The 61101-nt window shown below is 40.3% G+C and overlaps 2 protein-coding genes and 1 long non-coding RNA gene across 8 annotated transcripts; 2 read left to right on the top strand and 1 right to left on the bottom strand.

Annotated features, from left to right (window-relative positions):
- Positions 1-8471: 8471 nt before the first annotated feature.
- CZH9orf85 (chromosome Z C9orf85 homolog) lies at positions 8472-23011 on the bottom strand. Its single transcript, XM_033084892.1, has 4 exons — positions 22889-23011; positions 16290-16396; positions 14032-14145; positions 8472-13232 (listed from the first exon to the last, which is right to left on the bottom strand). Exons 1-4 carry the CDS (start codon positions 22988-22990, stop codon positions 13055-13057), a joined length of 501 nt encoding a protein of 166 aa, XP_032940783.1. The 5' UTR covers positions 22991-23011; the 3' UTR covers positions 8472-13054.
- A 189-nt stretch (positions 23012-23200) lies between these two features.
- Positions 23201-39928, top strand: ABHD17B (abhydrolase domain containing 17B, depalmitoylase). 2 transcript variants are annotated; one of them, XM_033084979.1, is made up of 4 exons: positions 23201-23320; positions 28960-29434; positions 38872-39051; positions 39511-39928. In XM_033084979.1, exons 2-4 carry the CDS (start codon positions 28968-28970, stop codon positions 39728-39730), a joined length of 867 nt encoding a protein of 288 aa, XP_032940870.1. In that variant the 5' UTR covers positions 23201-23320; positions 28960-28967; the 3' UTR covers positions 39731-39928. The 2 variants fall into 2 exon arrangements, with proteins under 2 accessions (XP_032940870.1, XP_032940871.1); XM_033084980.1 differs by lacking the exon at positions 23201-23320 and adding an exon at positions 23790-23898.
- Positions 39929-43701: 3773 nt separating this feature from the next.
- On the top strand, positions 43702-60677 carry LOC117010446. 5 transcript variants are annotated; one of them, XR_004420674.1, is made up of 5 exons: positions 43702-48597; positions 49383-49448; positions 50475-50583; positions 57343-57557; positions 59337-60677. It is a non-coding gene; the product is annotated as an uncharacterized LOC117010446 (long non-coding RNA). The 5 variants fall into 5 exon arrangements; XR_004420673.1 differs by lacking the exon at positions 59337-60677 and having other exon boundaries at positions 57343-59328; XR_004420671.1 differs by lacking the exons at positions 57343-57557; positions 59337-60677 and having other exon boundaries at positions 43702-48798; positions 50475-52525.
- The last annotated feature ends 424 nt before the right edge of the window (positions 60678-61101 follow it).

A 61101-nucleotide genomic window follows, 5' to 3' on the forward strand; every position in this document is an offset into this window, starting at 1 on the left:
TTAAGCACTTAAAGCAAGTGTATTTTGGTGCATGGAATATTTCCTAGGCCTTCTATATTGATGTGTTTGACCTTGTACCTGTTTTTGCATCAGGAAAAAATTGCTAGTAAGGAAGGCAGTGTCTGAAAAAAAGATGACTAGTAAAATGTTATCAAAACAATATTTCTACTTATTAACTTTATTTACTGGCTGAAGAAAAGACATGATTTCCTTCCTTGTCCATTTGCTTAAACTCTCCAACACTCACTCCTAAATAGGAGGGAAAAGAGCTGGTAGTTCTGAGAGAGGAAGGTATCCCTCCCCATGCTAGGGCAGTTGTAACTAGGAGATTTTTAAGGTCCCTTCCATCCCAAATCATTCTATGTTTCTATGCTACTTTATATACACTAGCAAGAGCTTTCAGAAAGAGATTTTCCAATGTACCATGCAATTCCTATAATGTTATATTACATCTCTTTAAAAACCATACCTTGTTCCATATCCATGCATTTTACTTTGTTCCATTTACAATTTACTTAAGTGATGGCCTGCACCTTTTACTGAAGAGCCTTTTGCAATTCAGGAAACACTGTGGATCAAATTCAAACATTCTTCAGAAAAAAAAACTACTTTCATGTTTTGATTGAGACCTAGTCACTACCTTATCCATTTCAAAAAGCACTAGGGATATGCCTACTTAGATTAAGTGTCAAGAACTCTTAGATTTTTTTCTATGATAACGAGTATTAATTTTACCTCATTTAATTCAATATTAGTACTGTTGCTAAATGAGAACAGTATTGTGAAAGCTGTGGCTTTCAAGTGTGTTTTCATGCTGTTGATTTGATCTTTAATTATCAATGCTCACATTGTAATTCATGATTAAACCATGGTGAAGTAATCAAAGTTATGATCGTGACCAGACATTTGATTTTGACACTTTCATGATTTACATTAGGTAAAGGAAGAGTTCTTGACACCTGAACACTGCTGGTGTAGCTAATCCAATCACCACATTTACTGCAGCCAAGGCAGATGATTCACGAGCTAAATTGTGAACAAAAATGAACTTTTTACTGTTGTATCTGCCCTAAAAGTAAAGCAAAAACAAAAAAAACCCCTCTTGTTTTAAGCAAATCTTAGACTTTACCTATAATGATTCAATTGCAAATATCTTTCAGCAAAGAAGAGCACTGATGCCCACCCACAATGTGATGTTATAAATTTAGAAACACTTTTCTACTGTTACCATAGAAATCATGTAAGTTTGCAACAAAAAATTATGTGGGAATTTAGAGAAGATTTAACAGATGCTGTTAAATTTCATCTATTTTGTTTTGAATGCACAAAATACCCTCAGAGTCAAAAAACAGTCAAATCAGCAGATGAGGGATGTTTAAAATCTTTAGCTCTGCCTGAGAAAAGTCTAGAAAAACTGAAAAATTGCTGGTAGCTGTCAAATCCAACTCCTCTGTGTCCACCTGTCTTACACCATTGGAAGATGAATCCTTCAGCTCCCAAGGTTTAGGTCAGAGAATTCACTTTTGGGATGAGCAGGAGTCATGTCCATTTGTTGGGCTGAAAAGAGTCTTACCCCTAAATCTGCCTTATTTGAGACTTAAGACCTCTTTGGGTACAATGGCCTTTCCAGCAAGAAAAATTCACATCAGAAATATACACTGCTATAACAGCTTTTCAAAACAGTTTCTGTGTGACCAACTTGGATAAACAAGCATTTGTGGATATGTTTGTGAATCATCTCATTATAGTGAGATTCCAAGGGAACCACAAGGTCTTTTCATCAGGAGCAAGTTTTGATCTGAGTGCCTACAATGGAGAAGGCTTGTATTCAAAATCACCTTTAACAGAGTAGAGATTTGAAAATGGCAGATCCAGGGACCATTAGATTTAGTAGTGAGGTTCCCAATGATTACAGTAATTTCACGAATACAAGCCGCACCAATTTGACTAAGATTTTGCTCCTAAACCGGAAATGCGGCTAATAATCAGGAGCGGCTAATACAACCTCAGAAGTGCCTGCCAGAGTGCTGAGCCGAGCAGCTGCAAAGTCGGCATTTTGCGATTGTTACAAATCGCTACTCTGTTGCACCGCGGGTGGAGCCTGGCTCCCTGTAGGCAGCACGGGGGGCGGGGAGAGAGGCGGGAGAGCTCTCTTTCCTCCTCTGCCACAGCCCAGGGGAGAGACGGGGGGGGCCCGGCGCCGCCATTGCCGCGGCCCAGGGAGGAGAGGGGGGACCCGGGCCGCCCCTACCGCGGCCCGGGGAGGGGGGGGGAAGCCCGCGCCGCCATTGCCGCGGCCCGGGGAGGAGAGGGGAGACCCGGGCCGCCCCTGCTGCGGCCCGGGGAGGAGAGGGGGGACCTGGGCCGCCCCTACCGCGGCCCGGGGAGGCGGGCGGAAGCCCGCGCCGCCATTGCTGCGGCCCGGGAAGGGGGGGGGAAGCGCGCGCCGCCATTGCTGTGGCCCGGGGAGCCGACGGGAGCCCCGCGCTGCCATTTCTGCGGCCCGGGGAGGGGGGGGGGAAACGCGCGCCGCCATTGCTGCGGCCCGGGGAGGGGGGGGAAGCGCGCGCCGCCATTGCTGTGGCCCGGGGAGCCGACGGGAGCCCCGCGCAGCCATTGCCGCGGCTCGGGGAGCCGACGGGGTGCTTTGTCCCCGCCCGCCGCCGCCGTGGCAGGAGCGGGGAAACTCCGTCCCTGCCCGCCGCCGGCGCCACGGGCGCGGGAAAGCTCCGTCCCTGCCCGCCGCCGCTGCCGTAGGAGCAGGGGAAGCTCCGTCCCTGCCTGCCACCGCGGGGCAGCGCCGACCCGGGGTGACCGAGCCCAGGGGCGGCAGCGGCTGGCCCCGAGCTGCAGCACCGTGCTGGGCCACCTGGCCCCGTCAGCGGCCCCTAGCGGGCCGAGCCTGCACAGCCTTAGCTCAGCCAGTAAACCCCGCCCTCCCGCGGTTCTGTTAATAATTGCACGCGGGTCCTCGCTGCGAACGACAAAGCGGCTTATATTCGTGTGCGGCTTATCTATGGACAAAAACCGAAATGTTTGCCAACACCCAGTGATGCGGCTTATATTCAGTGCGGCTTGTATTCGTGAATTTACTGTACTTTACAGTCTGGATTTGATGCAGTGCTTACACAGGACCAGGCTCTTCTCTGCTTCTCACCCTATTCAACCAGAGAGGAAGCTGGTGAAAGGACAACACCAGGACAGCTGACCCCAGCTGACCAAGTGGATATTCCACACCATATGACATGGTCAGTATATGAAGTGGAGGCAAAAAGAGGAAGTGAAGGACATTTGGACTGATGGCATTTGTCTTCCCAAGTCACCATCACCTGTAATGGGGTCCTAGTCTGCTGGAGAGGGATGAATATCTGCCTGCCCATGGGAAGCAGTAAACTAATTCCTTGTTCTTCTTTGCTTGTGTATGTGGCTTTTGATTTACCTTTCTCTTTACCTTTTGATGTACGTTTTACACTGTCTCTATCTCTACCCATGTGTTTTCTTTTTAACTCTGATATTCTCCCTTATCCCACCAGAAAGTGAGGAGGAAAGAGGAAAAGTGGGAAGAGCAGAATTAACCAGTGGCTGTTTGGAGCTTAGCTGCTAGCTGGTGTTAAACCCTTTAACTCTTCTTTCTTTCAAAAACATAAATCCAAACCACTGCACTGTACCAACTAATATTGGAAGAAAACTACTATTAATCCAGACAACAAAACAGGACACCTGAGATAAATGAATAATTCCATATGTCTCAGAAAGTCCTTTAGTACTTCACAAAGAAACCTGATGCAGTGCTGTTCTGTAAAACTGCTCTACAGTAATACAGACCTTTAATACTAAATAAAACAACATGCTGGCATGGACTTAAATGGTCTCATGCACATGGTTATCTGCTAGAGGTCACCAGTTGAAGTCTGAAATTAATTGTGAAAGAAATAAAAAGGAGCTCTGAGGAAGAGTGGCCAATAAATAGTTTTCAGGTCTCTATTCCTAAACACTTATAATTTTACTTTGTCCTTCTCACGAAAGTTCTCATACTCAACACTCTCCACAACACACACAGACACACACACACACAGAGGCATGTGAAGGGACTGAGGAACCTACAAAAGAGGAAAAGACAAACCCCGAACTCAAATGCTGTTGCTGTACTCAAACTCTAATCATTCCAAATAACCAAATCCTAAATATTCAGCACCTTACAGATATTTTTTTGTTGATAGTCTTCCAATGAAGAAGACAATTCTTTTTAAAATACAGGTTCAAATCTTTCTTTCAAGGAAGACTGCTTAGTGAACACAGTGACTTACTTTTAGTGAAAGGCAAATATTTCATTAGATTGATACATATAGATCCCCAGATGTATGTCGATACAGTTTCTTACAAATTTTTTCAGTGTGTCTGCACTGAAAGTTTTACAATAATTCATATTTTTGGCACTCAGAGCTGAGTTTACTGTGACACTGTAACAATTCAGAAAGCGCATTCAGTACGTGAATGCATTGGGTCTGGCTGACATGGAGCTGACTTTCTCCACAGCAGCCCACAAGTGCTACTAATGGCAAAGTCCTGCTCTTCTGGTAGCAACTAAACAGCTCCTGGAAATGGCACGTGAATTTCTCTTTCTGATTTGCACTGCCTTAACACCCATTTTTCACTTTATATTTTACTTAAAGGTTAGGATTAGGGTTAGGATTGGGTACCGATTTGCTGTCTCTACAAAGCTGTAATTATCTCACAAGTCTCCTTGCCTTTCTTCTACTATGTTTAGAGAAGGGAGCTAACAAGTAGCTGTGTGAGCATTTGGTGCTCAGTTATAGCTGGCCCATCATAGTAAATGAGCAGGTGATTTCTGAGAAGGAATTCATCACAAGAAGGTAGACTAGCTCTTTTCTACCTACAGGGTTTTTTTTGTTTTTTCCCTAACTAAAGAGAAAACTAAAAATTGTGTTGGTCCTGACACACACCTCCATGTCCTCTCAACTAGTAACTCAGGGGTGCTCCTGAGAAGCTATTGTGGAAAATGAGAGTTCTCAGTTAAATGTAATTTGCTGGCAATACTTTTTCATTTTCAGGCTTCTTTTTCTCTCAACAACTCTACACCAGATTCTCCAAGATTTCTGGGGAAATTAATGTGGTGAACTTTAATCTAACTATGTGTAATCCTTTGATTTGTGTAATTTATTGTGTTTGTGCAGTGTTCACTTGTTTGGTTGGTTAGCTGGTTTGGGTTTTATTTTTACTTGTGTGTGTATGTTTTAATTAATTAAATATTCACATTACAAGAGGCCAACATGCAGTATGAGGTCAGTAGCTCTGACTTTTGGAAACTCAGCACTTGCCTACTTGCACTACTGCAGCTACAGGTGGGTTAGCCAGGCTGGGAAGTACAGCCTTTTAAGCTTTCCCTAAAAACCAACTTCACATTAAAAACAGGTTTTCCAGCTCAGGTGTCTGCCCTTGTTCCCAACCTCGTTCCCTCAGAAGCTTGCTGAAAGTGTAGATGGTCTAGGTTGCAGCTCAGAGCACTGATCAGGGGGACTGCGTCCCTGTGAGATAAAAGCTGGCCAGCCAGCGCTGGGGAATGAGCGCAAAACCTTTTCAAGATCCTCAGCCTGTGGATCACGGAGCAGCGTGAAGCCAACTTGCAAGCAAATTTTTCCACTTTGCTATAGTGACACCTGGTGTTGCAAGGTCGCTTTTTCGAGAGAGAAATGAGAGGACGTCGGTAAAAGCAGCAACAGAAAGGCTTGTACTTTGACATTGAAAAGCAAATGTTCTAATTTGCAAACATGGGGGGTTTTTTCAGCACTGCTTTCTTCGTTCCATGTTTATTAAGCAAGAAAAAAAAAAAAAAGGCAGTTCCGTGACTTTGTGCATCTACTCTAGATGATTTATGTATAAATTATACTCTGGAGCAACAACAGATTTGGGGGCCTTCTCTACAATCAGAAAACAAAGCACTCCTCTAAATACAAATGAAAAAACTTGAACCCAACTCTTCATTAAAGTACATCAAACATGAAGCCCACAGAGCTATCTTGATGTCAAATCAATTAGGGAAGATACATTTAACTACCAGCACCGCTCACACAAGATCAGTAAATCAAGCTCCCTTGTAACACCATTTACCTTTAAGAAGGACCACAGCATTCTGTCCTGGTTTCAGCTGGGGGAGAGTTAATTTTCTTTACAATGGCTGTCATGGAGTTCTTTTGGATTTGTGCTGAACAGAGGGTTCATAATACCAAGATGATTGTTATTTCTGAGCAGAGGTAACACAGAGCCAAGGCCTTTTCTACTCCTGGTGCTCCCAGAAGTAGGGTAGGGGTTCATGGGAGACTGGGGGGAAACAGAGCCAGAACAGGTGACCCAGACTGACCAAAGGGATATTCCAGATCATCATGCTTGGTATATAAAGTGGGGGGAAGAAGGAGAAAGGGGGGATATTTGGAGTGGTGGTGTTTGTCTTCCCAAGTCACCATCATGGGGTGATGTGGTAGGTCCCTGCTCCCCTGGAGATGGCTGAACACCTGCCTGCCCTTGGGGGTAGCAGTCATTTAATTCCTCACTTTGCTTTGTTGCTGTGTGTGACTCTTGCTTTCCCTATCAAATTCTCGAGTTTTCTAATCTTTCCCCTTCTGATTCTCTCCCAGTCCTGCAGGTGGGGCAGTGAGTGAGCAGCTCCCTGGGGCTTGACTGCTGGCTCAGGTTTAGCCACAACACTCCCCAGTTTCAGACTAACAAAACTCAGAGCTACGGTTATTAAGCAGTATCTCTATGAAGAAAAGATCCAAACTCAATAGGGTCACCAAGGGCAAAATGTTTTAATATTAAGAAAACAAAAACACCCTCCAACCCCCCCTGCCCAAAACCACCAAACAAAATCTCACTAAAAAACATCAAAATGATGAAGGTAAAGTAGTGATAACTGTGTTTTGTCACTGAGAAGGTCTAGCTTCAATGGAATGAGTGAGATTCTTAATCTGAACAACTTTTTTCTAGATCATTTCCATTTAGGCCCCAGGAGAAGAAGCACCGAGCAGTAATTATGTCCATCGTAATGTCTCCTTTGAATTGCTTTCATTTCAACAAAAGTTAAGCTATCTCAAATAGAAACAAGGTATTTAATTCCTTGGAACCTGCTGAAAACTTCAGTTGCCATGCTGGGAGGCAAGAAACACCAACTTGTTGTCAGGCTAGTTACAATAAAGCTCTAGGTTTGTTGTTTGGACTAATTTCCATGCACATTACAGTGACAGCTGAAGATTGCAGAGATGAAGAGAGACAGGTGCTGGCTGCAGGAACTTCTGTACTTCCATACTCACAAGATGTTTCCTGCTACATTCTCTTCCCCTTCTTCCCACCTTACCCTCACCCTCTGCCTCTAAATAGCATTTTGGACAAACTTGGCTGGACAACCCTGCTTGACACCATCAGATATTTGGCACAGGCTCCTCTCTCCATTTAAAGACTAAAGCATATGCATTACCCCTCCTTTAGAACCATACACTGTTCTCATTAATGGCACACACTAGTGGTAAGGGACAAGAATGCCCAGCAGGATTCATTCCGAGAGTGTCCAGGGTAAGTGCTACAGCAGCAGAGGGGGTATGTTGTTACTGTTTTGTTTGGGTTATTTTGGGGGTTGTTTTGTTTTCTTTGCATTTTTTGTTCTGTTTTGGGGCTTTATTCAGTTTCATTTTGCGCTCTTTTTGTTTGTTTTTTATTTTTTGGGGGTGCTGGGGGAAGGGGGGGGTTCACAACCAGTCAGCTGCTAATGTGACTTTTTAAGTAACATAGACAGCCACTACCTGCACTTGGTCTCTTGGTAGACCTTAGGTAAAGGTATGAGGATGAGCAAGGAGCAACTAGTTAGATGTGGTGGTGATCCAAAATGCAATTCTTTCTTGAGAGTTCATAATGTCAGAACTACTGATACTCAAATGCAACTCAAGATAGTAGAAAAACTGGAAATAAAGGAAAACTTCCTGCTGAAACACAGTAAAAACCATAGCTCTGAGGTTCTGTCTGCTGCATTGTTTTGGAATGGCTTAAACCTTAAGGCAACAATTTCCCAAAATGGGAAGATTATAGCAATACAGCATGAGTCTTTCTAGATATTTTCTAGGCAAATCCCTTGTGATCTTTTTAAAACATAGTATTAGTTTTATAACACAAAGATCATATCATGGCTTTTCTCTAAGTAATGCAGGTACAAGCTTGTTCCATTCTGGAAGGTTCCATTATTAACTCATTGTCAGGAAGACTAAGCTGCTATTGAAGAGTTATTTTATTTGGAAAATGAGATATAAGCCATTTACAGAGAGACTTCAAAAATCTTTGTCATATAGACAATAGTAAATCTGCTGTTGCTTAAAAGAATAGACATTTGGGATCATTCTGCATTTCTTCCATGCTGTAAAAAGTACTGTAGGGCTTTTTCATCTTTTCTGCCAAGGCTCATGGCTTTATTTCACTTCACATACATCTTACAAGCGTTACCACTTCGCACTGGTGTTGGTAGTGGGGGTGTACAGGGTTGTTCTTTCTGAGAAGCTGATCTACCAGCTTCCCCTGTATCTGATGATGCCCACATAGTCCACCTCCAAGATGGATCCACAAAGCAGAGCAGTTTTACCTTCCAGGCATCAATTCTGCTCTTTCTATTGGGAATAATCTGGAGTAATATATTATTGCTGACAGTCAGAGCTTGTATCAGCTTTCATGCCCGCTACAAACTTCCTCAGTCCAGTGGCTGGGACAAGGATACAAAATAACCCTAAAAGGAACATAATAGTCAGGAGGCAAGAGTCTATTGGGGGGGGGATGGGGAGGGGCGGGGAGAAATAAATCAAACTGTTACAAGTATAGTTTTGCCACTACATATTATTCAAAAAAATGCTACAAGTTTCACTGATTATACATTTAGTAATAATTAAACTGCGGATACTTTTCATAGATAGTTTTGACACATGGTGTCATACTTGCCCACATAACATTAGGGAATCGCAAGTCAAGTACAAGAAGAAGAGATACTACAATCTTGAGGCCCAAAAATGCAAGCTGTCCTAAAAAGAGACATTTCAATTGAGTGCTGCCATACTATCACAGGCATAAACTCTTTTTGTTTTGTTTTGGTATAAAAACATGCTCTTTTCTGTTGCAGTTTAAAAACAAATTATTACAGTATTTGGTGCTGTTTTCAAAGCACTTATAAGAATACATCTGTTCCCTTCACTTTGGGTTTCTGAAGTTATGTCAGAAATGCAAGGAGAGATTCAGGTAAAATCTTAATGCCTTTGGCTCCGGTGTAATTCAAGCTTATTACTGACAACTGAATTGTATTACCCCTATTATAACAAATAGGTGTTTTCTCATTGACTTCAGGAAAAAAAAAATAAATAAAAAAAATTTAAAAAAACCACAACAATTTTAATGTTATTTCATCTTAACTGTTTTAGAGGCTCCAAGAGAAATGTCTGCTACCTGAATAAGCCAAATATTTTACTTCTAGTCTGTTACAGGTTATTTGTTGACAAGCCACAGAAAGAGTTCACTTCAACTACTCCAAACTTTAGGAATCCCACTTTACAAACTCTGTAGGCAGAGTTAATACCTTCTTTTTTGCAAGGAGTTTTGAATTGTATTAGCTTTCAGATGAAAGGTAGGCAGGAGAATTAAGTGAGATGCTGGCAGTTTCCGTGAGCAGCTCCCTAAACATCTGATAATGAAAAGCATGTCTCCGTGTCACTTACAAAGTTTTCCTCATTAACTCTATAAGTCAGGCTGATGCTTCCAAAAAGCACCTAGTTTTGCATTTTCTACCAGCATGCATTTACTTATGAGACTCCTAAACAAAGAAATCATACATAATTATAGGGCTAGAGGTTTACAGGGTGGCTCACATTTGATGACCTGCGATATTTTCTTCAATTTTCCTTGCTAATGTTACGATTTACATCCAAGTACATGCCCATTACAGGGCATGAAAGAAAGCAAGCTGTACTTTTCTTAATTAACTGGTAGTCCTATAAACTTTCAGAGGCTGGTATTACTACAGTATTTTAGAGGAACACAGATTAATCAGTAGCTAAGACAAGAATAGAAGAGCCCAGCCCATGCAAAACTGGAAGTAAACCACGGGGCAATGTTTTTCGCATTGCCTGATCCTTCAAAACATTTGATGACAGGATGTCTCAGAGATGCCTGTGAACTTTGATAGAGAAGATTGTTACGGAATTATGCTAGCAGGTAGCACTGTGTCCATATTAGATTCTCCTCATACTGCAATGAATCCAGTTGTCTTACGAAATCCTTACATATGGCAATTTGATTTCCAGAAATGTGTACGAGTCAACCATGTTGACTTCCGGCAGCTCCAGCCTACAATGAGCATTTCCCCTTGTGGAGTAAGAATCATCTGGCATGCCTGCCTCACACATACCGGCAGTCCACTATTTAATTAATTACTTCAGCATTGAGTCATGCCAAGTGACACTCCTAAGGGCACTAGTAACAGGAAATCAGCTGCCAGCAACATCACTGCATCACTAGTGATGCATCAAGTATTCTACAGATGACTAATTAACATCTATCATTTTCTTTTTCACTAATGTATTTGGTGAGGCATCGCAAGGTCCAGAAAAATCCTGAGAAATCTCATCTGTCATACTGTTTAAACTGCATCTCAATACACTGCAGACACTGTGGTATTCTTATCTCCTCTAAAGTTTATAGACACAAATTCATTATTATTTGTGAGAGAAGAGGCAGAAAGATTTCAAAATCTCAACTAGAAACTGTAAGAAACCATTTATATGACTACCATTCCATTTCTATGACTACACTGAAGATCTCGAAAATCTTTGATTACTTTTGATCTCCTTTCTTTTAAAAAAAATTCTCATTTCTATATGATTTTACTGAAGATCAGCATTCAAAGGGGTCCTACTCCTGTATTATCCTCTGCTCAGTAAGTTCCACAAAAAGAGACAAGAAAACCAAACTCTTGGTATTCAGAACTCTTATGAATGACAATAGCTTAACGCAGTTTCAAGTATATCCTAATCTTCAGTGAAAATTAAACAAGAAAATTACAATTGTTCCTTTCACTTACATTATAAGTGTCTTTAGTAAAACGCAAACTCCTTTTCCCTTGCAAAGCTGCCATTTTGTAAGCTGACTCACAATCAGCACGTTAAATGGTGCTGCAGAAATGATTTTCAGCAGTGTATCCTTTAGCCACAGTTACAACCAAAGACAGAAGGCCTAGTAGAACCAAAAACTGTCTTTAGACAGGCAGTACTAACACCAGCCAGCCACCACTGCACCTGTGCTCACCCACAGCAAAGTTTTACCAGCTCTAGTACCAGTTCTAAACAGAGCATCAGGAGCGTGACATGAAGATTTCAGAGGTCTTTTCCTCTATACAAACATTTTTGCACTGTGTTGCAACATATCATTTATCTCTCTTGCTCTGCTCACTCCTGGTACTGACAGGTTGTGTCACTACTATGAGAAGAGAATTCTTCCCCTTATTTTCTCATTATGCAGCTCCTGCCAGTTCCATCACATGTTTTCGTATAATTTCAGGATTTCCTTTCACCTTTCAACAAAGGACAAGGCCGTTATAAATTTTTCCAAGTGGAAGAATATTTCCCATATGTCATTTTCAAAAGCCAAGTTCATTTTGGTGACAGTCATGGTTTCCCCTTCAGAAAGACTCTTTCTGAAGTTATATCCAGGTTACTCATTAACTTCCTTCTACCGATCCTCCTACTGGCATCTGCAGTGTGCGCATGGGACATTCCTTGTTTACTCTGACCTTGTTGGCGTCAACTGGTAGGACAACAGATGTCATTGCTGTCCTGTTGGGAGGACTTATCTGTCAGAGAAACATGACCTTCACATCCAGCACATCTGAACCTGACAACCTCCTCTTCTGCCACTAAACACCTCTTGGTGTTTTCCAGCTTGACAGGACAGACAAAGGGTGTCTATCTGTACCCAAAGGATTAAATTTCAGTACTTCCTTCATTCCAAGATAGGGATGGGTAACAATCTCAGAGCTGAATTTTCTCACAAAGCATTTGAAAAATGTAGTTTGAGAATCGAGTTTTTTTCATGGTCACTATTGCAAATCAGGCAAAGCACCAAAGCAGATGTGGGATAGCATATCATCATAGGTCAGTTAAATGTAAAGAGCAAGAAGACAGTACAGAAGAAATCAAACCATCCTGAATCCTGTAAAGACAGTTACTGCAACTTTAGTTATTTTACAGTTTAGTCAACACTGGAATAGAAACTTTGAAGGGAGTAATTCTATAAGCATCACTCCACTATGCAAGTCTTTTCATATCAGAGAAAACTACATCAGATCCAGATGAATCTCTGAATTCTGAAAATGAAAAGAAAGTGTGAGTTATGACAAATTCTAAAGCCTGCAGGTTTTTTCTTTACAAAACACTGGTGGCAACAAGGTCACAAATCTGTAATGCACACTTACACATGGTAAATAAGCTTTAATTGTTCATGAACTGTACTGGTGATGCTATTTACGCACTCGTTTCTTCTTTGTGGGGAAAAAAGAAATTAACAAAAACCCACAGGCATAAGGGTAAGACCCCATTTGGAAACTCATTGACAGAAAGCTGCAAGTTCTTCCTTCAGAAAACCATTACAGCTGCTTTAGCTCTTCCCATCTCTATTTATTCTAGACTTTCAAGTAGATTTCCAGGTAGTAATAATACTTCCAAAGGTCACATAATACTTCAAACAATTACACAAAGAGGCTTTAGTTCATAAAGACAGGAAGTTGTTACATTATGAAATAAATAACTGTGCTTACAGATATAATTTCTGAGTATTTTCAAAGAAATTCTGTTCCTAATACACAAAAATGTATATTAATACAAATCCCCACATGTATCATCACACACAACGCCAACATTTACATAAAAGGACCTTAGATGTGAAATCAGGGTTTGGAGCAGTTTAAGGCAAGCATTGGTTTACCATAATTGATTGCATATAATCTCCAGCAAAACACAACCTTTCAGATCTCCGCTGTTTCAAAATTCATACTTTTAAATTGTTCTTCAAGCACATCAGAATCTTCATCACTGTGTGCACTACTGACATTTGTATCAAAATCCAGCTCATCCTTCAATTTAGTGCTCTCTTGGTCATTTTTAGAAGTCCCACTCTCAGTTCTGTCTTGTTCTTTATCAATCCTGTAGAAAGCAAGAGCAATATTATCACCACCCACTTCTGCAATTTAAACAAGAATGGAATGGAGGATAAAATATCCTCCTGGCATTCCATCCCAATAAAGGACGGAAGATGTAAAAAGGTGGGAAGAAGGAGGAGAGGGGCAACAAAAGTCCCTAAAGTTACTCCACACTAAATAGGAAGGATATAAAACACAGTAAAACACAACAAAGTATACATTAAAAAGTATTTAGTACAGAAGAGACTGTAAAGAACCAAAAATAAATATTTGAACAGCTTGACCAATTAAGCAACTGCTGGACTGTTGTCACAAACTAGTAAATTAATGTTTTATGTATCATGCTCAGAAGAGAACGCTAGCAAAAAGCCAAAGCCTGATAAACGTACTGTGGTAACTGTACTCAATATCAATCTTTGTTTAATTCTTCTGTTCACTAGTAACTAAATCATCAAGTGGGAGACAAAACGCAAACAGTAAAGTGGCTTGCACATATTTTATAATGCTCAATATCAGAACCCATTTCAAAGTGCTTTGTTAAGAAGATATACAATTTACCCACTGCTGTTAAAATGTCTTACCCAAGCAGCACTTGTTTTGTCTCAGCCCCGCTAACACCAATAAGCATTTCACCCTCAGTTTCATGTGAAGAAAGTGAAGAAAATGACTCCTACTGATTCACACTGGGATTATTGAAAATATGGCATGAAGTACCACAGCCTCTTGGTTGTTTCTGAACAAGGCTCATTCCAAGTGGAATTATCAGTACAGAACTGAAACTATATCCTCTTTGAGCTACTTACGGAATCACTATTTCTTCTTGTTTCCCACACTTTGCACAAATTTCTAGTTTACCAGCACATGGTCGACAAATAATATGATAAGGATCTTTTACAGTCTTCTGGAGGCACTTCACACTGTGAAGAGAAAGAAAACATGATTAAAAAAGTACTGTGGATGCTTATTAAACATTCTGTGTTTAAATACAATATACAAAAGAGGCACAAACACTCCACAAAAGAGGAAGGCTGGTTTCAAATTAAACGCTTCATGTTTTATCAAGTAGCACTATCAAAATCATTGCTGCTGACCCCCATCTCTTAATTTTCCCAGGAAGAATTACCAAAACAAGTACTGAAAAATAAATATTAAATTTAAAAAAATATATTTAAGTTGGCAAAATAATAATTTCTGTTCATTTCAGTGGGTACTTTATTTTAAAATTGCATCTGGTTACTTCTGGTTTCATGATAAAAGTAGCATATGGCACAAAAAAGTATATGACTTTATAAATGTACATGACTTTTCAAACACTGCAATGACTTCCTCTTGAACTTCTCTGATTATAAAATGACTCAGTGCTAGACTTCTGTTTTCTATGAACACAAGCCTGCATGGAACAGTAGTCTCAACAAACCAAACCTAATAAGGTAGAGAGCTTGAGTTCTTCTTTTTCAAAATATTATAATATTCTGTAGATTCAGCAATTTCCAAAATTCTGTGGCTTAACATTCAGCTGACATTACTAAAGACTTGTATATCTGGAGGACATTACCCAGAACAATATACCCCATGCAATGCTGCTGTCTTGAATGCAATTTTCTTGGTTCTCATGCCCTAAAAAGTTCTTCCCAGACATGTCATATTAAGCAGAGCACTATCAATGCAAAGCAGATTTATATTTTTTAAAAATTAATTTAATTTCCGATAACTAAATACTCAAATAGAAGTAAAGTAGGGAAAACGTGGGATTGTACTAACACTCATAATTTTAAAGATGTTAAAAAGACTAAAAATAAGTTGAGGTACAGGAAAGTCCTCTATCTCCATCTTTTGCAACATAAAGAATTATTTTCTTTTTTTTTCTTTTTCCATTGTCACAGTTTTAATGTCTATTACACTTTTACTTCATCCAGAAGCTTCATCTGTTGAAAATTTTCAGTCTTGTGCTCTCAGAACAATGGTTCACCTAGCCATTGTACTGCTGGTCCACAAACCATCACCTGTAAAGCCAGAATGCTCTGAAGCACAACTTTCTCATTCAAAAATATGAGGGACAACATCACATATTCTGTTATAAGGTGCTGTTCTACAATGTCACTTTTTCTATGTCCAGTGCTTCCCTGATTTACATGGGGGTTTTGCCTGCTTTCTTCCATTTGGGAAAAAAAAAAAAAAGTCAAAAAAACAACAGATGCACATAGTTATTTGAGAAAGAGTTAAAAAAACACAAAATCTGACTTAATCTGTGGTACACAGAATGTTTATTTTTTATTCAGCAAGCCATCTACCTAATAAATTATTTTTTACACCAAAGGGTGAAACCGATTACTCAAACCAAAATGCAAGATACTTTGACAAACCTATCTGTATTTTGCACCACAGCCCAGCTGTGGTTTCTCCAAGTTCTATGTTTCATTGCTGAAACACCTGTGTCTGCTACCACAGAAGGTAAGGACTTCTGCAACTGAGCAAATAAGAAGGAAGCTGAGAGCATCCCCTTCAAAAAAACCTGATATAATTTATATGTTTGTGATAGTTTAAAGTATTAATCATCTTTGTTATACAACTACACAAAAAAACAAGTAATACAGAACTCTATGCAAACAATGCCATCATTTACTGCTTAGGGTAACAGTTTCTTCCAGAAAAGGAGCAAACATGCTAAGAGGTAATGAACATGCATTGCAAACAGTGGCAGAGTACAGAACCCAAGAAATGTGCAGATCCCTTTAATACACATGTGAAAGAAGACCTTAGAAAATCATGATACAACAGGTACAGGTCTGACAGGGCTTGGAAACTTTCAGGTCCACAGTTCAACAGTTTTAACAGCAAAGAGGGAAGCACCTGCTTCTCTTCTGTGTCTCCTTTTCAAAAGTTTAAGATAAAAAACATGAATTAGAAAATTAACATTGCCTATATGTTGTCATTGCACATGAGACTCCATATTTGAAAAATGTGCATAATAGTTGCTTCTTCTTGTGAGTTTCCAAACCCAGAATGTCTTCCAAAAGCTCATGAATCACACAATCAATTAACAAAAAGTATTTTCACTCACCATTTTTTAGGTTTTGTCAGTAGTTTATATTTTCTGAATTTTACTCGCCACTCCAAGACACCTTTGCAATGCTGACACACTCCATCATGAAGTTTAGCATTTATTTTCTGAATAAGTAAAAGAAAAAAATACATTTATGACTTCCTACTGTAAAGACTAAAATCTTGCTTAGAAAGCATTTTTGCCCATCATATGCTTGATACAGTACTACAGATATGTTTGCTTGACATTAACATTAAGCCTTTCATATACATTTGTCTAGAAATTTTCTTCAATGGAAAGAGCACCTTGAGGTTAAAGACTAGATTATCATTATCATTATTATTATTATGCTCTTAATAGTGGTGGTACTTTTTGTTATTATATTGTTGATTATTGATTACTGCATATTATTCTTTTAGGTATTTTATTCTTTTCATCTCTAGAAATTTTACAAAATGGATTTAAGAAGAGGTAAGCCCTGAAATACACAGCTTTTGTCCAAAGAAGACAACTGAAAAGACAGCATTTAACTTACTATTGCTCAAGCTATCACTATACTACATAGTTTAAATAGTCTAAGGATTTTTCCTCAGATAACAATAAAGGAGAATCCACACACTATTTGCATTCAAATTGTTCCATCTTTCTCTAATCCCAGTCTTCCTTTATGAAAAATATTTTTGCTCTCGACACCAAAGATAACATCTTTAAAAATGGTATATTTTCAAGAGGATGAAAAAATTATTTTACTATCTCATACAACATTTTGTGTTTAGCTTTCTCAGAAATATAAAATGTCAACTGGCCAGTAGTATTTGCACAAGAGAAGTTATTCTGAGATGGGAAACGGTACCAAACCACACTCTTACCTTAAATAACAGGCTCTGCCCCCGTATGCTCAATCTAATTTTATTTCTTCTTTATTTAAGAATGACAGCAGTATTGTTGTCTAGCACATGGGTGTTCATATTCATTCAGAAATTTAAAAATAGACATTTCACAGTTTAAAAATGCATATAAAAATGTATTTTTAAAGATAGTTTTAAAATGGCTACCATATCAACATTGCATTATTAAAATGGTTTAAACCACATCTACTTCTTAGCATACCTAAAAGGAGTCATTCTGCATTAATCTGCATTACAATTTACGGTATTCTTTCACAAATAAACTGGAAAAAAAGTTATTCCACGAATACAGCATCTTCTGAAGTAATTTCCAGCTTTTGTGATCCACAAGAGCTTCTTACTACTCCACAGTGCTCTACTTCAATATTTAAGACCAGTCTTTTAGATTTATTCTGCTCAGAAAAAAAATAGGCATGATATTTAAATGCTACCATTACTAAAACAAGTTGCTAATTTACTGTGGTTTTTTACACTTAATTCAGCATCTCCTCTGATCAAAAAAATCTGTAACACACCACTTTCAAAAGCAATGCAGACTTGAAGAGGTAAAGAAAGCTGTCCCTAATGAAAGATTTGAATAGTCTGTTAGACAAACTTTTCTTGTTTCTTAGTTCCCAGTCAGAATGGGGAAGTCATTAGTAAAATCAAATAAACCCCTCTGGGGCTTACTTTTCCTACTAATATTTACTTTTTTAATGTATTTTGGATATTGTTTAAACTTTCACAAATTCACATTTTCTTCCTTTTGCCCATTTAATAGCTTGCTTTCCCTTAAGGGTATTTAAAAAACCCAATAACCCACACAAAGCCCTGAAAAAGACTTGTAAACCTCATTATTCTTTTCCAACTTTTCTACCCATCCTTTATGCAGTCAGGCCCTCACAAATAAATAGGAGGTAGTGCTTGAAATTAATTTCTTGGTGTGAAAACTACTCCAGCATGTTAGATAATGATTCTGTTGCAGCAGTTTCTCTGGGGTTTTCTTTATGCTCATTTTCCTGTTTCAGTCAATAGCTCTCTCTTTTCTTTAACGTACTTTGCTCCAAGGACAAGTGCAACTCATCCAGTGCTTACAGTATGTGTGTCTATACGTTCTCCAGGGAAATTAGTTATGTAACACAGACATTCCTAAACAGTCTTTAGGTATGATGCCACAAAAGACTCCATGTGCACACTATATGCAGAGTCAGTTGTTCATTAACAAACCAACATCCTCTGCTCATGTAACCCAATATCAAATCACCTAACAACCTGCCAAAAGCAGTTCAGAATGTATTAAAGTGAACTAATGCACCAACACCTACTAACTTGGCACACGAAATAATCCCTAGCTAAAACTAGCATTAAAGCGCTCACAGGTGAGATGCAATGACAGGGTTTCACAGAAGCTTCACCATCTGTTTGCAGGCTTTTAATCATGTGTGAACCTATGGGTATTTTGATTTCCTCTACTGAAAGTAGATTCCTGCTACAGAGCACATATCAGCAGTCTATTCTGCTATAAATGAGTGTAATGGTAATGCAACATAAACTTCCTTGTCAGAAACACAGGTGGCACTGCTTCAATCAGCAAAGACAAATGCCGCACAAGGATGAATGAGGGATTTCTGAACAACTGAACTTCTCAAAAAACCAAAATTCCACAGGACCTCCAGTGTATGACTGTAAAGTCCTTAGAGTAGGTCACTGCAGACTGACAAATGTGAAATTGAACTATGAGATGCCAGATTTCAGCATTCCAATACACACTACACAGGCTGAAATTGTCCCCCACAAAGCTTCACTTGCTCACATATTGTATCAGCATTACTTGAAATTCCTTTTGTTACAGGTATTTTCTTATCAAGTGTACTTCAAAATTTAAGCAACATATGGATATAGCATTTAAGAGAGCACTGGAAGGACTCTCACTATGTCCCCCAGAAAGAACAGAAAATACACAAAGACACATAAACACACACAGACCAGACACACCTCCTGCACCTACTCACACATTCTTTCACTCTCTGCCCCACCTCCACAGTTGGGTTAGAGTCCAGAGCAGATGTTGTATTTGCTTCTACATAAAAGGCTACAACCCAAGACTGAAGGTACTTCTGAGTCCAGAGTAACAGGAGTGGCTTAGAGGGTAGATTTCAGCCTACCAAGCTACTCTACGTTGCAGCAAGAACATTATCTAAAAAACCTGCAATATGGTTATCTAACAATTCCAGTTGGCCACTAGTTTATCTTTTTCTCCCTCCTGTGCTTCCAGATATGATTACTGACTCAGCTTTTAAGCTCTGTATTCAGCTGTTCTTTTCCAAGTGCTTTCCCACAGTCTCAAACAATATTTCCACTAAAACAAGTGATTTATCCATGCACTCCACTTAAAAAGTAACTGACATTAACACTGTGGTAAAGCTGAGGTTCAGAGGTAATAATCCCCAAAATTTAGGGAAATGTGGATTATCATCTTGGGTGTACTTAATGAAAGGAAAGAAATGGAGAAACAAATCAGTTATTTGAGTGCAAATTTGTGGTTTACCATCTTACTACAATGGAATTCCAAATGTTCTCATTAAATGATATTTGCTTTCATTTCTAGAACTATTGCAGCTGCCATGATGACTTTTGTAATATCCTTTACATAAAATGTATATTCATATAACATAATGTATATTCCTCAGTGCTGCAAAGAGCTATTCCAGAATATACCATGTAATGCAAACACCAATAAACAGATCCCAAGATTCAATTACTAACATGACAGTGTCTTACCCTGTCCTGGCCATTCCTTCTTTAGGTCATCCTAAGATGCAAACTCTTTCAGCACTGTTGTAGGCTGTTTCCCAAACACAGTAGAGAGACAGTGTACTTTGTTGCAGGATGTTTCACCTCAACAAGCCTCAAGAGCAATGCTGTAGTAAAGACTGACCATTAGAGGAAAGACAGATGGATCTTCTAGCTTGTACTCAAGTAATCAGATCTGTGGCCTCTAAGATTACAAAACAGATGACACGGTCAGTGTCAGACAGAGCACAAAACATTTGAAAAAACCAAAAACCAACTGGACAATTAATGACTACCAGCAGAGAAAAGTCAAAATACTATTAGATCAATTTCTTCTGCAGATACAGCTTCACTGAGAAATAGCATTAACACCATAATTAACTACCTTAATTCCATCCACTTTACAACCTGAAGCTATTGTAGCAAATATTCAACACTGCTAATGCAGTGCGCAATTGCAGCAGGATCCAAATTTTCAGCTAATAAGCATTTTACAGTCATTCAAGATAGTATTGCATTGGACAGTGTACAACAGTAGACAGGCCAAATACAAAACCTCCAACATGTTTAACAGTGATTTACAGGAGATCCACTCTCTTTGAGGAGCTTTGATCTACTGAGGTAATGAGGCAGAAAGGAGTACTCACTCCTGTATCAGTGCCTGTGATAGAATTTCTGGTTTCTTCTTTTTCCTCACCACACACTGAACACCCATGACACACCTGATCATCCAGGACTACAAAAGACAGAGATGCAAAACTGTCAACAATGTCATCATTCAGCACAGTCCATATCTAAACCATGACATTAATCACTACTCAATCTTTGCTAGTCTAACTTCTTTAAAATTTCACAAACAGCAGAAATGGGGCTAGTCATCATTATAATGAATCCTATGTATCCCTGTCCTGGTTCTAGCCAAGGCAGGGTTAATTTTTCCAGACTAGGACACTAAGGTTATTCTATACAACCTCATGCCATTTTCCAGGAACGGGAGGGGTCCCTTCCAGGTCACATAACATGGTACTGCCAGGGGTCCCACACTGTGAACACTTGTGTGTGTGAATCACCTCTTCTACACTGTTGCTGTTACTGTTTGTTTCCCTATTTCATTTGCTGTTTCCAGTAAATTGTCCTTGTCTGAACCTGTGACCTTTGCCTTTTGTGCCTCTAATTCTCTTCTCCAGGGCTATGCAGAGAGAGAGGTGGGGGAGGGGCGAGTAAGTGAGTGGTGCATGGTTTAGAGTGTTCCAGTTGGAACACTAAACTGGGGAATATAATTCCTAAAACACGGCAATACCTTAGGACTTGAATTTGTACATGACAGTATGCCCTAAGAAAAATGAATGCCTCCTACCAAACATTATCTAACCCCTAGGAACACTTTATCCAGGATGCTACTTCCACACACTCAGCCCTCTCCATGAGCCAACAGGCATAGAGAGAAATGAAAAAAATTGCTTGAAATGGTAAGAAAGAAGACACAAGTTGATGACCACAGCAAACCTTGGCTACATTAAAAATATATGTATTTATTTGAGTACATGATATTATGTAGCCAGTTCTAGAGTATATAGATTACTGTCAAAGAGAAAAACAGCTATGTGATTATTTCAATTATAAAACTGATACTAGAATTCAGTTTCTCTTTGAAAACCTTTTTGACAGACCAGCTCTTTACAATATTTTTGTGTGTGTACCCAGACAGAAAATACTCTATCAGAGGTCATGCAGTGACTCACACAACAAATAATACTGTCAACTGCTTAGAATTCCAGGAAAGCAGCCTGTTCAACTTGTAGAACCAGTCCTAAAAAAAAATCTCAAAAACCAAACCAAACAAACTCACAAAATCGCCAAACCTCCCTCTTTGGCATCAAGGCTTTAACTTACTACTTTGTACCCCTCCTCCCAGCTCTTTTTGACAACCCAGGCGGGTTCAGTCAAAGGGATATTGATATGACAGCAACAGCACCAGATAAACTCTCCTAGATTATTCATCCTCTGTTTTGTCTTAGCCACGTTCTCGGTTTAGTCTGCAAGATGAAACATCTTTGCTCATGTCAACACACTTTGGTGGTGTTACTGCTCAGACACACTGCATGTTCTTCAGTCCCCTCCGCATATTATGTTACCAAAACCACGCGCAAAGCTTATCTAAAGAGTATATTGTAGACCATTTCCCTTTCCCTGCTTAGAACCAACAAAACAGTCTTCAGAAGCAACAGAGAGAAGATAACTTTTGCAGCAAAAGTGCTGACAGACGAGCTGAAGACACCTTTCTATCTAACTAATCAGAAAAGCCCCCTTTTCTTTAAAAATAATTTAAAGCACACATGAAAGTTATCTCAGAAGTATGCAGATTGAAGCTGGGTATTTATGCGTGATGGGGGAAAGTTGCTCCAACGAAGCTCTCAAAACATTAAGATTTCTGAGTTATGACCACATAGTCACAAATCTTGAGAAGACCAAACACCTTACAAGAAGTCATATCGTTAACACAAATGTAAGAGCTTTATTTCAGTCTTCCTCTTAATAATTCTTCAGCTTAAGTAGGTCCTTCCATGTCATAGGTACGTTTATGAATTCAGACATTTGAAGTTTCGCACTACACAACTGCTTACAGTGACAACTGTCTGGAATGTCTTGTTAGGACTCTCTCTTAGCAGTGCCTGGCGCGGGTGGACCCGGCCCAGCGGTATCTCCATCACTAAAACGGTGCCCCGGCATCCACGGCCGCTTCTCTTCGTTTGCGAACCCGAAGCCTACCAGGACCAGACACCAGAACCTCACAGGGACAGGGCTTCAGAGGCCGTAGGGGGACCTGCCCACGCTTTCGGCAAGAAACCCTTCCCACCGCTCGGGCCCCAAGTGCTGCAGAGGGGAGGCTCCTGGTTTAGGGTCAGGGACACGGTCGGGCCCCGCCCGCCCCGCTACCTTGCGCCGGGCGCTGCTGTCGTACTTGTCGTTCTGGAAGGCGCGCGCGTTCTGGTGGCGCTGGGGCCGCGTGCGCCGCACGTTCCCCCGCTCCGAGCTCATGGCGGGCCGGCCGCGTGCCCCGGAACCTCTCCGCAGGCCCGCCCCGCACTGGGCGGGGCCGCCGCCGCCGCGCCCGCATTGGCGTTGCGGCCCGCGGGGCCCCGCCCCAGCCGCGCCCGGCCGCCCCGGCAGCCGCCGCGCCGGTGCAGTCTGCGGGCGAGGCGAGGCTGGCGCCGCTCCGGAGGCTGCGCGGGGCGGGCTTGGCGCTGCCAGGGCCGCGCGTTCTCCGGCCGGGGCCGGGGCGCTGACGGGCGCCTCCCGCCGCGCCGTTACTCAGCACAGCCCGGCAGTCGGGAGAGCGCGGGGCGGCGAGCGGAGCGCCAGGTGCAGGTAGGGGCTGTCCTCCCCGGAGGCGCGGGGATGGGCGGTGTGCGGTGACCCCTGCCGCGGTGTGTGGACGACTTGTTTCCTCCTCGCGGGTCCGTCCGTGTCCCCTGCCCCGGCGCAGGCGTGCGGCGGCCCCTGGGGCAAGCGGAAAGGCCCACGGCAGCCGCCGGCGTTCCCTCAGCCGGGCCGCGGGTTCCGGCACACCTGGGCGCGGAGTGCCGGCCCCGGCCGCCCACCTGCCCGCGTCCCGGTGTCGCTGGGCTCGGGGGCTCTGGGGCTGTCGCCTGCCTCGGGGTACCCTGGTGCTGTGAGCGATGTCTCCCCATGCTCCTTGGTCTCCGTGGTCTTGCCCTGGACTCCTTTGTTGGAAATGGGCGCCCTGACTTGAGACATGCTTGCTAAAGTCTGGCTTTTCGCGGCTCCAAACAGTCCTTTGAGTCACTGCTGAGGATTTCGGTGGAACCCTTTTCAGATGCGGACACCTGAGGAGTTAATTTAGTTCCCGCCAGCCTGGTTAAATTTATTCCTTCAGCTTCTGCTATTGAGGGTGGGAGTGACACTGGCCTCAACATTGCTCTCAGGTATCATTAATATAAAAATTTAAAATGTTTGGTTAGTAATTAACTGGGAGAGTTCACGCTGCGGAAATCAGAGCTGAACCAGCTGAGCGCAGAGCGGTGCTGGGGCGGAGCTCCGGCCGGCCTGGGACACCGGGCTGCAGCGGCTGGAGCACGGCGGAGCTCCAGCAGGATGGTTTTAGCAGGGCAGGTCCGGGGTGCAGGGTCTTGCTGGGAGCCTGCAAGGCATTATGTAATCGACTTAATCCCCCTGTTGTCTAGCTGGAACCTTTAGAGGTTTAGTTTGTGCTTCGGCTGATTAAGGATGTCTGGGTTTTCAGTTAGTGTTTCCTGTATTCCCTTTCCCGTTAGGTTTTGATATATACAAAGTAACCAGAATAGGGTAAATAATGTCTCTCTATGTAAGTTGTGATCGCAAGAATTTGTGAGACTAGCAGAGGTATTTGTTCAGAGTCAGATTAACCAAAGTAAAGTTTTGGTTCCATCAGGCTTCTCTGTTTTCATGTAGTATGCTTTGTCCTTTGAAAACTACCTGAAATAATTACTTCACAGTATTTCTTGGCGTAGCTTTTTCATAATTGAGTAGACTTCCTTTGTGTTGTTTTCTGGACTTACTGTGTACTCTTTCTTAATATTCTCTCAATCCTTTTATGTGGTACTTAATCAGACTATTTCTTTTTCACTGAACATTTTGTTGCTTTAAGTGTTGGACTAGTTAAAGGATGTTCATATTCTTCTGTCCCATTTTTAATATAATGCATATGTTGAAATAGATTGGTAGTGCAGTAGTGGCTTGAATTCAAGCTTTCATTGTATTGTGCGCAATGAAAGTGTGAGGGGGAAATGCTTTAGAATTTCTTGTTTCAACAGTGTATAATGAGCAATAAAGATGAAAAAAACAAAACAAAACAAGAACAGTCAAACAACAAGCCCACAACCAAAAAAAGTGACCAAAAAAAGAAACCCCAACAATTTTAATATCTTGCCCATTATGGTTTGAACAACACTTAAAGTTCCAAACCGGCAGCTATATTTATGAGTTTGACTTTGTTGTTGTGAATAGTTCTCATGAAATAGGCAATTTAATTTAAATAAACAATTATAATATTTTATTTTTAATGTAAATGTAAGATGTCTAGATAAGTGTTTGCAAGGGTTGGGCTGCTTTTGAAACTAACACATAGTGAAGTATTCAAAGATGTGAATAATAGGTTCCACTTTCTTGTTGTTATGTACTGAGATAGGATGACAAGAATAATCGCTCATATGAAAAAACTACATTTGTGTTATCTTAGAAATCATAAGATAAATACTTGAGGTATTCTTTAAGATTAAATAGACATTTTCTCTTTTCTGTCGGCCTTTATAAGAAGCTTAGTTGCCACAGAATTAATTGAAATTGCTGCCTGTGGGCAGTTTCACATTTGTAGTTTTATGTTAGGTCTTTATTCATAAGAGAGTTAGAGAAATAAAAGTGATAAAATGCTCTGACTTTCCTTTTAAAAGCTATACCAGAAGGGGTAAGTAATACAGCTTGGGTCTGTTTTATTTCTTAGCCCCTGTTGCTGCAATAGAAGAGTTTTCTGCAGTTTCTTCCACGAAATTTTCATACTTAATTACTGTGAAAACTGCAATATAATTTTAAAGGGGATGCATATTTCTTTACTGTACTCTTTTTGTTGTTAGTATGTTTTACCAGCTGTACAAGCTGTTCTCAGAACAACACTGGCATTTTTATAACTACTGAAATATCAAGCAGACGAGAGTTGTGTTGTTGGGATGTATTGATCTCAGAATCTGATGATGCTGTAATGAGCAAGAGATTTACATCATACATGCTCAGAAGGTGTTAGACCATACCTTAGGTATTCACAAAGTATCTTAGTCAAATGAGTCCCATTAAAGTTACTCATCTGTACTTGTGGAACCATATGCTTAAAGTAATCTGGTCAGAGCTGGTTTTGCCTCAGCTTCTCTAAGGATCCAGATAAAGCATACATCCAGCTTATTCACACTCTCATGTGAATACAATCCATCACAGAGAATGACAAACGAGCTCCAGTATAATAGAAACATTGTTTACATTTAGTTGGAGGTGTTCTCCTGTGTAAGTTCAGTAGGTGTTTTGTATCAAATTGGTTTAGTTTGACCTGCTGGTTTTCTTGGGTCTTCTGAGTGAATAAAGTAGCATGTATTTCTTTTAAAGAAAGGAGTTGTTGTTAGCTGTGATTTAGTTGGATAATGACTCTGGAATCAAATTCTTTTGTTTAGGTAGACATATTTTCCATTGGAGCAAAAGATCAATATATGAAGCCTACATTAGTCTGTCACAGGGGAGGAATAATACTTCATCTGTGGTCTTCAGCATGTCATTTGCCATATCTGGTGACAGCTCATTTTTAGCACATTTAAGCTATCCTGGGGGACAGTACCACCACATCAGCTGATTTACTATGGTTTACTGCAGTACTGTCTGTGTGTGAATCCCACAGGCCAGTTTCCAGTCTTCTGAAATTATTTTGGTGAAAAATCAAAAATAGAAAATATTTTCTGAGTGAGATCTTATTTGTAGTGTTGCTGGGCTGTTTATACTTATAAATAATGTAAATTCCTGTTTTAATTCTTTCTGACAAATGGATTTGGAAGAAATAAAAAAATTCTGTAGCAATAGTTGTATGCTGGTATAGAGTGCAATCTGCTGCTCCTGGGCAGAACAAACTATTTATATCTTACTTTTGGAGGTACAAGTTCTTTAAAATTTTTCATGAAAAAATAATCACCCCCTTAGAATAAAGTGTAATATTTTGCTTCACCTTCAGCATTTCTGAAAAGATGGGAGAACTCACTCTGAACAGATCCATTTAATAGTTTCTGATAGAAATAGAAGTGATTTTGAGTATTGGTTCATAAGTGCTTGGAAAAAAAGCATGTTGAGACATCACAGGAGCTTCTCTGGATTGTGAAGACGAACTCATTAATTAGTAGTGAAAGAAGTTGCTTCTCTGGTGCTCATAACTATAAGAGAAGTAAAGAAGGAACAAATACACATCACAATCCAAAACAATTTTTGGATTTTTACTTTGCATAAGTCAATCCAAACCTTTTATGAATACTTAGATTTCCTCCATAGACTCCTTCCACTTATCCTGACTTGTGGGTATGACTGAAACTTAATATTCACATAATCTCCTCTGATGGGGAATGAGTTTTTCCAAATTTGAGTGACTAACTGTGTTGATAAACAAGATTGTTGTTACTTCTGCTGGCAGGAATATCGTCTTTTATTCAGGATCTTCTTTGAGAGCCTATCTACCTGCTTATGGGAGCTGATCAGTACTTCCTGCCATATCCTCTAAACTGCAAGTGTTAACCTCCCATGTCTAAGCATTTGTGGTTTCCCTCTGTTTTGAAGAAAACTAGAGGTGAAAGCTCTTAGCTGTGGCAGCCTCTTTTTTTGTGCCCTCTTTTTCTGTAGTATTCTCAAATGCTTGTACTGTTTGTTAGACTGTCTCAATGTGCCTGTTTTTGCTGGTCTAAAAGTATGCTCCATGTAACATTCCTTGCAGTATGCTTTCGTACTTTACCGCCAGGATAAGACCATTCACACATTCAAAAATACAGATAGTTGTTCTGTGATAGATGTTAAAGTGTTTTTGCAGCACTGTCATTGACATTTTTTCAAAATGAAATTTGGACATGAAAACTAAGCCTCTCTACAAGTTTAAGGACAAAATTTGAAATATATAAATATTATTAGGTGTCATGGTTAGCAGTAAGATCTTATTGTTTGATGACCCAAATACTTCTGGAAGAGCATGGTACGGTACACAACTGAAATTTGCTTGTTTTGTAACTTGAGTCAAAGCCATTATGTGAAACTATGTTTATGTTCACAGGGAACTGTCAGGAGATGAACTTGAGACCTGTAGATAGATATGTTGTGGAAAAGTTGTGTAAGTTAAGATGAAATGTCAGATGCCTTAAAACAAGGAGAGTAGAGTAAAAGCTTACCTTTAGTGGGCTGGTTTCCAGCGTGGTACTTGGCAAATTTCATTGCACTTCTTATTTCTGAGAAAAAGTATTGCTGCAACAAAGGATTCCCCAGCCCACCCCCCATCTCTCCTCAGTGCTCTAAATTGAGAGAACACAATGTCTACTTTAAGGGCAACTGTATCTTCACCTAGCGTGATTTAGGTGAGGTATGTTTTGGTTTTTGTTTTTCTCCACCCTCACTGTTAAAACCAATGCTTTGAATTGGTACTATAGACTATGCTTTAACAAATATCTGTGATAGAGCATTTAGTTTGGGACGTGTTTCTTAAGCATGGAAAAAAAACCCAATTATGTCATTTATACGATCCAAATTCCTCTGTGCAATAGAATTTCTAAGAATTTTTTTGAGATTTTCTAAACATTTATGTTGGCAAGTATGAGGAACAATGATAAGTTTATGGCTACGTTTTCATGTACCAAAGCTCTACAGTGTTTGCTAAGCCGGAAGCATCATCTTGTTTTGTCTTCTAAGTTTTGACCTTTCATACTTTTGATAGTGCTTGCAGGAGCCCATACATTGTGATTGCAATACACATTCTTTGTATTTAGGAAATGCTGTCATAATTTTTAGCTGCAGAAATCTGCATTACCTTAGTATGCTGCACCTCTGACACATATTTTAATTGTTCTTTATCACATATGTGTTTGTAAATGAGAAGAACACTTTTCTTAATGTCTTAAGATGAGGAACTTCTTTTCCTCCAAAAAACTCCAAAACTCATACTTGTTCTTTCCCTGGGTAGTCAATCATGTTTTACTTTTGATATCTGGCAGGGCTTTAGAGTTATCACTTCTCTTTAATAATATACTCATTGTGAAATAACTAATAATATCAAATGAGATATATGGAAATATACATGTAGGTATTTAAGTCTTGGTTTTTTTCTTACAGGTTCAAAAGTCATGCATTATTTTATAGAGATGTTATATTTATATTTTTTTTTAAGTTGGGGTTTTTTTTAATGTCAGATTGTACCTGGAAGCTGATACTATTCTCTCTTCCCATTTCAGACCAGAAGATGAATAATCTTTCCTTTAGTGAATTGTGTTGCCTGTTCTGTTGTCCACCATGCCCAGGGAAAATTGCTTCCAAGCTGGCATTCTTACCTCCGGATCCCACATACACACTGATGTGTGATGAGAGTGGTAGTCGCTGGACTTTACATCTCTCTGAGCGAGCAGACTGGCAATATTCTTCTAGAGAAAAAGATGCCATTGAGTGCTTCATGACTAGAACATGTAAAGGCAACAGGATTGCCTGTATGTTCGTGCGTTGCTCACCTAACGCCAAGTACACTTTGCTCTTCTCACACGGAAATGCTGTTGACCTGGGTCAGATGAGCAGCTTTTATATAGGACTGGGTTCACGGATTAATTGCAACATATTCTCCTATGATTATTCTGGATATGGTGCAAGTTCTGGGAAGCCAACAGAGAAGAATCTGTATGCTGACATCGATGCTGCTTGGGTGGCTCTTAGGACAAGGTAAGACATTAATTACCATTTTTATTTTACAGCATGCTTGTCAAATGGTTTTATTTCACATGCGTCAGTAGTTGAAGCAGCAATGCTCTGATTTATAATTAGTGGATTCTCATCCAAGCTGACTGGTGGTGCATGGTGCTGAAGGCATTGTCAGTATTAAGCAGGATCGGTATATATTACTTACATACTAGAAAAAATGAAATGGAATTAAATTTAATAAGCTGTGGTTTAGTCTTAAATGATTAGAAGATCATCCTTATTGTCATAGTTTGGAATCTTCTCAGCTACAAAAATTAAAAAGGTAGAAGAAGTCCGTAATTGATACCCTGATAATTAACCCACTGGATGTGAAGTTTTTTCTTCAGATGACTTCCATCACCTACTTTTTTTGTAGGGAGGGGCGGAGCAAAAGCTGGTACAAGAGAACTTGGTGAGACTCTGTTTCTGTGTGGTGTTGAGATGACCTTTGTTTCAGAGTTCTAACTAGCAGCTACAGCATTTCCAAAGGGAGAAACATTTTTTTGCTTTATATAGAAAGCTATCTTCACAAAATATAATGTGTGGGAGAAGTTGTAATGGATCTGTGTAAATAACCTATGGTGGTCACAAAAAAAAGGGAATTTGAAGAAGTGGTGTTAACTCAAGCAGAATAAACATGTATGAGAAAAGAATGCAAATGAAAAGATGTGTTCTAAGCCTCTGGTTTTGTGGGAGATAAACAGCACGATGAAAGACTCTGAATGCATTCACTGATATAGGTGAGAATCCTGCACCAAATAAATGCAGCTTCTCTAATTTGAGTGCAATTTTCACCATAATTTTCCATTTACCTAATATTCTTCTCATGTTGCAAATAACCGCAATGCAAAAACTATTTTTTAAAATAGTCTGCAATCATAAGAATAACTGCTCCCCAAATATCCCAGCACACTGTATTTTACACCAGAAAAACCTAAGTGTGTTGTTATGGCTTGATCATTGCAACTTGAGCATCCTGTTTAATAATTATAGTGTCAGGGATACGAATTATTGTAAGGGCATGTAGACTTTAAATCCTGGATCCTGGTAATTGTACCAGTCAATTTAGAACTTCATCAATGTAGTACTAATGAGCAGATTACCCCTTTTCAATGTTTTAAATACACATTTAGTCTTGCATTCCTTTTACATTGTAACAACAATATGATATTTCTTTTCGAAGAAGCATACGTTTTATGTGTTAAATAGGGGAAAAGCTTATCATAAACTTCATTCAGTCACTGGGGACAGGTTTTCAGCTTTGTCTACTCAAAAACATGCGTACTGGCCTGTTAGATTAGCTTTTAGTGTTTATTGTTATTACAGTGAAAAGTTGAGATATGACTGTTCCATAGGCCAAGCAGGTACACTGTTGACTGTGGTTTGTAGCTGATAGGTGATCTGGACATTAGCTGCTCAGTGAACTACCCTGTAACATTTACCAAAAACACGTGGTTTGTGAACAATGTGGAAGACAGTCTGAATTATTTAAATATTGCAGAAAATGGAAGAGAACTTGAACTGGATGGTGAAACATAATACTTTGGCAGTTTACAGGCTCTGCTTTATAAACGAATTTGTAATTATTCTCTCTGGTGTTGCCTGGGAAGGCTGACCTGGAACAGAAACTAGGCAGAGCAAAAGAAATAAAATAGGTATTTATTGAAGTCTCAGCCCCCTGGCTTAGCCCCTTTTTCCCTCACTGTTGCTTATGCTTTTTGGGTGATGAGTGTCCTTGATTCTCTAGCTAGGAAGGAATTGTTTCTACCTACCCTGTGCAGAGAACTTACTAACATCTAATATGAAGTTTCAGAGTTACACACTGAGCAGCAGAGATTCTGAAAAATAGAAGCTAAAGCCCAAGGCATCACTGGCACCATCTTTAACATTTATAACTAATTCTGCAAAAGCAAGTTAATTCAGTGGATTGTTTGCAGGATAAATGTGAGTATAGCTGTAACTCCTTGGAAATTCTTGTTGATGAGATAAGAAATGGACCATAAAGTTTTAAACAGTGTGCCTCAGTTTATGATGTGATGAAGAAAAGAATGGAGAAGTTACCTTTGCAGATTGATCACAGTTACCCATAACTCCCTGCATTCCCTGTTCTGAAAAATGGAATCGCAGAACCCAACACTAAAAGGTGTTTCTGGGGTAATTGAAATACTGATGCTGACTTAGTTCAGTCAACAAAACTGCTTGTGGTATAGACTTGGTAGCATCTTAAGTTTTGTATCTTGGAAAGAATCCACATACTTACCTCAGCAAAATTGTCCAGTGGGGATCGGACACTGTGAAATAGTCTGGTATTTGTACTGAAGGTAATGATGAGACTTTGCTGTGGATATTAGTATTTCATGTAAGTGAATACAGAAAACTAGTTTGGCAGCCTGTCAGAACAGGTAAACAGCAGATGTAGATGCTGAGTTGTGTCCCTATTCTTTACGTCCTTTGAGCATCTTAATAGGAAGCAGTAGCCACCTATGTGAATGATGGCCATGAAAGAATGTGATGTGATTCACTGCCTTCATCAGGTTTGCAAAAGTTGTACATTGCTGCATATTCATGTTCATGGGACTGTATAAAAGCTGCAAGTGAGGACATTGTTTTTCCAGCTGTCATAGCTACCAAGTGTTGAAATACCAGGAGTCATTTTGGGATACGCCTGTTTTCTGCTGTTGTGGTCTCTGAAGACCTTTGATGACACCTTAGTAAGGGTGGAAAGGTTTAACCAGCCCCAGGCAAGTGCAGGGCAAGTGGCACTCTTTCATTCAGAAACCTCTGAAGATGTGCCAGAATTACCTCATGACCAGATTTACCTGTAAGAAGCCAAACAGCCCTTTCATTGTTGCTTATCATTGACTGCATAATAATTGAAAAATTGAAGGGTCAATCTCACCATCACATGATGTGTCAAAGTGGACAGGATGGTATAGAAATATATATACAGGTATATATACAAGCAGGTATAGAAATAATACTGAGTATCTTCAGATGTTGACAAAAACTGTTCATTTGATAATTCACAAATTTTTTTTTTTTTGTTCAGAAGCAGAAAGGGTGGGGTTCAGCTAGAAGTCAAGGTACGTAACTTTGTGCATTTGGAGAGAATTGGAGTTTTATTTAAACTGATAGGGAAAAGTAGCTCAATAAGCGTGGAAGAGAGATCTTAGCAACAGAGCAAGTGTATTGACAGCATTTTGAAGTGTAGGAAAGGCCATACTGTCATGAGAGTGGCACAGAAGATGCAGTTTGTTGATTATAATGTGGACAATGGGCTTGCCTCTCATAAAATATGGTTCCTGTTTTCTTCTCCCAGTGTGAAATATTGTATACACAAGAAGGGGAATGCACGCAACAGTTGACGAAGAGCTGTATGCTCCCAAATGTTATTAATGGGCTGGAATGTTGATAGTTACACATGTGGAAGATGTTCATACCCTTCATGTTCTGCAACATGCAGCTGTAATTTCATGTCCATAATGACAAAAGATTCTGAATGTGCATTGGAAATTCCATCAGGATGTTCCCCCTTGTTCCATGTACCCCAAGTGTTGTATTGGTTTTCTAAATGTGTGTGTTGCCATAGCTTCACAAACTGTAGCTTCTCTAGAGCATCTAGTGTAAGCCTAAAGAGTTACTATAGAAAATTTACCCTTCTAAGCTTGATCTTAGAATTTTAGAAATTTTATCTCATTATTGTGAAGTGATCTAGTCTTCTAGATTAAGAGCAATAGTTCAGAAGTAAATATAAATTACTTTGCCTCCCTTATGTATATCCAGATCAAAACAGTAGGTATTTTTATGAGCCTGACAGAGTAGCCTGGTAATTTCTGCTGGTATTCTTTTTTTCTCAAAGGTAACAAAGTTAAAAATCAAAAAACAAAGAAAAAACCCAAATAAACAAAAAACCTCTGCTTACCTTGTCACATCCAGACATGCATTTTGTGGTTTGCTGATTGGACATTATGGCAATGCAGTACATATACAGTGAAAATATAAAATAAGGTGAATATCCAATGTAAGTGATGTACATCCATTTAATGTGTTCAAGGAAAGGTCAGACAGCACTTTGAGCAACTTGATTCAGTGAAACATTACCTCTATATGCCAGGTGCCTGGACTATATCACATTCCATCCTAAACTATTCTATGATCCCATGAAGAGGAAAAAAAGAGAATAGAGGGACAGAGAAAAGGTAGACCCCCCCCCAGTAAATAAAGTGCAGGAAAGGTCTTGCTATAAAAACAGAAATATCAAGAAAATAGTGGAAGAGTTTCTGCTAAATCACATGAAGTTCATCACCAAGGGAAAAAAGAATATTTCATTGCTGTTTAGCAGTTCTTTTTCTACCAGAAGCTCAAAAGATTAGGCCAGGTTTAGGGTTGCCTCTTTTGCAAGAAACCATTTATATCTCATCAGGATATGTAGGGCCACAGAAAAGAATATTGGCTTCATTAGTGCAGGGGCCTGTTTCCAGGCAGTGGAACGGCTGGGACAGTTGCAACAACTTACTGCTTGCTCCTTCCTCAGTCCACAGGTGGCATGGTGTTTCCTGCCTGTCCCTGAACAAAAGCCACACAAAGGAGCACAAAAGCAGTTCCTCCACTACTCCCAGACAATATTTATTTAGTTCTTTTCGTTAACTGTTAAAGCCTAATGAGGGGGAATGCATTGCTGAAGCTGCAAAATGGAAAATGGTTCTCTTCTGTTTTGCAATAGCTTTGCTTTGTAGTGACATGAACATGTGCCTTTGGCATGGTGATGAGGCAAATTCGTGAGCATTCAGACACTCCGTGAGGATGTCAGGAAGCTTACATGAGCACAGGTTCTGTGTTAAAACTGCTCTTTAGAATCCATCTGCTTTCCAGGCAGGTAACCTGTAAGTGTGTGAACATAAAGGGTGTTGAAAGGAATTGAAATCTCAGTTGCTCTAGAAAGAGAAAGGTGTTGCAGTCAGCCTTTAAACTGCAGAAAATATCTATCTAGTTTTGTACCAGATTCTGCCCAGAATAACTTGTCCATGAGGAATAGTGCTTTCTCTGAGAAGATGCATCCGTGCATAGTTACTCTTAAGGTTTTCTTTCAAGGTCCTTTTTGGTGATTATGACTTTAAAAAAATCTCCAAACCTAAAAACACCCTCCTTCACCCCCCACGCTGAAGGTCTGTCTATGCTGACGCATGTAATCTAAGATTACTTGAGTGGACAGCAATGTTTTCATTAGTCCTATTATCAACATAATGAGCTTTCTAAGATAGCAACAGACTTTACAGCCTGTCTTTGACCTCTTGTAACCAGAGGAACTACTTGAATCGTATGGCTCTGTAAATGTCATGTTCCCCTTCCTCAGAATGGCCTGTACTTAAAAGATTAGGAAAAAAATGATGCTGTGACCTTTTCTCTTGATCTGACACTCTTCCTTTGGGAGACCAGGTATGTAATCATCTGATAATTTGACTCAAAACTTCTTGGAGTTTAACAGACTTTGAGTCTATCAAAAGAAACAAACAAATTTGGTGAGTAGGGAACTTGAAAACAGTTACTTTTTCAAGAATTTTTCTGTTTTAGATCATAAAGTGATACTTTTGAGAGATAGCAATAGAGGGACAGTTGGACTCTTTCTTTTTCCAAACATTTCAGAAGCCTGTTGTATTGGGCTTGCATGGCCAAGCTTTGGTAGCGGGGGTGCCTTCTGTCAGAAGCTGGCAGATGCTTCCTTCATGTCTGGCAGAACCAATCTCTGTCAGCTCCAAAGATGGAGCTAGCCAAGGCTGGGTCAATTAAAGAAGATGGTAGTGCCTCTGGGATAACATATTTTAGAAGAGGAGGGGGAAAAAAATCATTGTACAGTTGTAATTTCAGCCAGAAAAGAGTGAAGTGAGAACATCTGATGGGAACAGCTCTCCAGACTGGGAGACCACGATCAGTGAAGGAAGGGAAGGAGATGCTCCAGGTGATGGAGCTGAGATTCTCCTGCAGCCCGTGTTGCAGACCATGGTGAGGCAGCTGTGCCCGTGCAGCCAAGAGGATCCACAGGGATACAGAGATCCACCTATAGCCCATGGAGGAACCTCACACCAGATATGTGAGGGGGATGCCTGAAGGGAGGCTGAGACTCCATGGGAGACCTGTGAAGAGAGGAACCCTGGTCCTGTGCTGGAACACCCTGAACCTTGAAGAACTGCACCTCATGGAAGAGAGACTCACACTACAGCCATGTGATGGGGACTGTTGCCTGTGGGACAGACTCACATCTGAGAAGCTCATGGAGAACTGACTCCCATGAGAGGGATGCCATGGTGAGCAGGGGAAGGAATCCTTGCCCTGAACAGGGAGAGAAACAACCTTTGATGAAGTGACCATAGCCCCATTTCTTGTCTCCATGTGCTGCTGGAGTAGACTGTAGAGCTGGGAAGGAGAGGGGGTGGGGGCAAGGTGTTTGTAAGGTCTGTTTTATTTCTCATATCCTTCTCTGATTTTGTTAGTAATAAATTCAGTTAAATAGCTCTACTTCTAGCTGGGTTTGCCCATGATGGTATTTGATGAGGGATCTCTCCAGTCCTTATCTCAGTCCACAAGCCCTTTGTTAAATTTTTCTCTCCCCTGCCAACTGTGGAGAGAGAATTAGAGAGCTCCTTTGGTGGCATCCAACCAGGGTCAGCCCACTAAACCTTTTCAAGGGAAAAGAGAAGACTGGAATGAGCAAATGTAATCTCTGTTTTCTAAGCTGCTTGGAGTTTGTTATTTGGGAGTTGGGTGTTAGGTTTTCATCCTCTTCAAGCCAGAATATTCAAAGGTCTACTTGGAACCACCACTTCTGGTTATTCACCTCTATTTTAGTTTACAGATCGCAAAGTGTGTAGTTTCTGGTGGGCACTGTGAGGCAATCTATTTGACTGTGATGGAGTAGGGATTACTTTAATCCAGGTATCATAAATGCTTTTCTTGGTTTATTTTTTTGTAGTCATTATTTATCTATCTTCAGACTGAAGGAATTTGATCAAAAAGTAGGGGAAAGAGTAATGAGAGAGAGAAGAATATATCTTCCAAAATATACTTTTTAAGTTCTGCTTTAAATTCCTGGGTAGTGACCTTTATCTTGTAAAACTCGTCCAGCAAAATGCAAGTGTAGTAATTGGCAAGGTTTATTATTTGAAAAAACTGTTTTATCATAATTTGCTGTGCAAAATGCATGCCATGTGAGTGATGCAACATGTCAGGTATTCATGCAAATTGTGTTCAGATTATGTGGGAAAGGAGGGAAAGTCATACTCTACTTTCAGAATGGACAAATGTGATGTGAATTGGGAGATTAGTTATAAAATGATAGGTACTTAGATGTTCTCAGGTGTTTTAGAAGAGATGCAGAAATTGTGTAGACCTTAGATTTGTTTTTTGTTTCAAAGCTTTAATTTATTGTATTTATGTGTATTGGAATTTTCAGAAAATCTTGTCAATGCTTGAAATTGCTTATTCTTTGAGAACTGTCATGAGGTGAAGGGCTTGCTAGTAGTTCCGGGTTGATGATGAAGACTTAGAGTTTTAGAAGTCTTAATTTGATCGTGATCTGATTATGACTCAAAGCTTTCTAGGAAATGCTGACAGTAATTGAGCAGTCATGATGCAGCAAGGTTCCTGTGTCAAGCAGAGTCTGCCTCTGTGCTAATACTTTAAAAGCTTTTACATTTAACTCTATCAGAACCCAATTTAAATAAACAGATGAATATTAAATAGACAATGTTAGATGTCAAGAGTGGGTTTTAAACCAAAGTTAGCAAATTATTGGCATGCCTAATAATTTCTGCTACTGATATGTAAAATGTAAGTGATACTACAATCTTGAAATCTTCCTAGATACATATTTTGTAATTAACTGTTTATTATATGCAGATGCAACTTAGAGGACATTTTTTCTGGCTTATTAAGAAATACTTGTGGATTTGGCAATTTTGGTGTTTGTTGGTAATTTGAATATCTCGGTGCATGTGAAACACCTTCGTTCCTAATGTTCCTGTTTTTTTAGTACGTTAGACTTTACTGATTTTAGTGTTTGGTTGCCTGTACAGTTATTTACCCATGCTTATAAGATACTAGAGAATTTCTTTGTTACTTCTGCTCCCCTGACTTTACTGGAGGTATGCAAAATATACTAATGTGATAACTTTTTTGTGGTTATGGGCATTGTTACATAGTGTTGACAGAAAATATGCATGCCTTTATTGTTAGCGAGGTAACAGGTGCCCTTTCCTACACTTGATTTTTATTCCTTTTAGGGTTAAAGTGGCAAACATCAAACTTGTCCCATGTTGTTTCACAGTGATGTTAAGCTAGGCTGCTCTGTTGAACAAGTTTTTAATAATGCATGAGAACAATGATTTGGGTTTGGTTTTTACTGTTTGGTTTTGGGGCTTTGGACTTCTTTTGGAGATGATGAGGAGGAATTGATTTGTTTGTATTTTGTGGGGGTTTGGGGAGGGTGGTTGTTATTGTTTTTGGGGTCTTTTGTGTATGGGGTTTTCCTGGATTTGGTATTAATGCAATGTAGTATCTCTTCCCATTCAAGGTACTTCCTTTCCCAAGTTTAGATGCACCTCTGCAGTCTGGCCTATGCTAAGAGTATGTGATTAATACTGGGCAATGGATCAGCAGCTCTCTTCTGTTGCAGGCGCTGCTTTTTACCGTCTTCTTTAGAGGATTTTCCCATATAACTTGGGTAGCAATTACTTTTTGTATTCATGCTAATGCTGCAAAATATGTTAAACTGACTTGTCTAAGTGTTAAGTGTCTATATTTTTCTTTTGTTTGCTCTCGTTAATTGCATCTTATTAGGAAGGAGGCTTTGACTTCAGTTCTGTATTCCCTGTTGGGCTGTCTTGTTTGTGGTTTAGGTTGATAAGAACAAGCTCCTTAGCTGTTATATGGAATGTTCAGTATTAATGTACTGATCACTGTCCGTATGGGCATGCTCTAAGTCTCGCTAAATTTATAAACAATGTTGCCAGCTTGCAGGTTTTATCAGGTATCAGAAGAGTAAAGATTACCAAACTTTTGCAGGCTTGGTTATGCTTCATGTGATGTGACCTAAGAGCTATTAAGGCTCTAATCTGCTTTTTGTTTTCTGTTGTAGGTCCACTGGAGTTAACAGTCACTAGTATACAAGCCACACTGCATTCACAAAATTAAATAATTATTTCAATACCATCAGGCATAAGGAAAAAAAAATACTGCAAATAGCTAGTAAATAAATTATTGTGTGTTTTAGTCAGGAACATCATAGAACAGACTTGCTTGTTCTTCTACCAGCTCCTGTTACATAGTTGATACCGTTCTGAAAATTTTCACCTTCAGAAATGCCTTTTTTGCCTTACTCTGTAGGTTTTGTCTGTTTCACTTTTTAAACATTTCTGATTTTCTAGGTATGGGATTCGCCCTGAAAATGTGATTATATATGGCCAGAGTATAGGAACGGTACCATCTGTGGATCTTGCTGCTAGGTATGAAAGTGCTGCTGTAATTCTTCATTCTCCACTGACTTCAGGAATGCGAGTAGCTTTTCCTGATACGAAGAAGACGTACTGCTTTGATGCATTCCCGAAGTAAGTTGTAGGATTATCTTTTTTTATTTAGCATGCATTTTCTCTGTTACAGAAGTTTTCAACTAAAGAAACAAGTAGTCTGGCAAATTCTCTTAAATTATTTTCAGAAGTTTAATAAAACAATTGGCAAAAAAATCAGTGAATAATATCAAAGAGGAGCATTTAATTTCAAGAAGTTTACAAAACTTTGTAAACATTATAGACACTTCGCATCTCTATAATTATTTTAGTGGATATCTGTAAAGAAGTAATTAATTTTCCTATACATAACATGTAAATCCCTAGTTCTAACAAGTAGTTCTATCCAGTGAATTGTTAGTTTGGATAGCTGTGTACAAAGTCATTTTCAGCATGTGTCTGTAAGACTGAAAAATTTAGTACATCTTAACTGAAGAAAATTCCTGTCATGTATTTCAGAACAATACCATTGTTTTCATAGATATAATCTTTTTCTTACAGCATTGACAAAATTTCTAAAATAACATCTCCTGTCTTAATAATCCATGGAACTGAAGATGAAGTAATTGACTTTTCACATGGCCTGGCGTTATTTGAGCGTTGTCAGAGACCTGTAGAGCCACTGTGGGTAGAAGGAGCAGGCCACAATGATGTGGAACTCTATGGACAGTACCTTGAAAGATTAAAACAGTTTGTGTCACAGGAACTGGTGAACTTGTAACTTTCGTTGTGTATTTACATGATTTTTTCATTTCACTGCAGAACTGCACACCTTGATAAGTATGTAACTTAAAACCCGAATGTTGTGTTTTCAAATCATCTTGGTTGCCTTCATTAAATGTACAGGTAATGATTTGTCAACATAATTAATGAAGGTTTTAATGCCAGCATAATAAACTGGAATTACATGATCATGCAGTCAGACTTAGCAGTTCATATTTCTTTGTGTGAGGATTTTCTTCTTAGATGTTGTCCTAGTTTGGAGGACAGGTGTCTACTAAGAAAGGCGAGAGCCTCTCTGTGAAGTGGAGAATGTAAAACCCTTCCCTCCAAATTATTATACTTTTGAAATTAGGGGAATTCAGGCAAAGATATGGGAATTAGGAATAACAGTTCTTTACTAGGAAAATTAAAATAGAAATACAGTACTACAAAGAAACAAACTCCAAACCCTGACAAAGTGAGAGTACAACCTGACACCCCGTCAGGCAGGGTATTGGTAGCAGTTTGATTAAATAGTGGTTGCAGTCCTCTTGCAGTGACAGATGTGATTCAGTTGAATCAGTGGTCCTGCAGAAGGTGCAGTTTTCCTCTGAAGGTCCAGTGGTGATGTGGAGAAGTGCAGTTTTCCTCTGTCCAGTGGAAAAAGAGCTCTCCTGGTGTCCTAAAATCTCAGTTTTTATCTTGGTAGGAAAGGCTTGGCTCTTCCCCCTGAGTGAAGCATCTCCCAATGGGATGCAGTAATTTTATCAGTCACACAGTGGGACTCAAAGGGCCATTAGCAGAAAATGACTCTCTGGAGGAAGGATGGGTTGTGAAAAGATAAAGAACAATGCCTTTGCCTGGTTTCAATGGATGGCCCATTAGCAGAATATCTCCCACGGAGATGAGGATCACTGTCCCACCTGGTCTCAACAGATAGTGATAGAATAGATACCTTTGATCACATCCTGTATTGCAACCCAAGACAGATGTAAAGAAAAAAAATCACAAGGAGTACTGTAAGAAAATTTAATTACAGTAATTTCACGATTATAAGCCACACCATGTTGACTAAAATTTTACTCCCACCCCAGAAATGCAGCTTACACTCAGGAGCGGCTAATATGTGAAAAATTTTCTGAAATTTCCAACCCCGGAAGTGCAGCCGAGATGCTGAACCGAGCACCTGCCAGTAAAACCTGGGATTGCGCGATTGTTGCAAATTGGTTACTCTTGCACAGTGGGTGGAGGTGGGCTCTGTGCCGGCAGCGCAGGGTGGGGGAGAGGAGGCAGGAGGCTCCCTCCTTCAGGCAGCGCAGCCCGAGGCAGAGGCGGGGGGCACCCTGCTGCCATCCCCGCGGCCCCGGGGAGAGGCAGGGGCCACCTGGCCCTGTCGGCAGCCGCGAGCAGGCCGAGCCTGCACAGCCCAAGCCGAGCCAGTAAACCCCGCGATCCTGCAATTCTGTTACTAACTGGCAACTTTGTTGCACGTGGGTCCTCGCTGCGAATGACAGAGCGGCTTATAATCAGGTGTGCCTTATGTATGGACAAAGAACGAAATGTTGCCAACACCCGGAGATGCGGCTTATAGTCAGTGCGCCTTGTAATCGTACAATTACTGTATATAAAACCAAATGCTGTAAAACTGTTGCCAAGTGCTTTAGCATATCAAAAACAAGTTTATAAATATTTTTTAAACATCTCAAGGTGTACTGTGATTTACTCTGTTGCACAGGTGTAATTAAGAAACAGACCTCTAAGCAGTTCTGTAAAAATGTAATACCCATGAAATTTGAGCAAATACTAATGTATATAATAAGAATAAACAGTCACTGAAAATTACTCATGCCCTGTTACAGGATGAGGGGTGCAAAATAGATATATTTTCCCATATTTTTCATTTCTTTTGTGTTTAATTTTCCTTTAGTTATTTTGTACTCATGTTGTTCCTAAAATGTACCCACTCGTGTTCTCAGGAGTCCTAATCTTGCCAAAATAATGCCACAAGTTACCATAGTTGTAATGCAAGTGTCATTCATGTGATTACTACTGAGGCCATTTCTTTGAAAATAGGTGAAATACCTCTTTGAAACCAGTAAGACTTTTAAAATCTAGAAGACTTCTTGAACCATGTAGTTTTAAACACTGCTTTTTTAGAGCCATAATGTATCATTAAGAAGAACTTTGAAGTTTATCCAACATTGTAATAAAAAATTTGCAACTTAGCAGTTGTCTGATCAGGCTTACAGTAATTTCACGAATACAAGCCGCACCAATGTGACCAAAATTTTGGTGGAAACCCGGAAGTGCGGCTAATATTCCGGGGCGGCTAATCTATTAACAAAATTCTAAAAGCTGCCAACACGGAAGTGAGAGCCCGCGGCAGCCCCAAGCCAAGCTGGAGCCCGGCCGGCCCCGGCAGAGGTGGGAAAGCCTGGCAGAGGCGGGGCCAGCAGTGTGGGGGGCGGGCGGCAGAGCCTGAGCCAGCAGGGCGGGGCAGGGGGGCGGCAGAGCCGGGTCAGTAGGGCGGGGGAGCCTGGGAGAACTGGGGCTAGCAGTGCAGGGGAGCATGGCAGAAGCAGGAAGGCCGGCGGGTGGGGCTGCCTGGCAGCGGGGGAAGCCCAGCAGAATCGGGGCCAGCAGCGTGGGGGAGCCCGGCGGTGCGGGGGCCTGCAGTGCCGGCCAGGGCGAGGAAACGCGGCGGCGGTGCAGACGGGAGGGGGCGGCCGGCGAGCCTGGTGGCGGCAGCCCGCCGGCAGGGCTAGGGAACGCGGCGCGGCCGGCGAGCCGGGCGGCGGCGGCGGCAGCCCGCCGGCAGGGCTAGGGAACGCGGAGCGGCCGGCGAACCGGGCGGCGGCGGGCAGGGCTAGGGAACGCGGCGCAGCGCGGCCGGCGAGCCGGGCGGCAGCAGCCCGCCGGCAGGGCTAGGGAACGCGGCGCGGCCGGCGAGCCGGGCGGCGGCAGCCCGCCGGCAGGGCTAGGGGGCGCGGCGCGGCCGGCGAACCGGGCGGCGGCGGCGACAGCCCGCCAGCAGGGCTAGGGAACGCGGCAGCGGGGTGGTGCTGACAGGAGAGGGGGGCCAGCGAGCCCGGCGGCGGCGGCAGTGGCTTGCCCGCCGGCAGGGCGACTACGTAAACAACGCAGCGGCGAGGCGGCCGGCATGCCTGCCAGCGGCGGCAGTGGCTGGCCCGCCGGCAGGGCGAGTACGTAAACAACGCAGCGGCGAGGCGACCGGCATGCCTGCCAGCGGCGGCAGTGGCTGGCCCGCCGGCAGGGCAAGTACGTAAACAGCGCAGCGGCGAGGCGGCCGGCATGCCTGCCAGCGGCGGCAGTGGCTGGCCCGCCGGCAGGGCGAGTACGTAAACAACGCAGCGGCGAGGCGGCCGGCATGCCTGCCAGCGGCGGCAGTGGCTGGCCCGCCGGCAGGGCGAGTACGTAAACAACGCAGCGGCGAGGCAGCCGGCATGCCTGCCAGCGGCGGCAGTGGCTGGTCCGCCGGCAGGGCGAGTACGTAAACAACGCAGCGGCGAGGCGGCCGGCATGCCTGCCAGCGGCGGCAGTGGCTGGCCCGCCGGCAGGGCGAGTACGTAAACAACGCAGCGGCGAGGCGGCCGGCATGCCTGCCAGCGGCGGCAGTGGCTGGCCCGCCGGCAGGGCAAGTACGTAAACAACGCAGCGGCGAGGCGGCCGGCATGCCTGCCAGCGGCGGCAGTGGCTGGCCCGCCGGCAGGACGAGTACGTAAACGCAGCGGCGAGGCGGTGCTGACGGGAGAGGGGGGCCAGTGAGCCCGGCGGCGGCTGCAGCACCACCCGGCCGGCCCTGTCAGCAACCATGAGCGGGCCGAGCCTTCCTGGCCCCGCCCTGAGCCAGTAAAGCCCTCTATGCCGCGATCCTGTTACTAATTGGCCAATTTGTGAAAGCTGCACACGGATTCTCGCGACGAACGAAAGTGCGGCTAATATTCGGGGTGCGGCTTATCTATTGACAAAGACAGCAACATTGTTGAGGCACCGGAAGTGCGGCTTATAATCCGTGCGGCTTGTATTCGTGAAACTACTGTAATTTTGGATGTTTTGTGTGAAAGCTTACTGTTTCTTGAGAATCATATGGAAATTTTACTAATCAGGCCTGGGTGGGGTGGGAGGAGTGGGAAGAATAGAATACTGACATTTTTCTATTAACTCATCATGAAATAAACTTAAACAGCCTGTGCCTTGAATGCATTGTGTGTGAAGAAAACTATGAAAAATAAACTTAATTATATGTAGCCTAACTGTAAACAAAATAATATTCCAACAATACACACTGTGCTTTTAAGGCCTTACACGATTTAACAGTTCTGCTTGTTTTTTGTGATTGTGACTATTGTATACTTAAATGTAGCTTTGAGTATTGTGAAAATATGGTTAAGGTGTGTTGATTAACAGTAAACAATATTCCACAAACTTGCAGTTCTTCCTTTTTCTTTTTATTCAAAGAAATAGCAGCAGTTGCTTACAGTATCAAAATACTTAACAATTCCCCATTTGTTTAAGGAAATCTCACATCTAAAGCAATAACTCACTGTTCTGAATTGCCAGCACATTTCTTTATCAGCAGCCCCTGTTCTGATCACCCTCCCACTTCCATGCCTCACCTTTCTACCATTTGCCATTCAGCACACAGGCTTTCTGCTGCAAAGCTGCTTGTAAACTTTTCTTCTGTAATTTATTCTACTATTCCCTTCTTTGAAATTAAAAGGAATTTTTGCCTTGTGCACTTTGACGAATTAATTGAGTATTAAAAATTTTTGTTCTCAAGCACCTAGGTTCCTGTTTGATTTGTTTTGATCAAGGATGCTTCCGTGAATTCTGAAATTCAGAGCATATTCAGAAACAGCAACATTAGACTTAAGGGTTTCCATCCTAGTTTGAGACTTTTGGATACAGTTACATAACTCAGCTTTATAACATTGTATTTAATACATAGTTTGATTTCCTTTTCTTACTGCCTTCTAGCTGCTATCTGAGATGCAAATCTTTACCATTAAACGTTTAAGTGCTTTCTTTGTGATGAATGAAGCTTGTTCTGAGATTCACTTTCAGGAATTCACAAATAAAGAGTGTAGAAGTGCAATGTTAAGTGATGCTTATTGGCTGTGGTTGGTTGCCTGCCCATCGCAGGCAAGTGATCAACTGTCATCACAAGAACTATCTGATTGTACTGGGGATATTATGGCACCCTGCAATTGAAAAAAAGAAAAGGTGTCATAGCATTTGATTCTGTGTTTTGTTGAAGCAGACAAACGATCTGACTAACAGTGTTTTGTCTTCTGTATGTGCAGCTGTGCTGGATTGCACTGGTGAGTAGGGATTCTGGTCTATTCATGCATGGTTAATTATTGCCAGTTTGTGCTAATTTATGTTTTATACCTGTGGTTTTTTTCAGGTGAATTATATACATGAAGAAATTGAAATTGTTTTTAGACATAGCCTAGCCTGTAGTGCAGATTGTATTATGGCAGCAAACTTGTTATTTGACAGAAAGCAACTGAGCTGTTGCAACGATGAGGAAAACATTTGACATCCTGATTGTCTTATCCTTATACCATCGTTTTGGTAAAATTGACAATGAGCTGTTGTTTAATGTTACATATGCAATTGTCTTCTGATCAATAAAGTTGATTCAGCATTCATTGAAAAGACAATGCCTGTGTTTTAGGGAAAAACAAAAGAGTGGATTGTAAGCCTTGTGGTGTTATTCCTTGTTAGTTTTTTTTGCTTTAAGTATTTTACAGTAAGCTATGTTTTTCGGTTCTGGAAGCCTTGACAAATCAGTTTTCAAAACGACTTCAATTATGTAAAATATGTGATTATATTCTAAGGGTGGCATCTATTTGCAACAATGTTTTACTTTTACAGTCACAGCTCTATAAAACTCCCTTCTCTTTGCTGTCCACTTCTGGTAGAAAAGAATTCTAGTATATGTTCAGGTAGCTACTCTTATTGATTGATTTTAAACTTGCTTTCTTTTTCAAGATTTTTTTTTAATTGGGGGGAAAATATGCATGTTTATTTTTGGGCTTGTTTAATTGGGTGACATTGGACAACAAGGTGCTACTTGTATGGAATATTCCAGGTCCTACAGATACTAATTTTTCTCACTATACTGTAGGCATTGTTAATATCTTAAAGTCAGAAATAAGGAAAATAATGTGTAAGTAGGGGGCTGATTGGTTGAAAACTTTGCAGAAAAGGAGTTGGGGACTCTGCTGAGACAGGCTGCACGTGAGCCTGCAATGCACCCTTATGCCAAAAGCGAGCATGAGCATTCCAGGTCTCATAGGCAGAGATTTACCAGCAGGACATGGAAAGTGATCCTAGCCCTCTTCTCTGCACTATGAATGAAATGCTGGGTCTAGCTCGGGTCTTTTTCATGAGGAAGATATGGATGTACTGAACGAAGTTTACTGCAGGCCCACAGCTATGACTGAAAGACTGGTGATCAAGCGCAGGAAGAGATGCTAAGAGAGCTGGGGCTGTTCATCCTGGGGAAGAAAAGGTTTGGCAGGATACTAAGTGTTGTGTGTGAATATCTGAGACAGGGTGTGGAGAGAGCTGGACAACTGGAACATTTGCCCTGTACTGCCTTCTGAGAGGGCAGGAGTCAGTGATGACACACTGAAAAACAGAAAATATTATCTGAAATTAGAAGGCTTTTTTGGTTTTTTGTGAAGTAAATCAAACACTGGGACTGACTATAGAATTTTCATCTTTACAGACAGTCAGAATTCAGCTGAGCATGGCTTTGGGCAGCCTGCTGTAACTGACCCTTCTCTGAGCACAGAAGTAGATAATCTCAAGGGGTTCCTTACACCTCTGTCATTCTGCATGCACGAGCTCAGAAGTGGAGACTGTTTATTTTTTAAAATTATCTTCATTGTTGTTCCTTATTTTTGATTGCAACAGAAGATCCCTTTTTCTCTGTCCTGAGACCATCACTGGTTGATGCGCTGCTGCTAAGTCAGACTAGTACCAACTTTTATATGACAGTGACATAGACAGTGTCATCAAAGATCACAGATTGCTACAGTGTACTATAAAAGAAAGGTTGAAAAACTAGAAGCAGCATATAAGCATGCTATCCTGAAAAGAGAAAAAGTGCTTGAGATATGGTTGTTTTGGGTAGTTTCAATAAAATTGGGTAATAAAGTTGGTTCTGCTTCACCTGATTAGTGTTTGTAAAACAGAAATTAAAAATTGTTTCTGGGTAAGTTTGTCATGAGCTAGTAACTATGTCAGGCTTGCTCACCATTACTTAAATAGTTCAGGTAACTCTAATTGTTAAAAGTTAGTGTGAAAACCTATTCAGCTTGAGTACCAAAATCATTCTGATTTTGCCCAAAATATTTCCAAAAAAGTCTGCTAGGTCTATTTGGTAGATGCTGCACACTCTTCAAAACAGGAAAGGAACTCTCTGGTCTCTGGTTTAAAACAGCCTCCCAGGATGGTGCTGTTTTGTTATGTTGATTGAAGTGGTTTAATTCATTAGAAAAACATTCACAAAAGATTTTGATGGTAAAATCTAAGTGCTGATGAGACATTGCAGTTTTCAGACCTTTCTTCTTCTCAAGATGATACTAGTTAAATACATATTTCTTTATTTTGTATTTGCACTAGTGTATCATAGTGTGCTGCATAGAGAAAAGCGAAGTAATGCATGCCTTACTTACCAGAATTGTTTGTGTTGTATCAGAATTATTTTTGTGTTGTAGTACCATTTATAGTTAGCAACAAGCTTTAATGAAAATTTCTTCCTGTCAGAGATTTTGGGGCCTCCAAAGTGGTGGAACACAAACTACATGCTTGGAGCCAGAACAGGAGGGTAGATAAAAATTGCAGACTTGAAAAAATGTATGAGTTCCTATTCTGCTGTGTTTGTAGAGCCCAGCACTGTCTGAGTTTGCCCATCATAGCAGGTGTGTAACAGATACCCTGTAATTTTATTACTTAGGATAGGATTCTGAAACAGAAAGAATTTGTTTTTAAGACAACCTGAAGGAGAAGGCTCTGGAATGAGCTGTCTTCCTTTATAGATCCAGCCAAGTGCTTTCCACCAATAAGCAATGGATATAAGTAGATGTAAGTGAAAAGGTAAGTTTACTGACAACGGGGACTGCAACAGTCAAGAAATTACAGGAAAAGAAAAAAAAACAAAAAACCGAGATGCAAAACTGCTAAACCTCACGGACTCCACAGAACAGAGAGACCCAAAATGCCGGGAGAGCCCCCCAGGATAACGCTCCACAGCCAAGCGCGTGGTTCGAAGGACAAAGGGAGAGGTGGTGCCAGTCTTCCCCCACCATCCTCGTGCACTCGGCTGTCTCCAGCTTTGGCTCCCCGGCTGGAGTTCATGTAGATCAAAGGCTGGAAAACTGCAGAAGGACTCCCCCTTTCTTTCGGCAGGAGCAGTGAAGGCAAGGTGTATGGGCTCGAGCGACTTCTCTCCTGGAGCGGGGACCGATGGATCTGGACCAGCTTGCAGGAGCGGGGCCGCCCCCACCCGATGCGGCAATACAGGCGGCGCGGGTGGCATTCGCCTCCTGGCACCTCGAAACTGCCAGCTGCAGACTCTCCAAAACGAGAGGAAAAAGCTGAACGAGAATCCCAAAAAGAAGCGGCTCTGCTTGGGCAGAGACCAGGAAGTCAGCGAGCCAAAACCCACATGGCAAGAGGGGATGAACTGCTTGTGAAAACCGACTTTAAAAGCACTTAGTAGCACCCCCTGCCCCAGCTTCTCGGCTTCAGGGTCAGAGAGACCCCGTAGAGGAGCAATTTTGGGCACAAATAGACACGGAATACAGCAACATTTTGGGTTACCGATGGCAAATTGAGTAATCTAGCATGGTACGTAGGATGGTACGTAGACTGTATTTTATGTCCTTCTTTGTAATCACAAAGTCTTCAGGGTCCTGTTTCAAGGAAAAGGTGAGATTCACTTGTCAGTAATTAGAGCTCTTCAGAGACATATGATATCACAAGGCATGATAAAACCACAAGGACTGGCAATTCTGAATATGCAGTCCAGAAGCAACTCGAGTTATGCAGGTAAGGTAAATATTACGTTTAATCTATGGTCATTTTAGACTGTTTGTACAAAGCATTGTTTTCCTGCCATATTTTTGTTTTCTAATGTAAGGAAATTGATTTTATGCAAGGCATTATTCATGCATTACAAAATCATTTTGTGTTTCCCCATGTGTGTCTGATCTGTGACATTTAAGCTTGCTTTCCACAGAAGTTTTCATCAACAAGGTTGTAGCAAGTGATAGGAAAAGAGAAAATGGGCTCATGTTGCACCAGGATGGGTATGGATTGGGTATTAACAAAAATATTGTCACCAAAGAGACTGTCAGGCATTGGAAGAGGCTGCTCAGGAAAGTGGTCAAGTAACCTTCCTGAGGATATTTAAGACAAACACATTTCTTGGGGACATGGGTAGGATGTGGGAGACCTAGCAGTGCTGTATTAGTGATTGGACTTATTTGCCTTAAACATCTTTTGCAGCTTTAACAATTTGATGAATTCTGTGAGGAGTCATTATTTTAAGAAGCAATCATATATGAACAATAACATTCACATGTGAACAAAGCATTATTACTTCTGATTATTGCTTTCTCATTGTTCAACAGCTGTTCTGAGTCCCACTGTCTCTGTGGCATGTGAAGATGGGGCCATAAGAATGTGCATGTTTAATGGTAATTTTTTTGTCCTTTTATTTATTTATTCATTCTACCACTTGTTTTGAATTGTAATTAGTAGTATATGACTTCAGTAAACAATTGGATTTTATAAGTAACCTGGAATCATTAAGGTGTGTTTGAGAATTCATGTTTTGAAATAACATGCATCATGACTGATACATACACAGCTATGGAATAATTGTATAGCTTTATTGTAGTCAATTGTGATCATTTTTGATAAGCCAAAAATTTGACTCTTTTTATTAGCAAATCATTCAGTTGGCTGCAGTGCTTTTCTATGCTTCCCTTCCATAGTTCATAGGAGTTTTTTCCTGGTACAAAGGTCTAATTAAAGAACCAATTTGGTTATGATGGTGGGAGCTGATGCACTGCATTGAGCTTATGGGAAACATGGAGACATGTGTTTCCATATCTAAATTTTACATTGTTGCAGCTTTCTGCGCTGTGTAGACCGCACGTGGAGCAGGGATAGGGTGTGCAATGAAGTTTTTATTTAGGTAAACATATTAATTTCTTATAAGCCAAATTTTCTGCAGTAACCATGTGACCTACTATAAAAGCTTCGTTACTTGTGCTTTTCCTTAATTGCATGACATTTTCACATGGCTTAGAACCTGTAAATGGATTAGCAACTAATACAGAGAAAATACTTTTCTTGTAGCACATTCTTTTTGAAGGTAAATTGTCCATCTGTCCCAGTGCTCTCTCTGTAGCCTTGCTAGTCATAGGTGTGATTTAGAAAGGGCTTTTAGACTGCATATTCTCTGCTGTCAGATCTTCTTGTGCTCTGCTGACACCCTAAATTAGAGAACCAGAAATGAAAATACAAATGTATGCCCTTTAAAATCTTTAGTGTGTGATTGTATTTATTGCCTTCTTGAACTTCTTGATACCGTTATACTTTAGCTACAAAGCCAACAATTCCATCATTCTGAAAGAAATACTTCCTTTTCTCCATTTTTAAATCCATCTCCTTAAATTTTCACTTGTAAATTAATGTCCTCCCTTTTGTGTTTGCAGGATTTGGTGAACAGTTCTGCTGCTATCTTGCCCAACTATGCTTCAGTAGATTTCATGATTTTTCGTGGTAGAGGAAGTGCTCCCTCATTAATCATTTAGTTGTCCTATGGTATGTCTTGTTTGGAATGTAGTGCACTCTTGGCGTGCACTAAGAGACTGCATTACTGAAAATATGTGCTCATGCTTTCAAGTAATCTGATAAAAAGAGACACAGTATGTATTATCTATAGAAAAAATAGTGCATAAATATATAATCTAACCATTGCTATATTTTATGGAGCAGTATTTCTACATACACATTTATTACCTTTTGAGACCATTAGTGTAGAATTGGATATAATATAGGATATTATGGGATGCAGATGCTGATACTGTTTTTGTGATAGAATATTTTTTAAAATATCCTATTAGAAGAAACCATGGCTCCAAAGCATTTAGATTTTTTTAGCATAGTTAAAGCAGTGTAACCAGGTACTAGCAAATATTTTCAGAACTAGTTTAAATGGTCATCTTTAACTTGTTTGTAAAGTTTTCTGATATTTACTATAATACTTTGATGTGATATTTTTGACCAAAAGAAAAGTTGCATATACGTTGACAATTCCGGTACTGATCCTTTCTTTTAACTTCAGTAAATTTCTAGGAGGAAGAAAACATTAAGTGTCATGGGTATCTACATTGCTTTTTTTTGACTACACTTTACTGTGACTGATAATTTCATGTGCCACTGTGAGTCTTGAAACACCTAGGTTAATGATTTTTTGAAAAGTGCAGCAGCAGAGAAGCAACTAATTTAATAATGTCAGACTTCAAAGGCTCTTGATCATTAAGTTGTAGGTTGCCATATTGCTCATTGTGATGTTTTCTCCTGTAAAAATACTCAAATTGCACCAATTACCACCTCCTGATGTGGCCAGTCTTCCCTTGAGTTTAGATTGTTCCTTAGCTTCAAACACCCATTTCTTCCTGCAGGCTCTTTGCTGTCCCTTGCACTCTTGTCTAGCTGCCCCTAGCTGTCCTAGTCTCAGTGCTTCCCAAGCCCATCTCAGAAATCTTCCAGCCTGCACCCAGGAGTGGGTGAGGGTCCATGGACTGCGCACCACATTCTGCATTTCAGTGGCACAGAGAAGGGACTTGCTACAGCAAATGTTCAGATATTCCTGATTTCGTAAGGGAGGTTGGCTGCCAAGTAGCTGGAAGGCCAGAGGAAACAGAACACTACACAAGCATGTGTCTGCTTCTAAGTATTTATCTTCCATCTTGTTGTGGGAAAAGAAAATAGCAGGAAAGGGAGGATGTGGAAAACAGGACATTCCACTGGGGAAAAAGGAAAAAGGTTAAGGTAAATGTTTGGCTTGGTGAAGGCACAGAGATGGATTTGCAGATCAGATGAGAGGAGTTTGTGGTTAGGAAAGTGGACAGCAAAACCAACAGAATGAGACAGAAAAAGGGTAGATGTTAGGAGAATTGAAAGATTTTGACAGAACTAGGCAAAATGTGGAAAAGGAAAAATGAGAAGAAAATACAAAAGGAGGTTAAAGCTTTTGTCTTTTCAAAATAAAATATTTTTTGAAAGAAAAATGTAACTAATCCAAATGGGAGTGGAGCAATTAGTGGATGGAGAAGTGCCAAATATAATGAAAAATAGGGAGAGAAAGAAGGAAAATGTAAAAATTAGAGGAAGTGGAAAAGGGGAGGGGATACACCCTACATTACTTCTATTTTTCCAATTCCTTTGTTTTATCATACATCCTTGGGACATCTGTTTATTGTGATAAAAGAATTTATGTCTAACAATGGCATATCCTCTGCTATTACTCACTGATACTGTTACTGTACCAGAGCTAGACCGGTGACCTCCAAAAGTTTTTTTCATTGTGCAATAAGACCTTTTTGAACATGCACCCACAACGGAGGCATATATATTTGTTTGTAAGTTGTATACATGTACAATTCTAATAATGTATTATGCACATTATAAAAAATTACCAAAATAGGAATTAAAACAATGTGAGATAAAGAGGAAATAAACACAATTTTGAAAATTTTAATTTTATATTGTTTTATTTGTTAATGCTAAAACCCATATTTCTTCACTCCAGTGGATTGTCTGACATACATCCTGGGCTGTACATTTCCCTGCCACGCATATACTTTTGAGAGCATTGGACTATACCTTACTGCAAAGTCTAAAGCTTTGTGATGAGCTCCCTCCAAAGCTTACATTTCTGATGCCTTGGTGAGGAAGATAAGGAGGTGGCCTCCTTGTCACAAGATGCAGAGCAGCCCCAACTCTTCATAAGTGTTTTGCAGTACCACACAGAAACAGATTCAGAAACAGCTGGTTAGGACCAAATTTTATCAAAATAATTGATAAAAATAACCATTCAGCCTGACCACATTTAAATTTTCTATGTTCTGTTTTCTTATATTTGCCAGCTACAGGGAAAAATATTACTGTTTCCAAAAATTAAAACACAATGTATTGAAAGCAGTGGCCGTGACTTTAGAAGTTTCTAGACCAGTTACACCCAAATCAGACCTACAGCTATTTGATAAAGACATTGAGAATTCAATTTAGTCTTTTATATTTTTCAGAATTTCTTGTCAAAGTAGGAGCAGCAAATTGAGTTGTGCACATCCTTTGAATTAGACCTGCAATCATGCTTTCAGTTGCACAGATGAGACCCACTTCCTGAGGCATACAGTAATTTCACGAATACAAGCCGCACCAATTTGACTAAGATTTTGCTCCTAAACCGGAAATGCGGCTAATACTCAGGAGCGGCTAATATGTGAATAATTTTCTGACATTTACAACCTCAGAAGTGCCAGCCAGAGTGCCGAGCCGAGCTGCTGCAAAGTCGGCATTTTGCGATTGTTACAAATTGCTACTCTGTTGCACCGCGGGTGGAGCCTGGCTGCCTGCAGGCAGCACGGGGGGCGGGGAGAGAGGCGGGAGAGCTCTTTCTTTCCCTCCTCTACCACAGCCCAGGGGAGAGACGGGGGGGCCCCGCGCCGCCGTTGCCGTGGCTCGGGGAGGAGAGGGGGGACCCGGGCCGCCACTGCCACAGCTCTGGGAGGTGGCGGGGGACCCGGGCTGCCACTGCCGCGGCTCGGGGATAGGGCGGGGGGCTCCATCCCTGCCTGCCACCACAGGGCAGCGCCAGGCCGTGGTGACCGAGCCCAGTGGCAGCGGCGGCCGGCCCCCAGTGGCCCCACCGAGCGGCAGCGCCGAGCTGGGCTACCTGGCCCCGTCAGCAGCCCCTAGCGGGCCAAGCCTGCACAGCCTTAGCTGAGCCAGTAAACCCCGCCATGCCGCCGTTCTGTTACTATTTGGCAACTTTGTTGCATGCAGGTCCTCGCTGCGAACGACAGAGCGGTTTATATTCAGGTGCGGCTTATTTATGGACAAAAAACGAAATATTTGCCAACACCCAGAGATGGGGCTTATACTCAGTGCAGCTTGTATTCGTGAATTTACTGTAACTTTATTTATATATGTTGACTCTTGATTTTCAAATGTGTTTAACATAACACATTTGAAAGTAGTGTGACATTCAAAACCTCAGTAATAAATTATACTGGGCTTTCTTGAGAAGGGTAAGTCCACAAAAAAGCCTTTGTTTTCCCACATGCTTTCCTGTGGAAATTCATATAACAAAGGTTTTGGGAAGATAAGAACTCTAAGAATGTAAGCATAGACTTTTATTTAAAAAATATTTCTTTATACCTGTTTAACAACATTTATACTTAATGTTTGTATAATTCATTTCCTTATGTCTAGAGACAGCAATTTGAAGCAGTAACGAAATGCAAATACTTATAGTGAAACAAAACTATGATAAAATTATGGATTATTTATAGGCATTTTCAGGTTAATTTACATTTCAAAGCTTTCTGACCTTCTTTATGCCCTCTGCTCACATATACCTGAATTACCAGACATTATTACATTCAACATCCTGACCTAATAAATCTTTGTTACCAGCAGGTTATCTAATGCAGTCTGCAGTTCAGTGGAAAGGCTAGGTTTGAGTGCTCTATAAATATAGGAATTTATGCCAGCACAAAACCTGGTAAATGATATTAACCCCTTTAGTCAAATTTTTACTTATATATCAAATATGTATTTTATAAATGTTAGTTTTTGGAGGGAGGCTTCTGATTTTATATGTTTCCTTGTAAGAGCTGATCAGTTGATAGCACTAGTTATGTCATGTTAATGGCTTAAGGACCAGAATGGATAGATCCCAAAAAGATGTGTTTAATCTTCCTGGTCTGACCTTTCTGCTGGGAATATTAGAAAAGACAGTAAAGCTTACAAAAGAGACACCAGTTTGAACTGACTTGGACTGAGAAGATTGCTTGTCTTCAGTATGCTTCCCCGTGGTGGCATCAGACAATTACTCTGTACTTCGTTTTCAACTCACTTTATAAACACAGATCCATCATTCTTTCAACCTGCTGGAGTGCTGGTTGAAATCGAGTCACTAATAAAAGGGTCTGTATCCTGTGTTGGGTCTCTGCTACCCGTTAAGTAATATTTAATGACTGTACTGTTTGCTAGACAATACTGGCAGAGTCATAGGAAGATCCTACTGCATTGTAACCTAGATCATTATCAATCAGATAAACTCAAAAAAGAAAGAGGCCTCCAGAGCTGGTTTTTAGATTTAGTTGTAAATAGAATGCATTCTATAAAGTTTTGTATGAGATCTGTTATACAGAGGATGTTTATAAGTCTTTTCAACAAGGAAGGGAAAGTAAATTTTTAATATACCAATCCAATATATCAAAAACATGTATTGGACCACAAAATTTCTTGAGTTTATCCCTCTCCCACAACACAAATTAACCCAAGCCCGGTCCTTTCAATTTACCTCCTGTGTTTTGAACCGTCAATGGAAACAAAAGTTATAGTCCCAAACTCCAGCTTCAAAACAGACACTAAAGTACATAATTTTAAAAAGAAAGTTTAGATTCTGATGTAATCATTGCATTCAAGAGAGAGTAAGAGGGTGTAGAGACTGTAAGGCAGATGTTATTAAACTTCAAGATAATGAAAAAGTCATGAGGGCTGACAACACCAGATAAGCTTGAGATTCCACATTGATTTATGGTTCTGCTCCTTGCAGGACCAATTTGAGACCAATTGGTCTCAGGACAGGTGCCTCAGGTTGTAATCAGTGGGTACCTTGGTGTATATAACATGGGAGGTCACAGCTTTGGCCTCTCTCCACAACTTCTTGAAGTTTAACTCATTTGTATTTCAGAGGAGATTAAAAAGAAAGATTAGATATGATTGTGTCAGCCGGATATCAAAGGTAGCAATCTGCTGCTTTAGATTTACCCAGTCCATAGTAAGATGCAGCTTTTCCATTGCTAGTGTTATCTAAAGGTTCAGAAAAGTCTTAAACCACAGAGAACTATGTGCTAAAAGTTCTGTTTCTTCTAGCTCCTGTGGAAAGTCTAGGAATCATCTTTTTCAGTGCTATCTTATTCCATAGTCATGTTCATATCCAAGAAAGCTGCATTCATCTGGCAGTTTTATTCAGATCTTCTCTATCTTGAGTTCTAGCTCTAGACTAATCCAAAGAAGTAAGCCTCCTGTGAAGTTTTGGGTGTTGCCAACTGCATATGAAAAAGTCAGCATTTTATTCACGAAAAAAAGAAGGAGAAAGGTTGCAGCTGACTGTATTCCTCAGTGAGGAAACATTTGAAAATATGGCTACTGAAAAGGATAGCATGTACACCAGGATAAAAATTAAATTTCTTTAAAGGGAGGAAGAAGCTCCATTCCACTGGCAAGAAATTCCATTCTGATCCATTCCACTTGCTAATTCCAGTTAGCAAGTGTGTGTTTCACTCCAGGTTTGAATTGGAATATGGCACTAACCTATAGTGGTGAGGAGTTATTAGCCACACTAACCTTCCCCCCCCTCCTCCCCCCCCCCCCCCCCCCCCCCCGTTAGTAATACAGTGTTTACTAATATTTCCCTTTAAAGTGTGGTTACTCAGTTTCAGGATTAGCACCCATGAGACATATGGGAGCCATTCATATCTCATGTCTTGTGTTATACCAGCCAGCAATCTTTATTATTAGGTTGATATGCATATTTAAAACTTAGCTGTAGAGTTGCAGGCATTCCAAGGCTGATATTAAGATTGTTTGAATACATTTGTATAGTATCTTGCAAGAAACTTAGACACTGGATAGTAAACACATCAGATAAAATGGGATTTCTTTTGGGGATATGAAAGATGAATATTAAACCAAAGTTTAAACTCTGAAGACCAAATAAAGCTATGCATTTTTAAAAAGTAGAGTAATTACTACTGATTAATCCTTTAGATGTGTATACAGCAACATATTCCTGAGTATTTGTTACACAAGATAGATGGGTCAGGTAGTACTGCTTCAAATTCAAAAATATTCTATGGGAAGAGGTCCAAAATAGCAGCATGCAAAGATACTTTTGCCCATTTGTGTCTGATTTTAATTAATTATCTGTACATGAAGTCAATATTTTGTACTGGGGAATAGGTTTTAAAAATGAATGGGATTTCTGTACACTCTGGCTTTCAGAAAATTTATGATCTGTTATCACATTTCTCTGATTCAAAAAAAGTGTCTTCTTTCTCTGCTTTCATGTGAGAGACTTATGAACCTGACCAAAGGTAAGCTGTTATCAAAAATCAGAAGAAACAGAGAGAAGCCTCTTTCAAGTCTTTCTGTTAAAATGTCACACCACAAAGATTAAGTTAATTTCTGATTCTGGTGGGTTGACCTTGACTGGATGTCTGGTGTCCAGCAAGCTGCTCTATCACTCCTGTCTTCGACTGACAGAAGCCTGTTCCACTGCAGGCTTCTCACAGGACCACTGCATCCTTCCGGCATCCCCCTGCTGCAGGCTGGACAGGGGGATTTCTACTCTCCTGTGGATCTCCAAGGGGAGATCCTGTGGATCTGCAGGGGCACAGCTGTCTCACCATGGGCTGCACGAGGAGCTACAGAGGAATCTGTGCTCCAGCACCTGGAGCACCTCCTGCCTCTCCCTCTTGCAGGTCTCTTTTTCTCAGGTATCCTCACTGGTCCCCAGTGCAGTAACTTACATATATGATTTGCTCCTGAAGGGTGTATGATTTAAAACAGTAATGTAAAAAGCATTAATTGCATAAAAAATGAAGCAAAAAAACAATCTATAACCATATAATAGTCCTTTCTGCATAGCAAGATATTTTATTTAAGGCATCCATTGGGAAACAATTGTATTGTGCTCTTTGTTTTTTTGGTTAACCATAATGTAATTGTATAAGAATTTATGTCCAGTTGCTGAGTGCCTAAAGGAGAGGACACAAATTTTCCCAGTCTCATAGAGCTTTTTGTTCTGACCATCTGTCCAGCATGAATCTGGTCCATGTACAGGTGGAGGTTTAGTCCAAAGCCTGTGTGAATCTTACCCCTATAGCAAGGGCTGGTGAAAGCTGCTGCATTGTTTCAGCCTCATACGAATTTTAGTTTGAACCCATGAAAAGGTCTAATCACTGTATAACTCAGCACCATTAGTGATTCCTTATGCTTGTAAAAAGTGTAAATATATGGTGGGAAACACCAGGCTTTATGGAAAATATTGTCCAAATAAATATTTTAGACAGCCTTTATCATACATAAAGCCAGCAAGATAATTTCTGTGCAGTCATTACCTCCGAGTCTCTAAAATTTTTGTTGTAGATGCCCTCCCCCAATGCTGGCATTGTTTTTTCCAAGGAGTTGACTTCAATTAAGCTTTTAATCTCTATTAAGTCTGTGCTCTGTCTAATTCAGAATGTAGAAAATTGCAGATATTATACCTTCACTGTGCTCAGCTTGAAGTTTCAGATGAGAAATCATTGTTATCTAAGTTATCTTTCCTGTTTGAGTTTGTTGTACAAACATGAAATATGTTTCTATTTCAAGTATTTTTCTTTCTTTTTTTTCCCGTGCTCTCTTTTCCATGCAGCTAGCTCCACAGAATTTTGCAGAGGTAGGATTTAACTCTAAAATGTTGGTGTCAGTCCAACATGTACATCTGCCTGGTTTAGTAAATATGCTTCTACTGCAAAAAAATAGGAAATAGGCTAAGGGAGTGGAACCAAAAAGCAAGAGAGAAACATAAGATCGGTAGCAAGTGAACTTGAAGGAAAATTAAAGGGTCAGCAGAAAAGAACTTCCCTGACTGAATAACCTAATGTTCAAAGAATGGCAAGCTTGTACTGAGAATGTTGTCTTGCCTTGTATTTTTTCCTTTGTCCCCCCCTCATAGTTTACCTAAAATCAAATGACAGTATTTGAGGAGACAATAGGGAATTATGTCTGTTTTTTTCAAAGGGCTAGTTTATGGAAAAAATTATAATTTATGCGTGGCTCCTGTTTTGCAATTGACACAGAACAGGAACTTGCTGTTCAGAACAGAACATGAACAATTTGAAATGCAGCTCCCCCTTAAAAGCTTACGGATGTGATTGTAATAGCATATGATACTTACATTGGGAAATCCAATGTAAAGTTTATGTACACAATTACAGGCTCCAAAGAGTTACTGTTCAGAAATATTACTAAGGAAACGTCAACTCAATATTCAGTGGTGACCAACAAAATAAAAAGATTTAGGGAGATATGATTTAGGGAGAAAATACAATGAAAAGAAAGCACTTCTTTTTAATCTAAGGTACCCATATTCTGGAGGATACTGCAATTCTCTTTCTGTCTTCTTTAAATAATTGGGCAGCAAAATTGGAAAAGGAAAATCAAAGTGCAAAAATAGGAAACAGTTTCCAGAATTATGTTCTGTTAATACATTTATTATTATCTCAAAACAGATGAGCATGAGAGAACTTGGTGGAGTGTCATGGAAAAGCTGAACAAGGACTTTCTTTCGACAGAAGAACTATGGGGTATCATGATATGAGTGGAACCTCTGAAAGAGACATTTCTTGTTGCAAGATACGCTTCTTGTAACTCGTGTGCCTGGTGTAGTTGCTACAGAGCTCCTTGTCATAGGACATCATGGATGTTAGGAACTTGCACAGTTTAAAAAGCAACAGATTCTTTAAGAGAAGCTGGTAAAAAGAAGCATATCAATGGTGACACAGCTGCAAATCATTTGAAGAAGGGGAAATAGTCTATCAAGTTTTGATGTATGTTAACTTTTTGAATATATTCTTGTAATGTCTTGTCAACAGTGTTGGAAAGAAGCTACTCTGCTAGACAAATCTCTGCTTTAGCATAGAGTCCTATTTTAATGTTAATTTATGTTTTTGTAAAGAAACAGATCTGCAAAACCAGTAATGATCATGCTGCTTTCACCTCAAGCTCTTGTTTAAAGAATTGATTTTTAAAAAGCAGCATGATTTTTAGGATTATTAAATATCTCAACCTGAACCAAATGTTCTGCAGGATTGCAAATGCATCTCAGAGAACCAAAGTATTCATTTCTCTTGGGCAAACAAATACTTCTTGTTTTTACATTTGGCTGTCATTCATATTAGACATTTTGGTTCCTAAAGCTTTTTTGTAAAAGGTCAGGATAATATCCTATGCACAGAATCCAACAGATAACTTTTCCTGTAACTGTGATTCACATTTCCAAAACGGAAAAAGTTCAGTCTGTCATTTGGTGACACACTGTGTTGGCAGAAAACTGAAAATTTACTGGAAACAACCCCCCGATAACATATGCATGTTATTGCTTCGTTACAAAACAAGATAAGTGTAAGTGCCTCGTTCTACAATATTACTTAAACATGTGGCAAATATATTTCTTCTGAATTTTAGAGAACTTTTTATAAAAGAATGGAATTTTGAGGACTATGATGTAAAAGTGAATTGACAAGCCCAAAGCTTTGTAAGAAGGTTTGCATTAGCAAATTATCTTGTGCAAGAAATATATTTTGTGTTTGATGAAGAGTTCTGTTTTGACCTGATTTTAATGTCGTGGAAAAAAAACAATGTTATCTTAGTGCCCCAATGTTGCAGTTTGCCTTTTATATTTTCAAATTCACAGTGTTCCTACCTACATATGTTTCCTCTGGGATGAAACAAGGTACCAGCAAATACAGGTTTTTTCGAACTTTCCATACCTGTTTTTGGCACTAATTTAGAAGTATTACAACATTATTATTTTCTAAATGTTTTAATGCTTTTTAAATAAGTAATATTCCTGAGCATTTCACCTTGTTTAAATATTTGTATTTATTTTTAATCAAATACATAATAAATAATCATAAGACCATACACTTAAAATGTATTTCTCTACAGTGGAAATCAGGTTCTCTGTCTTTCTCAAAAATTTAAAGAACACAATTTTGTCATGATTCTGCTGTACTAGTCTGTGAATGCAAAACAGAAATCTGTGCTTTAAGCTCAGATCTTCTTCTTCTAAAATTTGCGGTGTTTCAACCAAAATCATTTTCTGTTAGATAAAAACAAAACAAAAAATTCAGGACTTAAATTTATCACATAAAAACATTATGTGCAGAATTTAAAAGCAATTACACCAGGCACATGAGATGAAAAGCAAATGATCAAAGATATTTCAATAGTCTCAACCAAAGTTTAGTGGGCAATTTTTAGGAAATGTGCATT

Source organism: Catharus ustulatus, chromosome Z (assembly GCF_009819885.2).
Source record: "Catharus ustulatus isolate bCatUst1 chromosome Z, bCatUst1.pri.v2, whole genome shotgun sequence".
NCBI classification, from domain to species: domain Eukaryota; kingdom Metazoa; phylum Chordata; class Aves; order Passeriformes; family Turdidae; genus Catharus; species Catharus ustulatus.

Coding starts and splice junctions, on each gene's coding strand:
- CZH9orf85 (XM_033084892.1), bottom strand. CDS start 22,990: ATGAGCTCGGAGCGGGGGAACGTGCGGCGCACGCGGCCCCAGCGCCAC. Junction 16,397..22,888: donor ACAGCAGCGCCCGGCGCAAG/GTAGCGGGGCGG, acceptor TTACTTATTCAG/AAAATAAATGCTAAACTTCA. Junction 14,146..16,289: donor CTGACAAAACCTAAAAAATG/GTGAGTGAAAAT, acceptor TTCTCTTCACAG/TGTGAAGTGCCTCCAGAAGA.
- ABHD17B (XM_033084979.1), top strand. CDS start 28,968: ATGAATAATCTTTCCTTTAGTGAATTGTGTTGCCTGTTCTGTTGTCCA. Junction 29,435..38,871: donor TGGGTGGCTCTTAGGACAAG/GTAAGACATTAA, acceptor CTGATTTTCTAG/GTATGGGATTCGCCCTGAAA. Junction 39,052..39,510: donor TGCTTTGATGCATTCCCGAA/GTAAGTTGTAGG, acceptor TTTTTCTTACAG/CATTGACAAAATTTCTAAAA.